Here is a 72,089-nt window from a genome sequence, read left to right on the forward strand (position 1 = left end):
GACCGGACATAAGACCGTTCTGGACAAGATGGAAAAGGCTACGGACCTGATTGACATAGCGGTTCCCAACACTAGGATTATACAGAAAACCCATGAGGAAAAAATGAAGTACATGAACCTGAAACATGAGATCAAGGAGATGTGGCATATGCAAGAAGTAACGACCATCCCGATCATCGTCTCAACCACCGGTATGGTGCCCAAAACCATACATAGCAGCCTAGCAGCAATAGGTCTCGCAGAGAACACCTACAAGGAACTCCAGAGAGTCTCAATCCTAAACGCCTGTATGATAGTCAGAGAGTTCTTCGACCAACAGTAACACCAGACGTAACAACAACCTCCTCCTGTGCGCTTGGTAGTAGTACTCGTCAGGGAGTGGAATCCCCCAATCAGGGAGAAATAATATAAGAGCAACAATAATAATAATTAATATACAAGAAGGAAAAAGTGGGAGAAAGACCTGACTCTTGGCAAACACCAGCATTAGTGGAGAAGTTAGAAGACAGAGCGATCTACCACCACTGGCAATGAGCGATCAAAGATAAAACTGGATGCCCAATTACAAAAAGCAGTTGGCAAACCTTAAGATGGAAGCTTCTTTATAAGACCTTTATGTCCAACACGATCAAAAGCCTTTGGAATATCAAGACCAACTGCTTGAGTTTAACCAAACTTTTCAATTGAATTTGTCCGTAGAGGGCTAACGTGAACAGAATATCACCAGTGGATCGACATTGATGAAATCCAGACGGGGAACCTTGATCAGACGAAAGGTTTCTATACAGTTTAAGTATTGTGTTGGCAGTTAATTGATTTCTCCATTATCTTCAAAAGAGTAGGAGTAATTGCAATGCAAAGATAATTGGATGTGGGCGGGATTTGTCACCTTGTTTAGGAATTGGCTGGATGTGAGTAAATTTCTAAGCAGAAGGGAAAACACGTTTGGAATAAGAAAGTGAAAAAAATCTGCAGATTTTGAGAATAAGTGGAAAAATACCATCAGAATGTGGAGCTTTCTTAGCATCCAGATTGTTCAAAATTCTTCGACCTCCTTTAGACGGCAGACCACAGGAGGCACTAAATGCAGTACACTGGGAATGGTAGGATGTGGTTTAGCAGATCATCAATTGTTGGAAGAAATGTAGGATGCTAGCAGGTCAGCAGGTCAGCTTTATCTTTGGCTGAAGTGGCAATAGAACCATATGGTTGTGACAGAGGTCGGAACACAGTGGGCAAACGTTACGGCTAATAGCTCTAACAAGAGATCATAATCTTCCCCCCCCCCCACTATAATTTGGATAAAAAGGAAGTTTTCTACTCTTATCTTGTTCAAAATCTAGCTTAAACTGATTAATAACTGCTTCACAATTGTTACGAGCTTCAGTGTAGTCTTCAAATGGACTATGCGATTTCGATACAAGCCAATTGGAGTATGCAACATTCTCATCTTGAACAGCTTTAACACATTTAATGGAAAACTTAGGTTGAGATAAATAACGAGATTTGAAGGTGATCTAAACAAGAGCTTACTGTTCTATTACCCACCATCCTTTGTTGCCTGGTTAAAAAACAAAAGAAAAGTGATTTCGATGATCTCAACCTAACAACATTAGTTTGAGAATGGCCATAAGAGAAGTTCCATTCGAGAAGAGACTATCGACAAGAAGTGATCTGAGGTGCCTAGAGGACTATTCACCTGGACTGAGTACTTAGAAGAGTTTCTTGCGAGAAAAAGATCAAGTGTGTTGGCTTCGTGGTTAGGACTGTTTGGTATTCTGGTAGAAAAATGAATAATCTGTGCTAGGTTATTGTAATTGTAAAGGCCTCAGCATCTCGACCAGCTGGTTCCAAATGACTACACAACGGAAGCAAGCTGGAGTTGTGAACATTAAAATCAACAAGGAAAATTGCCTTACAGCTAGAAAAGTTGGACTTAAGAAAGTCAAGTTTCAAAGAGAAGTCAAAGCGTTCCAAGTGATTAGTGGAATAGCGAATACGATAGAAGCAACAGATGAATTGGACAGAGTGTGGTAGAGAGATTTAAGCCAGAGAAGATCGAAAAGAGGAGATTAAAATTTATTGTCTCTGACAGGGAATATCAGAACGGACATATGCACAAGTACCACCTTTGAAGTGAAAGGAATCACAGCGAATAATTCGGTAATTCGGACAACTGGGATCAGCAGTAGTTGAATAATCAATCTGGGATAACTGGGATTCTGTCAAAAAGCTAATACTGAATTCCCGTCATATTATTTATTATGGAGCTTCACTATTGTACACAAGAACCAACATTCGACGTAAAAACACAAGCCTTGATTCAGTCCAAAGAGCTATGCCCCTCAGAGTTACCAGGGTTTGTCGTACTGTGATTACGCCAGCCCTATAAGTCCAGCTGGATTCATGCCCCTCTAGCTTGAGGTGATTAAGAGAGGTCTCTTCTACAATTTAAAGAAAGGCATACCAAATCCTTGACTTCTATCTTTTAGCATTAGCATTAGCATTAGTAGAGGCATATGATGCAAGAAAGCAAGCTTATTCAGCATCAGCCAAAAAAAAAACAAAAAAAAAACAACCACTACTCCCATTTCACCCCTCCGTTCGTTCGAAATACCTGTCCAGCTGAGCCTTAAATTTATTTAGGCTATCAACTTCAACAACAAGCGATGGGAGTCTATTCCACAAACCGACTGCCCGCTGGCTAAAGGCAAATTTCCGCAAATGTATCCGACATCCGTCCTTCCTCAATTTGAATTTATGCCCTCTCAGGTGATTATTCTGAGCAAGAGGAAGAATCCCATCGGCATTGAGCATGCTCAAGCCATTCAAAGCCTTATACACCTCTATCAGATCACCTCGCCGATGCCTAGTCTCCAGGCTCTGTAATTTGCAAAACTTAAGCCTTTCTTCGTAAGAGCAACCGTTTGTTTCATTCACTAATCTTGTTGCCCTTCTCTGTACTCGTTCGAGCAGCTCTACATCCTTCTTGAAATGAGGCCTCCAGACCTGTACACAGTACTCTAGGTGTGGCCTGACCAATGCCTTATACAAGGGAATAATCACATCCTTATCCCTGCTAGAAAAATTCCTGTATATCATTGACAAGACACCATGAGCTACTCTTGCAGCTCGTCTGCACTGCTCAGAGAACTTCATATCTGCCTGCACAATTACCCCCAGGTCCTTTTCATTCTCTACCACTGTCAGCGTAGTACCACAGAGTTGATACGTTGATCTGGGGTTACTGTTTCCCATATGTAGTACTTTACATTTGTCAATGTTAAACTTCATTTGCCACCTCTCAGCCCATCTGCTCAACCTTTCCAGATCCTGTTGCAGCAGCATAGTATCAGTAGTGTCCTTAACAACCATGCCAACCTTGGTATCGTCTGAAAACTTGGACATTAAGCCTGATACACCATCATCAATATCATTTATAAATACAGAAAACAACAATGGACCCAACACTGAACCCTGAGGAACTCCACTAATAACATTAGTCCACGTTGAGCAGTGTCCATTGATTACCACTCTCTGTCTTCTGCCACTCAACCATCCCTTTATCCATAGCAGCAATTTGCCTCCAATGCCACACTTCTCCAATTTGTGCAGCAGTCTTCCATGCGCCATGCCATGGAAGACTGCCATGCCATGGAAGACTTCCATGCCATCAAAAGCCTTTCTAAGATCCAAATATATAATATCAAAGTTATTCCCTGCATCCAGTTCTTTTGTGACTACATCATAGTATCCAATCAATTTGGTCAGACAAGACCTGCCCTTAACAAAACCATGCTGTGTCTGAGCTATAACTGAATTCTTGTCCAGATGATCCTGCAGTGCTTCTTTAACCAGTGCCTCCATTAATTTTCCTGGAACCGAAGTTAAACTAACAGGTCTATAATTACTTGTGTCAGCCTTTGATCCTTCTTTGTGAATTGGGGTTACATTTGCACATCTCCAGTCCATGGGTACCTCCCCTGAGTCCAAAGAAGCTCTCATAATTATGGCTAGGGGTTTGCTTACTTCCTTTGCTGCCTCCTTTAATATAACTGGATAGATCCCATCCACCCCTGGTGCCTTTTTTATGTTTATCCTCAGCAATTTCTCATCCACTTTCCTCTCAGTTATTAGAAAATAATCTAGCTCACTGCCAATGTTTACTTCACCTACGACATTCCCCTTCCAGAATAACTCCTCATGTGTGAATGTAGATGCAAAATACTCATTTAGATTGTTAGCCACCTGAGCAGGATCCTCAACTGTTGAACCATCAACATCCAGTGGACCAATCTGATTCATCCCTTTCCTTCTTGAGTTTGAATAGGTAAAGAACTCTTTTCTGTTTTTCTTTGCGTCCTTTGCCAAGGATTTCTCATAATCTGCCTTTGCCTGCCTAATCTCCTTTGTGACTTGGTTACAGACCAACTTATATCTATCATAGGCTTCCATGTCACCCATTAATTTGTATGTATCCCATGCATTTTTCTTCTCTGCCATATGTCTCATTAGTTCATCTGACAACCATTTAGGCCTGAACCTTGAACAATATTTCTTGGTTGGTATGTAAAGCCTGGTAGCTTCCAAGATTAGTTCCTTGAATGCTTCCCATTTTGAATTTGCTGTTGGTAACATCATCAGTTGGTCCCACTGTATAGAATTTAAATACTGTCTCAGACCATCATAGTCGCCTTAACGAAAGCAAAAACCCTTCCCTTTGCCTCTGATGGTAGTTACCTCCTTGAGTAAATCCCACTTCAGCACACTGTGATCACTGCCACCCAGTGCTTCCTTTATCTGCAGATTCCTAATGCATGAAGAATCACTACTGATAATCAGATCAAGAGTATTACTCCCTCTAGTTGCCTCCCGAACATGCTGGTGTAGAAAACAATCATCCAATAAATCCACAAAAGCCCTGCTAGTGTGTGAGTGACCAACCCACAAATTCCAGTCAATATCTGAGAAATTAAAATCCCCCATTATAAACTCTCTGATTTACTGGCCCATTCTATTTCCCTGTACAGTATCTTATTATACTCATCAGAGTCATTAGGCCTATAGCACACTCCTACTCTCAATTTTGATTTACCTATGCTTATGTCACACCAAACTGACTCGACACTGCCCTGTCCATCAATGTCGACTGGCTTCACTTCCTTGGATTTTATGTGTTTTTTAACTAATAGCATAACCCCTCCTCCCCTCCTGTCCTGTCTATCCTTTCTATACACATTGTACTCCCCCAAATTCCAGTTCTGCATTCCTTATATCTGTGTGACACCACGTCTCTGATATCCCAACAATATCTGCCTTTGATGTTTTGAGCAATACCTCAAATTCATCAATTGCAGAATAGAAACAATAGAAACAAGAATAAGAATAGAAACAAGTGCAGTATACCTGCACTTGTTTCTATTCTTAGCTACCCTAACACAGCCCATGTGTTTACTTGTATCACAATGACTTCCAGCAGTCTCTGGAATATCCTGCATCTTGTTTTTCAGGCTTCTGCTCCTTCCAATAGAAGCAGTGCAAGAATCTCTTTCACCTCTGCCAGTGGCTACTGTTAATCCATTAGTCTTTGTCTCCCCCCAAGCTAGCAGTTTTCCGACCCACCTAATACTGCCTCGATAGCATCAGCAAATATTCTTGCACCCTTTCTATTTAAGTGTATCCCATCCCTGTAGAAGCAATCTCTCCTGTTAACAAGTACATTCCAGGCTGAAAAAAATTCTACCCCTTGAGCCTTGCACAATCTTTCCAGGGCCGAATTGATCGACAAGGCTCTCATCATATACTCCCTCCTATCGTGTTTGGGCAGAATTGCAGACACTTTCAAATTTAACCCTACTTCACGGCTTTTTTTCAACAGTGACCTGTACTTGTTAAGTAATTCCGCTGGTCTCCTACTCTTAATGTCATTAGTGCCAACGTGTACAACTATATCACCTTTTTTGCCCTTAAAAGATGATATCTGCTCTACAACGTCATCAACCCTTGCCCCTGGCAGACATACCCTGGTCCTGTTCCACCTATCCTTTTTACAAAGCATGTTCCCCGTTTCCCTGACAATAGAGTCACCAACAACTACTAGTTCTTGTGGGACCAGCGCATTCTGCCTTGGGGGCTGCCTCTGTGTTGCAAGATGACCAAGTGGAAGCTCTGGCGTTGATGTGGGCAGCTGAGAGCTTGATGGGCCCCTCTATTTATTTCCTTCGAGGGCATCCACCCTGTCCTTCAAGGTCTCATATAGGCCCATAACATCTTGACTTGCCAAACGATCCTAAGGCAAAACGCAGGCGTATTACTGACAAACTCCTTGGAATCTGGCAAGACTTCTGGACCAATACCACCAAAAGGGCCATAACTAAGCTCTTTCTTCCCTCTTTAATTTCACCTGCTCAAAGCCTCCTTCCTGGTTCTCACCAGGACTTCAAGCAACCTTCATCCTGACAGGACTGACACAGTCCTTTCAAACAAAAACTTGACTTAGGAATAGAGCAGAATCCTCGATGTACTTGTGGAGAATCTGAAACTTGGGAGCATGTGATGTACGCCTGACTCCTTTACGACGACGACTTCAGGATTAGACATAACCAAAATCCAAGCTAATCTCTGACAGCAGGAATACCTCTACCTCCAGGACGAGACTCGTTACCTTGCCCTTACTGAATTTGCACAGTCAACGTTCCCACTGAGACGAATGATACAGCGAAGAAACACCTCATGAACAGGCACTCTTTAGAACATGATCATCTATTACTCCCCTTTCTCCTAAAACTCTAATGTGGTTAAGCCCTCTGCTGGCACTCCGCTGGAGTGCAGGATTGCCGTCTTGTGGGGAGAATCGTCTGAGGCGCTGTGCTTGCTGAGTACGATGTTTTCTTCTAGGTGGTAGGATTTTCTGCTAACCCCCTTCTGTAGTAGCCTCAACTGCTAACTCTCTTGGACAGGATAATTTTAAAATCGCTTTGGGGTAGGATTAAACTGCAAACCTCTGCTGGGTTAGGATCCTCCAGAGTTGCCACCTGAATACTCAATGTGGGACAGGGCTTTGGCACCCCCGCTGATTACCAAATTGCGCTCCACTTCACAGGCTCCCAGATCCTGCACTCTTTTGCTGGGTTCGGTGGGCTCCCCTCCTCAGGAGTTCAATTCATCACCACTTCCTCTTCTCCCTCTAGTGGCGGGTGCTTCTTTCTTAATATTTTTACCCCTACTGTTACTCCCACTCTACCCCTATCTCCTCCACTCTTTTTTCATTATTTTATTTTATTTTTATTTATTGTATTTTAATTTATTTATTTGTTATTTATTATTATTTTTTTTTTTTAAACTTGGACTCTGCCACCGTCACCTGAGCTTCCTGACAGAGACCAACCAGAGTATTATGGGTAGCCTGGCTCACCTCCCAGTGGTGTGGGGGGGAAACGTAGGGGTCAAGCATCTAAAGACATAACAGAACAAAAGCACAATGCTACATAAACATAAACCAGACACTTGTTCTGCATTCCATCACAGAGTATATTGGACGAAGATGTGGGAAACCACTGGATCAGGCACTGGTCGTTTCCCACATCTGGCAGAGTGGTATAGTATTTAGGGTCAGGTTCCGGTGGCGCCTGACCCTAAATACTATGCCACTCTGCCACATTGTTTGAAAAGTTGGTTGTCTTTCTTCAGATGAGGGCTCCATACGTGAGCATAAAATTTTCTATGTGGGCTCTATCAAATGCCTTATTCATTAGGATGATATGAATTAGAGATGGTTATTCCGAAGAGTAATCATGTGACTGTGTGAATATATATATTTTTTATCTTTCATATATTTCGATGTATACTGTAGTAATTTGATGGAGAGGATTCAGAAGAAGTAGAAATTGGTAACGGTATAAGTCAAGGATGTTCCATGTCCCCCTTACTCTTTAACATATAAGCAGAAGCATTGATGAAGAGTAGAAACGAGGTGGAAAAGTAGAAGGGGAGAAGATAAAGGCAATAAGATTTGCAAACGACCAGATTTTGATTGCTAATAATGAGGAGGAATTGCAGAGCTCCGTGGATATCTTGAACAGCAAAGTAAAGGTGTACAATATGAAGATTAACAGCAAGAAACCAAGATAATGTTAATTTCAAAGTGGCCAGGAAGAAGATTCAATGTAACATTAGATGGAATAAGATTGGAACAGATACAGATACTTGGGAAGCAAAATGACAGAAAACGAGAAAAGACTGGAAATTAAAACAAGAATTGCAATTGGCAAAGAGCCTTTTCGTAATAGAAAAGAACTATTGAGAAGAAGGAATTGAGAAAGCAAATGGTGAAAATATTAATATGGACTGTTGTACTTTATGGTTCAGCGACATGGACACTGGGAAGAGAGGGGATCAGACGGCTAGAAGCTTTCGAGATGTGGGTGTGGAGGAGAATGGAAATGGTTAAATGGGCGGACAGAGGGAGTAATGAGGAAGTTTTGAGAAAATGTAGAAGAGAGAAGGTTATTAAAAGAACTAAGAAGAAGACAAAAGAACTTTATAGGACGTGTTTTGAGAAGAGAAAGCATGCTAAGGACAGTGATTGAGGGGAAGCTGTATGGGAAAAGAGTTGTTTGGAGAAGAATTGAAATGATGGATTGTATGGGAAGAGAAAATTATGCAGGAATTAAAAGGAACGCACAAGGTAGAGAAAAATGGTGTCAACGGAGCCCCGAACCTGCCTGTGGGCAGAGAACTTGAAGAAGAAGACTGTACTTATATTCTTTTATTTATTTTACATATAATTTTTCTCTTTTTCACTCACGATGTGGCCTCCTTTATCTTTATGTTGGGCTCCCCCACATTAATTCATCTGTCATTTCCCGTGGCCTTTTGGCCATTAAAGGCAATTTTTTTATACTGTCTGTACATTAATTTTGTACAATAGGGTCAAGAATTTTCTGACGAGATTAGCAGGATGAGAGTCCCTTCCGAAATTTAGGGATGGCATTCTGTGTTAAGGAGAATTCGAAATCGTTATGATTCTGAGAGTCAATAAAGAACGAGTAGCAGTTTTAGGGTTTACCACTCTCATCTATTAGAAGGCAAGAAATTATCTTTATTTTAAAATCCCAACTAGAATTTATTGATAGCACGTGTTGAAATCCCCAAACAAGTTAACAGCAAGACAGTTTGTTTCCTGAAGTATGCACAGAAATGCCAAGTACAGGTAAGTGGAGAAAAATCTGTAAGTTCCCTAATAGGAAGTGAAGTTAAACTAATCAAACTAGAGATTAGCCACCTGAGGGAAAAAAAGTTTACTGAAAAGAGAAATAATTTAAAAAACGCACATCTGAAGTTTTAGGAGCGCTTAAAAGCATTGAGTCCACTCTGAAGAGATCATTACCTCAGTGACTTTTAATTGAATTTCTATTGAGTATTTAGAGTGTTACGACTACACGGATATGAATCCAGCCAAAACGTACCAGGCAGTTCACTTATTGGTTCCCTTTTAAGAAAAAAACAAACTTCGAGGCCTGTGTTTTGCAATTTCGCTTTAAGAAGTAATCTTCAGAAGCGCTTGAAGATGAATTTTTTGCGCTTCCTTTTTCGTTAGCAAGTGATTCCGGTTAGCGATAAGGACCCTCTACTCTTTCTTTCTATTCCCGGAGGGGAATTAATATCCGCCGTTATCAGATTCAACATTAATCTTTCCAGCAGAGATTAACTTATCCTAATTAAACGTTAGCAGAGATAAAAACGGTTACCGAGTTGTAAAAAAAGTAAATCTATTCAAATCGGCCAATGAGTGCGTTCCTTCTCAGCTTGTGAAGACCCCTAATTTTGATTTGAAAAGCGAACATGCGACGCGCGAGAGTTTCCAAGAAAAATGGTCTTTTTTTTGTGCTCATCGCATTCTGAACTCTGTGGGCTAATTACTAAACAAAAAGAGAGCCACTCATTTTGCTAATTACCAGAAGAGAGGGCGGATAATGTCCAATAATTAAAAAAAGAGGAGTATGAACATCTCCTTGCTGGGATGTCTAAAGTTGTAGAAACAAAAGGGTTGGGAGTCCGCACAGAATTCGCATTTCGCAGTTGTAATGAAACCACTCGGACTAATTAGCGGCTGTAAATATTTCGCTCCGTTCTAGCGAAGTAAACACGCTTTTCTTTTAAACAAATCCCGCGTGCGCTTAATTCTTTTCTCAATGGAAAATCATGAATGTCCTCATCTAGTACGTATATGTCGGTGTCACTTCTTCTGTTTAGCCCCTCTGGGTCGGGAGAGTGGCAACTCCATTTGCCAGACGTTTGTCATGCTGAGGATTCGAATCTCTTTAGTGTCATGAGGAACTCACTCAGGCGGTGGTTCGTCCCATTCCCTAACTTCGCCCAGAATTTTCTTCAGGTTTTTCATCTCGCCAACAGACACATCGGCCGAGGAACACAATTTACAAACACGAAACCCTGACAGTTCGTAGCCTCAATTACCGAAGCGTAAATCAAAATAACCCAACCCTCAGTGTTGCATTGCAGCTAGCCTTTTTCTAAACACACTAGGGGGCGCTAGTTACCTTATAAATGAGACAGTCAGTCCTTTTGTAAATAGTTTATAACAAAACTCGGTCGTTCTTACCCTTCCCTTTTGTTTCTATGTGTATGGGAAGTCTTCGTTAATTCTTAAATACGTAAAACGACAGTTGTTTGGTTCAATGCGTTGGTCATTTGCTCTCTCCACAAACGCGCCTTCTTTACGCACTCCGAAAGCACGAGGGAACAATGGGCACCCTCACCCATTCCACTTCGCTAATCGCAGACGGTTGTCAACGATTAAATCCTTCAGCATGTTGAGGAAATGTGCAGCGTTGCAAAGTTTTTTTTTTTCTTTCCCCCAGCGATGGGCTAAGAAAGAAAGCTTTAACATAGTTCGAAACTCTAGGGCTTTCCATTACAGGCATTTTGTGCACGAGCTGCTGAAACGGTCCATCCATCACTGTGCACATGGCAGACCCCACTAAAAAACAACCACCGCGACCAAGTAAAACTTCAGCAAATTTCTGTATTTGCTTGGAACACGATGCGGGATAGCTCAAGCAAATAAGTAAACTTAAAGAACTTTAAACTTTAATGTTGGTTGAAAAACACTTCAGAACTCTCCCAGAACAAGCTATGGACATCAGTAAATAATAGCCACATTCCTCGGTTAATTTTAGGGCAACCTTTTGATTAAGATAAAAGCAAGAATAATAATTTTCTAAATTAGAAGTAAGTGATCTTAGATGGAACCAGATGCAATGGCTGGTTTTTAGGTCTGCTGCGCAATTGTCGTAATGTTAATGGTTGCTTCGATTAACAAGGAGGAATTTTGGAAACACTAAAATACTGTCGTTAATCTTCCTTTTTTCATACGCTTGCTAAATGACTTTACAATATTTAAGAAGAATCTACAGGGTAATTAAAAGCTGAGGCAAGCCAAATCGAAAGAGAATTTCTCGCTCATTTTGGTAACCATACGCATTACTGTCACTGGTTTCACTTTTTTATTGATTGGAATGGAATTGCCATTTTCGATCGTTTTTAATTTAAAAACTTTATTGCCTTGCAATAATATGACACTTCACGCCCAACACCAGGGCTTTTACATCGAAAGCTGAAATAAGGTCAGAGGGCTCACATCAAGATCCTGCCTCTCTCTCTCCCTCCTCCCCTCTCTCACTGCTTATGGTGTAATTTGTCCAAATATTAGATCAATTAAGATGAATTAGACTATTACAAAGAATACCAATTAAATTATAGGAAATTTAGAAATTGGTAAATCGCGATGACACTTTCCAACTGAACTTCCGGTTTTATCACAGTGGGGCAAACCTTCTGTCCTACAGTGTGTTAGTTGTCTGACAGCAGCAGGGGTTTCCCTTCTGTCCTACAGTGTTATGCTTGCAACGACATCTTTTCTGTACTTTTTGTTAGATATAAATTGATGGAGTCTGCATCCAGGTTCTGGACATCCTGAACCATGCTGATGGAAATGAAAACGGTCAGCCAGGTGGAGCTTGTTGCAATTGCCGAAAAGATAGTGAAAGGCTCTGAGGATTTCATTTGGGATCCTCCAATAGCAAATGTCCCAAAAATGAGGAGAGCTGATGCAGCCTGTAGTCAGTTTTATGGCGGTAGTCAGTCGTTTTTCTTCAACCTTTGATTTCATCGTAGTGTAACTGAGGGATGCTGTAATGGTGGTAGTGTGGATGTCATTTGTGAGGTTATATTTGCGCGCAAGCCGCCTGATCATCTAATATTCGTCGGACGGAATGCTGCAGAATGTGGATGCGAAGCTGAAGACCATATCTCTAAAGTATACAGGACTGAAGGATGAATCATCCTATAAGCGTATTTTACGGAAGTTGCAGGGTCTCGAACATGAAGTAATTGCTGCTTTGCTATCTATCCCATTCTACACATTTGGACATGAAGGGCTTCAAGATTCGGTACAGCTTTGGTTCAAATATAACTCCTAAATCTGAGGAATCTTTCCTTCAGTGATCAAGCTTGGTTCTTCTTAAGTGGTTACGCCAGTAATCAAAACAACAGGATCTGGAGTAACGAAAAGCTTCCTTTTTTTCATGAACGCTCTTGCATACTCATAAATTAGGATGCAGTGTATCGTTCTTTGAAACGACACAACGCATGTCTTATTCAAGTGTTAACAAAACGGAGGTTTCAGCAATATGGGGCGACCTGTCATAAACCTAATGAATCAGTGGTACGGCTGAGGAATGTTTTCAGTGGTCGCCTTATTTCTAAATATTTGTAGCACGCGACAAAATCCCCAGATTTAAAGTCGTCTTTTTATTATTTGGTGGGTTATTGAAAGACAAAGTTTATAAAAATAATCCACTCACATTGGAGGAACTTATACGTTAACGGATTTCAGAACAGACTGGATGATTGCTACTTATCTCAGCATGTTAAAGAGTATACAAGGGGCTATAATATTCTGGATCTAGTTCTCATTAAGGTGGCTATAACTGTATCAAAAAATTGAAGGGGAAGTACCAATAGAAAGCAGTGAACAGAACACTATAAAGCAGAATGTATATAAGGAAATCTATGCTGTCAAAAATAGAGGCAAGAGATTCAATTTCCAGGACAGGGGACTATAATGCAATAAGATATTTCTTGGGCTCAGTTAACTGGAATGACTATTTTATGGTGTCTGATTCAAATACGCTATGGGAAAGGTTTAAGGAATTTATCCTCAAAACCGCAAACTTATTCATATGGATGAAATTCATAAACGTAAGCGCCCGAAATGAAAGATAGGCGAGGTTAAGTGTTTCATTCATCAAAAGAAATGGACAAGAAAATAACAGGCAATCATGTGATACCGATTCGTGTGAGCATTATAAGAGAATATGCAATAACACCACTGACGTAGTCAGATGGACGAAAGCTAATTATGAGAAGGCAGTAGCAAAGCGTAACGGATATAAGGAGTTATTGTGACATACGAATACGACAAGCAAGAGAGTAACTCGTCCCTTAGTGTGGAAGGTTCAGAGAAAAACCAGCAGCAATGGCATATGAACTTAACAGATACTTTCGCCTGATATTTACAATCGAACGCAATCTAAATGTTTTCGGGAATGTTATGGAGTCAGGGTGCTGTAAAATAACTGATATTATCTCAGACATGTGTAGATTAGAAAAACTACTGAGGTTAGCAAAGAATAAATATCCTGGGGAAAATGGTGAGTACTCCTTTGTATTTAAAAATGGCTGCACATGAGTGCATCAAACCGTTGAGAATGTTACTGAGAACATCACTGAACTCCTGGAAGGCTCCCTTGGACTGGGGAAGTGCTAATGTCTACTCAATCCACAACGGTGGTGCTAAAGATAAAATAGGTATATACACTAGTGATTCAGACTTCTCATTAGTCTATGGTTAATAAGGATGCTATTCAAAACCATCTCACAAGAATATGAGATGCTTAAATTCCCGAATATTTATGGAATTCATGCCTTGCTTAAATTCTTGTATGAATTCGTTAAGGGAAGGTCACGCCTGGCCAATCTGACCAATTACCGTGATATAATCATTAAGCTGTATATGCAGGTAATAATTTTTACACTATATATCTAGACTTAGTAAAGATCTCGAAACGTTCCGTCATGAAAAATACTTTACAGATTATTGGTAAGATTGCATGCGCTAAAAGATATATTGTTGTTGTTATAGTAGTAAGGTTTTAGGAGCATCAGAGACTAAGGCCATAACGCTCCATGTATGTAAATTTCGTGTGTTCTGTGATCGAATTTCTGTTTGCTGCACAAAAATCTCGAGTTTCCGGGAGAAAATCCATACTACTCTCATCTGAGATCGACTAACTCAGCCACGTTGTGAAAAGGGCCTATAAAATTCCTCACGTCATCGACGGGACTTGAACTCAGATCTTTTCAACCTGTGGGGGAGGAAGGCAATTCTACCAACTGTGCTAAACATGAGGGCCTAAAAGATAAGAGACAGAAGTTGTCATCAGTTGACAGTCTTTAGGGTGAGTCAGCGTAAAGGAGCGCCTCAGGGATCATTGTTGATATTATCTCTGCTATTTCTAATTTTCATAAATGATAATGATGAGGGTACCCAAGATAATCTGTCAAAGATTTTTCTGGTGGTTTCAAGGTAGGAAGTATGCTTAACAATCCGAGCCAGGCCATGGTGTTTGAAAAAGGTCTTGTATCGGTTGAGTATATGGTCCAAAAAATGGTAACTGAAGTTTAATGCTTCTGAACGTAAGATTATGCATTTGGGTGCAAAGATCCTGAAGTCACGCATCAACTAAGGGGGTAAGGAGCTAACAGCAGTTCCTGATGAAAAAGACATGTGTTACGATTCAGTCAGTCGAACATGAAATTTCCCCATACAGTGTAATCAGGCGGCTAGAAATTCACTTGATGTTCTTCTATAACTTATAGGGCTTTTGCAATTAGTGTGAAGGATGTCACTATTCCTCTTTACAAGGCGATAGTTGGACTAAATTTGTAATATTTTATTTGGGCCTGGAGCCCGCACCTAAAATAAGACAGAGTTTCTAATGAGGGTTCAGAGAAAGGCAGCCAGATTGGTGACTAGTACAAAGCAATGCACATAGGAGGAACGGTTTAGAATCTGTGGACTGACAACCAGATATCTGAAGAGAGACCTGACTGTGGTGAATAAGGCAATGAACGGATTGAGTAAAAATGAATAAGGGAAGTTTGTTTTCGTTCGTGGACTAGTCATTAAACAGGGGACACAAATATAAGCACTGAGCGATTAACAGAAGATTGAATCCCACGAAGTTCACGTATAGGCAGGGGGTTGTCGGACATCGTAATAAGCTGCCATCCAGCGTGGTGGAGCCAGGAACTTTTAAGCAGAACTGAATGAGGAGTACCTTGTGGGAAATGTGATTAACACGAATATTCTGTTTCTTTCAATTTTTATTATTATGGTTTTATTTATTTATTTGTGGTTAGTTCATTTTCTTGCATCATTCGGCGTTATTAATATTAAGCCAGTAAGCAGCATAAAAGTGCAAACAAGATGCCCAAACATTACAAAAGAGTATCGAAGAAAAAGATGGATATTTTGAATATTTTCTATAACTTCATAATTATAAAAGGAATTAGGAATTCATAATTATAAAAGGAATTAGGAATTCATAATTATAAAAGGAATTAGGAATTCATAATTATAAAAGGAAAAAGGAATTCTTGGAATTAGCATTACTTCAGGCACATGATGCAGGAAAGCAAGCTTTACAGCATCAGCAAAAAAAAAAAAAAAAAAAAAAAGAAAGAAAAAAAAAAAAAAGAAAAAGAAAAAAACCTTCCCATCTCACCCATCTGGTCACTCCAAGTGTTTGTGTAGTTCAACCTTAAACTTATTTAAGCTATCAACTTCCACAACAACAGATGGAAGACTGCTCCAGTAATCAACTACCCGCTGGTTAGAGGCAAAATTCCCACATCTATTCTACAACTGACTGTCTTCAATTTGAATCTATGCCCCCGCAGGTTCTTAATCTGAGCAAGTGAAAGAATCCCATCAGCATTGAGCTGCTCAAACCATTCAATGCCTTATACACCTCAATCACATCAACTCGCAGGTGCCTAGTCTCCAAAACGTTACAATTTGCAGAACTTAAGCCTTTCTTCTTAAGCGCACCCATGTGTTCGTCTCACCAATGTTGTTGCCCTTCTCTGTACTCATTCCAGCAACTCTACATTCTTCCTAAAATGAGGCCTCCAGACCTGTGCAGTACTCACGGTGCGGCCGTGAGTACTGCAAATGGATAATGGATAATCACCTCCTGCTGGATTATCCCTGCTAGCAAAATTCCTATATATCATTGACAAGACTCCACGGCCTGCTCTGGCAGCGCGTCTGAACTGCTCAGATAACTTCATATCTGACTGCACAATTATGCCCAGGCCATTTTCATTCTCTACTTCCCTGAGTGTAGTACCACACAGTTGGTAGGTTTCTCTTGGGTTACTGCTACCCATATGCAGTACTTTGCGTTTGCCAAACTTCAGTTGCCACTTGTCAGCCCATCTGCCTAACTTTTCCAGATCCTGTTACAGTAGCATAGTCTCTATACTGTCATTTACAACCCTGCAAACCTTTGTATCATCTGCAAACTTGGACATTAAGCCTGATATACCTTCATCGTCATTGATAAATACACAAAATAACAATGGGCCCAACACCGAACATTGGGGGATTCCACTACTAACATTAGTCCACGTCTAGTAGTACATTTATCATCACTATCTGCCTTCTCCCACTGAATTGTCTCTTTATCCATTGTAGCAAATTACCCTTAATGACATAACTCTCCAATTGTACAGCAGAGTTCCATGAGCAACAGTATCAAAAGCTTTCCGAAAATCCAAGTATATGATATCAAAATTATTTTTGGCATTCAGTTCTTTTGTGACCACATCGTAGCATCCGAGCAAATTTGTCAGACAAGGCCTCCCCTTAACAAACCTGTGCTGTGTATGAACTATTACTGCAGTCTTGTCTAGATGATCCTGCAAACTCTTCTTTAGCCAGTGACTCCATTATTTTCCCAGGAATAGAAATTAAACTAACAGGTCTATAATTATTTGTGTCACTGTCTGAACACTCCCCCCTCCTTTATGAATTGTTGATATATTTACGCAACTCTAGTCCATGAGAACCCCTCCTGAGTCTAAGAAAGCTCTCATAATTATAGTTAAGGGTGTGCTTACTTCCTTTGCCGCCTCCTTTAACATAACTGGATAGATCCCATTCCACCACATTTGCTTTTTTTTATGTTTAATTTCTCCCCTTCCTTACAGAATTCCTCATGCGTGAATGTAGATGCAAAATATTCATTCAGCTTGTCAGCTATCTGAGTAGGAACATCAATATTCATACCATCAATATCAAGTGAAGCAATTTGATTCATTCCCTTCCTTTTAGAGGTTACATAAGTAAAGAAGTTTCTTTGTTTTTCTTTGCATCCATTTCCAAGGATTTCTCGTAATCAGCCTTCGCTTGCTTATAATAGAATAGAATAGAATCTTTAATTGCAGCAATGATAGACATACAATTAGTCCCGTCACGGCATGGTGATGCCAGGGGTTTACGAAACATATTTACAAAAGATACATGAGAAAAACATAAGTTACATCAGATTATTAACAAAGCACAGTTTTACATTTTCAGTTCGACGAGGATACCCTTCCTGTATTTTTTATTATTGACCACTTCTTGGAGGTCCCCGTCGATGGCTTGCAGTGAGGGCAGCATTTGCTTTGGCAGGAATCTGTCGGCTTTTACTAGCCGGTTACGGTTTGCTAGCAGCTGTGCTGAAGACCGGAGATAAGGGGGAGGAATGCGCCAAGAGCAGTGATCCCAGAAGTTCGGCTCTGTAATTTTACCGGTGGCCATCTTGAGGGTGAACAGCAGCCTTCTTTCTCCGATGTAGGACCGGAGCCTGCGTAGTTGAAGAGCTTCTGCTAACTGCGTTGATCTGAGAGCTGGGAGAAGGTGGAGTTTGCTGTTGGCCCATTTTAGAAACCAGAATTCGGCAGAGAATATTCTTTTAATGTTGGATTCGGCGGCCGAGGCCCATATCTCTGAAGCATACAGTATTGTCGGGTAAAGGATTGATACGATGTATCTTTTTACCAGTTGTGGGTCGGTGGTGTGGAGCAGCTGTTCTTTGACGACCCAGCGTAGTGAATTCAGCCTCGACTGTATGAGGTTTATGTGATCGTTGAAAGACAGTTTGGAGTCGAAAACGACCCCCAGATCTTTGTGTGTTTGAACACTTGGAACTGAGGAGCCGTTAAGCACAGGCTCCAACGTTGTTGGGCTGCCCTTTAGAGAATAAGTTATTTGTGCCGATTTTAGGGGGTTGATTTGGAGGTTGAAGATATTGAGGTAGTCAGCCATGTCCTGCAGTTTTCTAGTGATTTTCTGAGTGATTTCGGCTGCCGAGTTGGATAGCGATATTCTAGTAAGGAGCTTGACATCGTCAGCATATGTGATCCAATTGCACTTATTGGTCACAAATGGCACCATGATTGCTGAGAAGAGAATGCCAGACAGGACTCCCCCCCTTGGGGTACACCGGCAGTTATGTGACGCTTGAAGGTCTTTGTTCCGATCTTTAGAACAAGGGTCCTCTTCGATAGGAGAGATTCTAGGAACCAGAGAACATCTCCGCGAAAATTGAAGTAGTTTTCTAAGAGACGTAGGAAATTAGGTATATAGATGGCATCAAATGCGGAATGGATGTCAAGATATATAACTGACAATTCCTGTCTTTGTTCGAAGGCATCTAAGATGTGCAGAGTGGTTGTTACAAGGTTAGTTACAGTTGACGTTCCTAATATCCCATAGTGTATTTGCTGAGGACTGTCACGGAGAATTTGATGGGTGACAGACGGTAGCAATGCTTTCTCCAGAATTTTTAGCAATACAGAGGCGCAAGCGATGGGCCTATGTTGGCTTGGGAGCGTCGATTGTTGGTGCTTAGGAAGGGGCCAGACAGAGAACCTGTTCCACTGGGGTGGAAAGAAATGAACTTCGAGGCATCTGTTGTATAGGTTGAGGAGTGAATCGATGATGAAGACACTTAAACATTTGATTATGAACTGGGGGATGCCATCGTCACCGGTGGTTGTTGTGAGAGGGAGAGTATTAATGGCCTGCATCAGTTGTTGCTTGGAAATTCGGATCGTAGCGTGACTATCAGTGAGATGAGAGCGGTTGAGGAGTGGCCGATTAGTGACTTCATTACGGACTAGTTTATATCAGTCATAGGCTTCTGAGTCGCTTGATAATTTATATACATCCCATGCATTTTTCTTCTCTGTCACGAGTCTCATTAGTTCATCTGACATCCATTTAGGCCTAAACCTTGAACAATATTTCTTACTTGGTATGAAAATCTAGTAGTTTTCCAAGATTGATTCCTTGAAGGCTTCCCATTTAGATTTTGCTGTTTTTAATATCATCAGTTGATCCCACTGTGCAGAATTTAAAAACTGTCTGAGACCACTATACTCACCTTTAGGAAAACAAAAACCCTTCCCTTTACCCCTAATGGCAGTTTCATCTTTAAGTAAATGCCACATCAGTACACTGTGATCACTGTTACCTAGTGGTTCCTTTATCTGCAAATTCTGAATGCATGAATAATCACTGCTGATAACCAGATCAAGAGTATTACTCCGTCTGGTTGGCCCTCGAACATGTTGCTGTAGAAAACAGTCATCCAATAAATTCACAAAAGTCTTGCTAGTGTACGAGTGACCAGCCAGACGTTCCAGTCAATATCTGGAAAGTTAAAATCCCCCATACAAGACATTCTGATTTACTGGCCCACTATTTCTCTGCACAATTGTTCATTGTACTCATTAGGCCTATAACACATTCCTACTCTCATTTTTCCCTTTATCAGTGCTTATGTCACAATGACCTGACTCAACAATGCACTGTCCACCCATTCCAATTGGATGGACTTCCTTAGATTTTATGTGTTTCTTAATTAATACCATATTCCAATAGCTCATTCCAATACAAGAAGTGCAAGAATCACTTTCGCCTCTGCCAGTGGCTACTCTTGATCTGTTAGAGTGTGAATCCCCCCAAACTAGCAGTTTTCATACCCACCTAACACTGCCTCGATAGCATCAGCAAATATTCTTGCACCCTTTCTATTTAAGTGTATCCCATCCCTGTAGAAGCAGTCTCCTGTTAGCAAGCATAGACCACGCTGAAGAAAATTCCACCCCTTGAGCCTTGCACAATCTCTCCAGGGCCCAAATGATCGACAAGGCTCTCATTATGCACTCCTTCCTATCGTGTCTCCGCAAAATTGCAGACACTTTCACATCAACCCTAGCTCGCGACTTTTTTTTAACATTGCCCTGTGCTTGTTGAGTAAATCTGCAGATCTCTTACTCACTCTTAATGTCATTAGTTCCAACGTGTACAACAATATCACCTTTTGTGCCCTTAAAAGATGATATATGCTTTACAACGTCATTAACTTTTGCCCCTGGCAGACATACCCTGGTCCTGTTCTACCTATCCTTCTTACGGAGTATATTTCCCGTCTACTCGACAATAGAGTCACCGACAATAACTAGTTCCTGTGGGGCCAGCACATTCTGTTGGAGATTGCCGCTGTGTCGCCTGATGCACAGAATGAGCTCTGGCGTTGAGCTGGGCAGCTCAGAGCTTAATGGGCCACTCATATTAATTTCTTCGAGGACATCTACACTTTTTTTTTTTGAAGGCATCTACAGCTAAAACAGTGTTTTCTACACCTCTAACTCTCATCAGAACGTTGGGTTGGTGGTTAATTTCTTGACACTCTCTGCACCAAGCACACACACAAATGCATCCTCCTTGGCTAGATCATGTCCTGTTCCAGATAGTCCGCAAACATTTCACAATTCGCTGTTAATATTAACATTGAACGTAAAAGGGCTAATAAGTTGGTAATGGATGAATTAGTGAGTGTTTGGCAGGAAAGAATTATAGTGATGCAGGAATAGTTACTCGATTATTTATACCTGATGTTAGATTTGTTAGTGGTAAAAAAATAACAGGATGGTTTTTCCCTGAGTTGCAAACCTCATATTTTTGTTACGGGCCATGTCTCCTTTGGCGCCTCCGTAGCCAGGTGGACAGGATGTTCGAGCCCGTGACCACCAAATACGGAGGATGTGGAAAGGTCAGAAAATGACCACCGCATATCCCCCGAGCAATATGGCCTTAGTTGCTAATGCTCCAAATAACAAACAACAACGTCTCGTTTAACATCTAAATTACATTATTTAATGTAGTATTAGATCCTTAAGTGAGGAAACATGGAATCATTTTATATGATTGCGTTATTTATGAAGAATTTAGAACAAGTTGAGGACTGCCATTCCAGATTTACAGACTGGCAATGAGCAATTGAATTTATCTTCAAGATCTAACTTTTAATACTATGGAGGATTTGCTAAAACAGTGTTTTCTAAGCGTAGACAAATGTCTATGCTTTTTTTAAAATTTAATTTGATATTATTTTTTAAAATTTTTATTTATATTAATTTAATTTGTATTTAAATTTTTAAAATTTTTATTTATTTTATTTTTTTATATATATTTTTTATTTTTTTATTTTATATATATATATATTTTTAAATATTTTTTTAAATTTTTATTTTTATTCTTTTTATATATTTTTTTATTTATTTTATTTTTATTTATTTATTATTTTTTTTATTTTTTCTCTTAAGTGTGGACAGCTTGGGAGTAGGGGGAGTTGGCAGGCACCCATATTGCACTACATCTGTGGGTGCGGGGTTTTATGCTCAATGCACTGACAGTAAAGTAGACCCACACCTTGATCCTCGTGTCAGGGACGGTCACCAGGAAGCAGACCCTCCGGTCGCGAAATGGCCTGTGTAATTTTTTTTTTTTTTTACATTCATACTGTACATGCTTTTACACTCACTTATACTGCAGGCCCATTCGTAGAGGTTCTACTTGCATACAGAGGACACTAGTGAAGATGGACGTTAATCCACGTGCCACCTTAGACATATACATATATAAACAATAAAACATTTCCCCATTCCGTGCATTTTCTAGACTGCGATGCATTGGAGAATCGCCCCCTTCCGTTCTCCCCCCGAGCCTCAGTACTCCTGCTAATTTGCGCTCGTTGCTTTTGCTGCTCTAGTGTGGGTTATGATTCCGTTTAAGTGGAATTTAATTAACAATGTATTTTAACAGATTAATAAATTTTATTGTTTAATTGATAATACTCTACTAAGCTAACAGATTTCTAAGACAGCGCTACATATTACGATATCTAGTTTTACGTTAAATCTTATGCTATCAAGTTCGGGATGTGCGTTACGCTATTCCGTATCGTATAACAATGGCGGCAAGTCATGAACGGTAAAATCTACGGACACTAAATATTAACTTTCAAAATCGCTATCTAAATTCAAATAAACCAAAGAGCGAGATTATAAAAGAATATCCCTGCCACATCATCACTAACCTATGAAAACATAAACGTAACTACCTGAGATGACTGCGAAACTCTGAACTAGTGACCACTTGAAGCAGATAACAACACATGAACGTAACAAACTGGACCTGACTTCTGGACTTGGACCTCCACCGGACCAATGCAAAGACGAAGATTGCAACTTGGACTCGGACCATGAAGATTGCATCTTATGATGCCATACAGCCATATAGCACCCTGGCTCTGTCTAGCCCGCTCTTTACTCCTCTTTCCCTAGCAGGGGGAAGGGGACGGCCTGCAGTCTCCTCCCCCTCCTGCAACCCCTCTTTCTCCTCTGGTGGGGCATGAGATGCCCCACTATTTCAACAGGGGTCATCTTCCCTATACACCCCTTACTTCCAATTTCCAACCCCCCAGTCTTCCACCTCCCCTCCCACCTCTTTCTCCTTACAACAGCGCCTGTCCCACACGTACAAATTTAAAACACCAAAATTCATGCCCGACCCATTAGGAAATCTTATCACCTCCAGCGCTTATTCCTTATAGCCCCTCTAAGTAGCGTATAATGTACCATCTGTGCCCAAAAGAAAAGAAGAATTTTTATTTTAATTATTTTTTATTTATTTATTATATATATATATATATATATTTTTTTTTAAGTCGTAGCCACTGAAATCTCAGGAAAATAGGTGGTGGGACCTGCCAGAGCAAACTTTAAGGGAACACCTGGCTGGCCTCCACGTGGCGGAGTACGTAAACGACAGGTCCCATCTGGGGCTTGGCGGCTAACAAGCCAGAGGAACAAGGGGCACAACATATTACACAACACATGACCCACACAATTTTAAACCTCTGGCCTTGACAGCGTACTGTCCTCGATACAAAGAACATACGCGGAGATGGGGTAAATCCCTGGTGTCGTTAGACCCAAAAATACTCTGTACTATAAAAGAATCACTGTCAGCACTTGCTTTACCTGTGTATCCAGGTCGGCTTACAGGGGCTGCCCCCAGGGATCCGTCCTGAGGCCGCTCCGGTGGAACCTGGTGCTAGATGAGTTTTTAAATCTGGATATTCCAAATGTCATTACACAGGCATACGCTGATGATCTGATTATGATGCTTCAAGCAGACAGCAGGGCTCAACTGGATGCCATAGGCAATCATGCCACACACATGCTACAGGATTGGGCCAAGAGGAATCTTCTAACGATCTCAACTAAAAAAACAAACTCAATACTCCTAATGGGTGCTCTTGACCCTGGTAGACTTCCACTAATCAAAATAAATAGAGCGACCATCAAACTCAAATAGGAACTAAAATAGTTAGGAATAATACTAGACCGAAACTTGAACTTCATATCTCATCTCTATTATCTCAGAACGAAAACAAGGAGGCTCTCGGCCCTGATAACCAAAATCACCAGGAGGGACTGGGGACTAAAGAAGAGGGCCCTCTCCCATCTATACAAAGCTCTCTTCATCCCTATCCTTGCCTATGGTGCAGGTGCCTGGTATCAGAAAGCAAACACAGCAGTCAACAAGAAAAAGCTGGACTCGATCCACCGATCCATACTATTGACAACAGCTAGAGCCTGCTGCACAGTGAGCACCCATGCGCTCCAGGTCCTGGCAGGCTTCCTTACCCTGGACCTGGAGATTGTGCGCTGTGGGCTGCTACACCAACATTCAAAAGGAAGAACCACAACTTATCTAGACTACACAACAGATCTGCAGAAAAGCAAATCCTCAGAAAATAAGAGGTTAACGGAACGTCTGCAATCTATCTTGCAAAACAGATGGAATCTTACCATAAAAGGGCAAGTCACCAAAAGAAAAATCTATACCCGATGTCAGTAGGGTATATCCTATCTTCCCGTCCTGGTTTTCCCATGGCTTGCACACCAAATTCCTTCTTAAGGGACATGGCTCCTTCAGAGGGAAACTGCACGAGCTGGGAATCTCCGACAACCCGAACTGTAACTGCGGTCAGGAGGAAATCTGGGAACATCTTATCCATAACTGTGACAACTATGGGGATCTCAGATGTCAGCTATATACACGCATCAACTCCTTGCTAAGAAACTGAGAAGAAATAATATTGCAAGAAGAAGATAATTACCGGGCTTTCACCGTCTTTGCCCGCAAACTCTTTGAAAGACAAAGATCCCTGCCACATCATCACTAACCTATGAAAACACAGGCGTACCTACCTGAGATAACTGCGAAACTTTGAACTAGCGACCACCTGAAGTAGATACAACACATGAACGTAACGAACTGGACCTGACATCTGGACTTGGACCCCCATTGGACTAATGCAAAGACGAAGATTACAACTTGGACTCGGACATCCGAAGGACCCGAACACAAAGGTGAAGATTGCATCTTATGATGCCATACAGCCAAATGACGCCCCGGCTCCGTCTAGCCTGCTTTTTATTCCTCTTTCCCTAGTAGGGGGGAGGGGACAGCCTGCTGGCTCCTCCCCCTCCTGCCACCCCTCTTTTTCCTCTGGTGGGGCATCAGATGCCCCCTATTTCAACAGGGGTCATCTTCCCTATAGACCCCTTACATACAATTTCCAACCCCCTCTCCAGTCTTCCACCTCCCCTCCCCTCCCATCTCGTTCCCCTTACACAGTGCCTACCCCACACGTAGAAATTTAAAACACCAAAATTCATGCCCGACCTATTAGGAAATCTTATCACCTCCAGCGCTTATCCCTTATAGCCCCTCTAAGCAGCTTATAATATACCATCTGTGCCCAAAAGAAAAGAAGAATTTTTATTTTATTTATTATTTTTATTTATTTATTTTTTATTATTATTATTTCTTATTTATTTATTTATTTTATTTTTTATTTTATTTTATTTATTTATTATTATTTTTTAGGTCCTAGCCACGGAACCACATGACCCACAAACTTTTAAACCTCTGGCCTTGACAGCGTACTGTCCTCGATACAAAGCACATACGCGGAGATGGGGTAAATCCCTGGTGCCGTTAGACCCAAAAATACTCTGTACTATAACTATAAAGTTACTTCTAGAAAATGGCGCCTTCTTAGCCAGGTAGGAAGGAGCAACAGTCCGTAGCACACGCTTCTTGATTAGACCGGCGTTCGAGCCCGTCATCACCAAATACGGAAAGGTCAGGGAATGATCACCGCATATCCCGGAGCAATATGGCCTTAGTTCCTAATGCTCCTAAAAACCAAAAAACAAACAAACAAAACTTCTAGAAAATAGATTAATGTGACAATTAAGTCAATAAAACGGCTAAACATTTATAAAAATCTCACCGTTTGCCGGTGCTGCAAAATCTTGTCCAACACGTGGATATTACCTCTTACTCAATACTTATTATATATACTGTACATATATATATTTATTATAACTACAATTATTATAATTCTTTGATCGTGTAAGATGATAAAAACAGAATTAAATTTTAATTACTGATATTTTTGTTGCTGAATAATTTCGAATAAACTTGTGTACTGACGTTTCACAAATGTTTATGCGTCTGTTCTGAATGACCGTTATAATATGTTGAGGTCACACGGCATTTAACTGCAAACAGACATTGCCATCATAAGGCCGATGCGGTGGAGTCCCAACCACGATGAATGAGTATTTTTCCTTTTATAAATTAATGTCAACGTTTTAAATGCGTCTAATGTTCATTCAGATATCACATTTCGAAATGCATAATTGCTATTCATGACAGCCAAACTTGATCGTTGAATGCGGCTCAATTATCCCCTTTACTTATTTGCCTTCACGGCAGCTCTTCACGGATAAGCCCCAACGGATCGAGGACGGATGGGAAGTCCGTAAATGTATTTCCAGTCGGTTATGTTGTGAATTTGCCTCGCCGAGCAACTTCATGAATAGAGAGAAGGTCTGAGTTTCAAATAACCACGTTTCACGAGTACTATCGAGGCAGCAGCATAATCCACGGGGTTGGTTTCAGAATTAATCTTCTCGTAATCAGACGAAGCAAGTGCACAGCGAAAATTGGATCTGCCGGAATAATTCCTGTCCGCTCACATGTGATAACTTCATCTCACAATTCACTTTCTCGCTGCCTGCTTAAAAGCACTTTTATTTTGTTGAAATCGGATTATTTGAGAGCTCGTTCTGATAAATAAGTTCTTTATCCACGGAGGCACTCCCAACTGCCGTAACTGAACAGCCAATTAAACGCACATAACAGCGACAAGATCGTTAATAACTTCTTTGCAAGTGACATATTTTGTCACCACTGCAATGTGTTGGCCTTAAATTTGCAACTAGAAGTTTCCTGCCCGTCAAACTGAGAAAGGTGATCGACTTCGTGCATCTGTTCGTTGGTTCTCAGAACTGGCTCTATTTGCCCCTGCGCGGGTGTGGGGATTCAATTTCAGGCACCGATTCAATATTCTGATGGAGCCGCACTCTCCCTACAGAGGCGGCGAAATTCCTCGCGCTGCCAGTAGAAGGAAGGAAGGCTTCTATCTTCCCACGCAACGATGCGCGAATTTTGAGACAAAAGAGATGGGAAGACAGGAACGTCCTCCTTTTTTCTTCTTCTTCTTCCCGAGACCGCTGTATCTTGCTGTTCTCGGCATCGCCGTCTGGGATGCACTTGGAGCACGAACAGCTAACAATATTCGAACCGACATATTTCATACCCAAGTTTGAACTTCGGAAAGAATTTGACACTTGGCGTCTCTTTCAGAAGGCTCCCTTCGTTCCGCTTTCTGATCGATCTTGCTGGAGAGGGAAAAGTTTCTCGACTGAAACAGACCCACAAGTCCACTTACCAGCGGCCACACTTCGCACAAAGAGGTGCGTTTGAAATTTTATTTCTGACGGGAGGGGATTACCGAAGTTAGTCACGCGTGCCTGCCCAAAAGCTTAGGATAAAATATCCTTTCCGGCTACCCCTCACCCTCCCTACTTTGATCTAATTTTTTTCTACACGGGATCAGAAAACCAAACAATTTTTCACCCCCCGAAAATGATTTTTTATTTGCGTGATAATCCCATTTACGCTGCAAGAAGAAAGCTTTTCGGTGAAACTGTTCTTCACGCACTGAGCGAGTTTGTTTCTAAAAGCAAAACAAGTAATTTCAGCTCTCTGTTGCGCCACGTCACCTACTTACCCGAGGACCTCTCACCTGCATGCGGTTGCGTCAGGAAACATCAAAAAACACGCTTACAGTTGTGGAAGTGTTCTCTTCTACCCAATTATAAACGTCTCGCGTGCCTGCCACCGACACTCGAGACACTTCTTCCTCCGGGAATAACAAGAAGCAAATTCGTTTGTTTGAACCAAGAAGAAAAGTGATATCGAAGACGGAGTTCATGAGATCTGTCACAGCTGTACGAAACGGGCTGGCCTCTGAAGGGTGGCACCGGAGTAATGATTAACATCCCTGCAAAGAAATCTACTTCGAATAGTTTTCAAAAGAGAGAGAGCACGTGAAGATGCATTTTTGTCAAGAGAGACAAAACGCTTGCAAGTTCCAGTGTTTAGAAAGCACTCATGTGTGGGAATGACTTGGTCAAGTTGCTTAAAGCTCTAAAAAGGTTGACATGTAAACATGTATAATGTCATATGTAGGGCGGCATCTGAACGGCAATTCAACTTTGACCTGGTAAACTGCGACGAATACAGAACTCTGTGAAAGGCTACAAATGTTTCTGCAGTGTGTGTGTGTGTGTGTGCGTGCGCGTGCGCGCGTTGTTTATTTGTTTCTGGACTGCCACCAGGAAACCCATCATGAGGAAAGCCTGCCCAGTGCTTGTCGACACCAGGCGGAGGGGGGTCACAAATAAGCACGAATCTAGCGAACATAAAAACACCTACCGAATGCCCAAAGAGAGGTTGGAATCATTCAAAAGAATCGTGCGTGCTGGAAAACTCACCCACACATACTCACATGCATTCCTTTCACTAAGCAGAAAACGAGGAAAGAATAAAATAGCATAAAGGGGGAAAAGTGGAACACCATAAAGGAAACTGCAAGCCAAAACTTTATCAAGTGCAGCCTAACAGTCTTCAGTGAAACAACAGCAGTAAAACTATGCCAAAACAAAACCAGCAAGGTGAGAACAAGTTCAAAATGTAAATCTTTTAATCCGAGTGTTGTCAGAAGCAACTATTTGAAGGTTATATCACAGAGGAAGAATGAGGACTGCTCGAGTTTGCGGAAAGGAAGAAACACAGAAAAAATTAACGTCTGTGTTAAAAACCAGCTTGGTGTATTTTCGAAGAGCAGTAAAAATTTAGTTCCTGAATTCATCAATAGAACAAACACGGGAAACAGGATGTATTCACTTTTGTGATGTGTTTTAAATGGTTTTAGTTGATCTTAGACGAGTGTTTTAGATGATCTTAAAGCAGTGAAGGAGATAACGGATTCTCAACAGCTTCAATGCGCTCTCAAATTCTATCTGTGGCTATCTTTGAACGGATTGTCTGCTAACCCCTCGAAGTGCAAAGTAATCTCTTTCTCATCTTGCAGATCTCCACAACTAATAATTACGGAGTACACTGTTAACTCTATGATCATTGAAAGATGCGACCAAGTTAACGACTTGGGGATTATCTTCTGCAGCAGTGCTAAATTTGATGCCCATGTCCTTAAAATCACGAGCAAAGCATTCGAAACACTGGGATTCATCAAACGGAACACCTACAAGTTCAAAAACTACAGATATACTGTCATCCTTTATAAAACTATAGTGCTCCCAATCCTTGAATTCAGCTCACCCATTTGGAATCCTCTCGCCAAGACTTTAATTAACAAAATTGAAGCCGTCCAAAAAACTTTTGTCCGCTACCTTACGTTCCGTAATCCTCTATTCTATCGCTCAGTGTATTATGAATCGCTGTGTGATTGCTTTCATCTGAGGCCTCTGTGCACTAGAAGAGTCACTGCTGACATCACCCTTCTAGCCAAAGTAATCACTGGAACTCATGAAGCATCTGATATCCTTAGCAAAATCAACTTCAATTCTCTTTGTAGACAAGTCAGAAACCTTACACCGTTTCGCCTTGACTCTGCCACCAGGGACTTTATGAAGTTCAGTCCACTGAACAAAATCAGCAAATCAGCAAATGACTCTCTCATTGATTTCTTTAACAACTCCCAATTACTGATGAACTCCATCCACAAGTTTGCCTCCTCTCTTCAAATGCAAAATGACTAGCTCTCATCTTATTTTGTCCTTGAGGTTGTCACAGACATTCTCTCAGATGTGCCGGACAAACTGTACTAGCTACCTGTGAGTCTACAATGCTGATGGAACTGATATTCGGGTAACACTCAAGTCAAATGGACCCAATTTCGGCGAGGTCCGGACGGTCTGTGACAGACAAATCCTCGGCTTGCACCTTCACGCTGGTGGGACTGTTAGTAATCCTGCGTATAACCTCCATGCACAAGTACATGGTGGGTGACCATCCAGGTGTGAACCAATGTAAGCAGGGGTCGAGGTGTGGCGCCCACACAACACCACATAGACGAACGCCGCCCCTCTATGTTACCAGGCAGTACTAGGTGGTTGATGACTCTCATCAACCGGTGCAATACCATTACTTTGCTTATTGGAGGCTTGAAGTGGTGAAACCCATGTTTAGTCTCTAGAGCTAAGTTCCGGTCAACCCTTCCCGATCTCTTCCATTATGTAGTATGATCGATGACTTTTGAGGTTATGATGAACGTCGTGGTGAGATCCAATCTTCCATACATTTCGAGGGTACAGCTCTAAAACGGTGTTCGCAGGCCGGCCGCTAGTTAGTACACTGGAACGAACCTATTGGTAACTGTTTGGAGGCTTCCGGATCAGCTAGTTTATAATCTTGCTACCTCTACTCTGCCAGATAGTGACTGGAGGGAGTCCGAGTAGTGTGTATGCGGGGAGCATTGTCGAGGCCACGTTATGACAAGCAACTGGGTATATTCTTACCACGTGCACGCCATATCCAAAAATTTCATTACTTCATACAGCATGTCCCACCCACTTTTCTTACTATTGATTACACCATGTTTTGTCAAACTAATAAAGCAAGCTTATCTGCGAAAAGATCTAAACGTCCCAAGCACTTCCTAGTAGTCTCAATACTAATATACGTAGTCTCAATTCTAATCTCAACGATGTCCATTTCCACTTGCAGTCTGCCAAACCCAATGTGCTTTTTCTGACAGAATCTCAGTTATCGGTTGATTCAACTACTGCTCATCTCAGATGCCGAAATTATTCGCTGTATGACTCCTTTCGCCTCAAAGATGGTGCTTCTGCATATGTCCGTTCTGATATTCCCTGTCAGAGACTTGGCAATTTGGAATCTCCTCTCTTTGATCTTCTCTGGCTTAAAATCTCTCTAACTCATTGTGTCAAATTCATCTGTTGTCTCTTCCGTTCTCCCAACTCCACTAATCACTTGGAGCTCTTTTACTTCCTCTCTTTGCAACTTGACTTTCTCCAGTCCAACTTTCCTAATAGTGAGGTAATTTTCCTTGATGATTTTTATGTTCACAACTCCAGCTGGCTTCCATTTTCTTGTCACACCGAACCAGCTGGTCAAGATGCTGAGGCTTTTGCAATTACTAATGATCTTGCACAGATTGTTCATTTACCTACAAGAATACCGGACAATCCTAATCATACAGCCAACACGCTTGATATTTTTCTCACAAACAACCCTTCTAAGTACACGGTCGAAGTGAGAGGTCCTTCAGGCACTTTAGGTCACAACTTGGTGATTGTCTTTTCTCCAATGGAACCTTTATCTCATGGCTATTCCCAACCTCGTGTTGTTTGGCATTACAAGAATGCAAAATGGGATGACCTGCGAGACTTCTTTTCTTTTTTTCTTTTCCTTGGTCGGATTACTGTTTCAAAAGTTCTGATGTCAACGTTTGCTCAGATCGTGTCAGTGAAATTATTCTTGCAGGAAGGGAATCCTTTATCCCACATTCCACTTTAAAATCTCGTCCTTTATCTAAACCTTGGTTTTCCAATAAATGTGCTAAGCAGTTCAAGAGAAGAATGTTGCATATCGTAATTCGCTTGTTTCTAATTCTTCAGTTTCATTTTCTGCCTACACCAAAGCTCACAACAATTGTAAAGCAGTTATTAATCAGTCCAAACTAGAGTTTGAACAGGCCAAGAGTAGAAAACTTGCTTCTTGCCCTAATGGTAGCCGAGCATTCTGGTCTCTTGCCAAAGCTATTGGCCGCAACTTTTGCCCATCTCTGCTCCCACCTCTGTCCAAACAGATGGTTCTGTTGTCACTTCAGCCAAGGATAAAGCTGACCTGTTAGCATCCCATTTTTCTCTCAACTCAACGATCTTGGTAAAACACTTCACACTATTCCAAATACGCTCTATTCAATGCCTCCTGTGGTCTTCCGTCAAAAGGATTTCAGAAGGATTTTGACGAATCTTGATGCTAAGAAAGCTCCAGGGCCGGATGGTATTTTTCCACTTGTTCTCAAAACCTGTGCTCATGAACTTATTCCTGTTCTTTGACGCTTTTTTCACTTTCTTATTCCAAAGGTGTTTTTCCTTCTGCTTGGAAATTTTCTCATATCCAGCCGGTTCCTAAAAAGGGTGACAAATTCCTCCCATCCAATTATCGTCCATTGCAATTACTTCTACTCTTTCTAAAGTAATGGAGAAATCAATTAATCGCCAACTCTTAATCTACCTAGAAATCTTCCGTCTGATCAACGATCGCCAATATGGATTCCGTCAGTGTCGATCCACTGGTGATATTCTGGCTTACGTTACCCATTTATGGACTAATTCAATGGAAAGGTTCGGTGAAACACAAGTAGTTGCTCTTGACATCTCAAAGGCTTTTGATCGTGCGCCACAATTCATGATCTTGTGCCCCGATCTTGTGCCACAATTCATGATTAAATGTCTTAGCTCGTTTATCATCGATCCTCTACTATCAATTTCCAACCGTGTATTAACGCAGCACTACTTTTCCCCTCTCTGGAACAGATATGCTGTGAGGCCACACCCTAAATGCCAATCTGTAACCCTCATTAAACAGTTCAGTCCAATCTCTCATTCTTCCAGCCTCTTGAAGCTCATGGAGAAGACATTAATTTCCACCATCACCAATCAAATCATGCCTAACAAACCCCCACAGATTCACTATGGCATTCCAGGTAGATCCTCAGTCACAAATTTAACATCGATAACCAAAACCATTCTCAGTGCACTAGAAGCGAAAGCAGAGCTTTCTGTCACCTACATCGACCTGGAAGCTGCTTTCGACTCCATCAGTATCCCCTCACTAGTTCATCTCCTAGAAAACTACTTATACATAAAAGGTGACATGTTGTGGTTTATCACAGACCTGCTCTCTGACAGAACCATTCTTCTTAAAGCGGATCAACACACAAACTGGAGGAAGATCACTGCGGGAGTTCCCCAAGGCGGGGTTCTCTCCGGAGCATTATTCACCGCGGTTATTCTTCCGTTTGTGCAACAGAGAGAAGACATACTCTGCTATGCCGATGATATTAAGATATATACTCAGAATAACCCCGGCGAACAACTCTCAAACATCAATAAAAAGATCTGTGAAAAGTTACATAACTTAGGATCCTATCTCCATCAATTTGGCCTCCTCATTAACCCTGCCAAATCAGCCCAAATTGTCTTTTCTCTGAAGCGCCAACCCACTGAAATCCAAGCTTCTCTAGACAGCATTCCCTTCCCAGTGGTCAAGATGCATACAGACTTGGGAGTCGTCTTCGACTATAAACTGAGCTTCAACCCCCACGTTGACAAGCTCACAGCAAAATTCTGTCAAATGCGCTGGACCACAAAACAACAACTGCTCCACGTTAGGGATCTGGATGTGACTCTTCGATACGTATACACCTCAGTATACTCCGTCGTACTGTATGCCTTGGAAATTTGGGGGTCCGCTGCCCCTACCAACATCAAGCGCGTGTACTCCGCCGAATACTGGCTCCTTCGTTGGATCACGCAAAAACATCGTGGTCCACCCCCATCAAAGAACAACTGCGATGGCGATGTCACTTCACTTTGCCCGACTTTCAGATCTTGTATTTGAAAAACGCCTCGTTCTCACTGTGAAGATGACAACCGGAATGGTCTCGGAGCCAAGCATCTGGGAACTGTGCGGCTGGAGTATCCCTCTACCCTGACTGAGGTCAGCTCCCACGGTCACAGCTCATTATAACAGACTAGCGCTCAGTGACCGCTTTCTCCCCGGGGAGATGCTCCCCACAATCCTTTCAATTGACGGCGACCTCTGTAGGTTTGTGAAGGATCAGAGGTACCGAAGACAGATCCTGACCTTGGCCAGGCAGAGTGCACATTGATAAGGGCAGCATAATAATGCCCAATATATTGTAAATAATGTTCAAAGCACGATGTCTTTATGAATGTGTTGTAATAAAGTGAAGAATATCTTTATGAATATAAATATTAATATAACATAAATGTAAATATAAATATCTTTATTAATTCATCGTAAATACAGTACTGTCAAACGCATATATCCTGTAAATAATCTGACACTGATTCTATTTTATTGTTGGCTCTTGGGGGATGAGCCCGAACTTTGATGTGGGCTCCGTCTCCCCATGGCTATTGTCCACCAGCCAATGTAAAACCCCTGGCATTGATGCTGTGAAGGGTCTATTGTATATACCATGTTTGTATACAATAAAGATTATATAAGATCGTGTTTGGCATAAAGGTCTTCTAAACAAGCTTCCATTTTATGGTTTGTCAACTGTTTTTAGTAATTGGTTATCCAGTTTTCTCTCTGATCGCTCACTGAGGGTGATGGTAGATGGCTCTCTGTTTTCTAACTTCTCCACTAATGCCGGTGTCCCCCAAGGTTCAGTTCTTTCCCCCACTCTTTTCCTCTAGTATATTAATGATCTTCTTTCATTGACTGAAAATCCCATCCGTAGTTTTGCCGATGATAGCACATTGCATTCCACTTTCCATTTTGAGAAACCTTGTCCAGCTCAATCAGCTTCAAGTTCTCGAAAATCTGCTGCCAATTCCTTAAATGCCGATCTTCAGGTAATTCTCCAGTGGGGCAAAGACAACTTAGTTGATTTCAACCCTTCTAAAACTCAGTCTTGTCTTATATCTCGCTAAAAGGATTCTTCTGCTCCTATGCTTATCTTTAGTGACACTCCGATTTCTAAGCAAAATGATATCTCTCTTTTGTTGATTACCCTGACTTCTAATCTCTCTTGGCACAAGCACATTACAAATATTACTTCCTCTTCATCTAAAAAACTTGGTTTTCTCTGTCGCTCTCGGTTACTTTTCTTCCAAACAGCTGCTCACTCTGTATAAATCGCAAATCCGCCCTGCCATGGAATATTGTTCCCACATCTGGGGTGGTGCCCCAAAACCTCTCTCAGGCTTCTTGATTCCATTTAGAAGAGGGCAGTTAGGTTAATTAATGAATCATCTATAACAGATTGTCTCCACTCGCTTTCTCATAGACGTACTGTTTCTGCTGCATGCCTCTTCTACAGATACTTCCATGGGCACTGTTCTTCTGAATTGGCTTCTATAATTCCCGCTCTCTCTTTCAAAACAGTCCGAACACGTGCCGCCACCAGCCAAAATCCATTTACTGTCCAACTTCAATCCCACAGAACCAACTTTTCATCTTCCTCATTTATTCATTCAACTGCCGTTTTCTGGAACAACCTTCCTTCATACGTATTTCCTGAAAATTACAATCTACAGAAGCTAAAGTCCAATGTCAACAAATATCTCCTTTCGTCTTCTCAACCTCCAACCCAAGCACGGTACTGAATACTATAGGTTCTAACACCTCTCTGCTAGACAGTGGAAGTAGAATAGTTATATTAGAAAAAAAATTTCTCAACATTATTTAGGGTCTGAGCCCTGTGGTTGAGTAGTCTGTATATATATAAATAAATAAATAAATAGGTGGAGTAAATTGCGAAGGAACAATTAGAGGCTAGATGGCCAAAATTTCCCTCTTTGGTTAAAGCGTAATTTACTGTTGTAATAAGCTCCCGCCTACACCTACTCTTTTAGAGTCGCGATTTTATTTAATTTGAGAAAGGATATTCTGCAAGCAACTATGTAGTCATCTCATAGGACAGTCCCTTGAAATTCGCAAGGCTTTATGTGATTTAAATTGCTCCATCAAATCTGTACCGAACAGATCCTTGCATCAGCCCCTCTTTTCACCAACCCTCTTTCTCTCCACATTCTAGCAGTTATCATATTAACCCCAGGGGCTCACATCTGGTGGGTATGGGCTTGGCACACACAGTATCCTGAGCTGGATATCATCATTCTTCTCTTTCTTGATGATTCCTCTCTCTCTCTTTCTCTCTCTCTCTCTCTCTCTCTCTCTCTCTCTCTCTCTGAATAACACGGGAATTTTTTTTGACTGGTGCAGCATAAGTCTCAGGCTTCCTTGCACCATATGACTAATAATAATGATAACAACCAACACACCATATTCCCATAGCCAAACTCAACATCCTTCAGAAACTTACTGATCGATCAGCTTCACTTGTCAATGAACTGACTGAGCTTGGATGCGGCTGCGAACCTCGCTGAATTTGTTCACATAGCTCACAATCTTCTCCAAGAAATCTTCCATAGATATATTTCATTTTATTCATAACAACATACACAACATGTAACTATTAATAGGAATATAAGAGTAGAACAACGAACAGAGTTGATAACTGTTATAATACAGAAATCCAACGGTACAACAAACCATTAAAATCATAGGTACAATAAGAAATGTTCAATAAGTTTTCGATTATTATTTCTTCTAGGAAAAAATAATCGAAATGAAATAAAAGAAAAGAAGAGAATAAAATAAAAAAAAACACAAGAAAATTAAAAATGAACCATAAAGGTTAAATAAGAAGTAATCACTTTTACAATCCAAGAGATGAATCGTTATTGTGGATGGAGTTCACCAAAGAAAGGTCTGACGTAGCCGAGTGGTGAAGAGCGAGAATGCAGTGGCACGCACTCTTTGAGTAGACCGGGGTGTTCAAGCCCGTGACTGCTGAATACGATTAATGTTTGTGTTTATGATTTATTGTAAACTCCACTGACCTGGTGGTCGTGCCGGAGTATAAACAGGATTGAGAATTAGTAAAAAAAAAATCAATGAGAGAGTAATTTACTAATCTGGTAATTCTGTTTTGTGGACTGAACTTCATAAAGTCCGTGTTAGCCGAGTCAAAACGAAACAACCTGAGAATCCTGACCTCTGTAGGAAGAGCACGGAAGCTAATTTTCCTTGGGATATCAATTGCTTCTTAGGTTCCAGTGATTACTTTGGCAAGAAGGGTAATATCAGTAATAACTCTTCTGGTGTTTAGAGGTGTCAGATGAAAGTAATACCACAGCGATTCACATTGTACTGAGTGATTAAATAGAGGGTAGAGTTAGGAAACTTGAAATAGCGGACGAAAGTGTTTTGGACTCTTTCAAATCTACTACGTAAACTCTTGGTATGAGGATTCCAGATGGTGAGATGAATGCAAGGATTCTACTACAGTTTTATATACGATAACAGCATATCTACCGTTTTGAACTTAAAGACGTTCCTTTTAATAAATCCCAGGGTTTTGAATGCTTTACTAATGATTTAAGCATATGACTTTAAGCATATGATTAAACATATGGGCATTAAATTTAGCACTATTAGAGAAGAGTACCTGAAGTAGTTGACTTTCTTGGTCGCACCGTTTTATGACCACAGAATTAACAATGTATTACGGATTCCTCAATGTATTCCTCAACTAATAAGTTGAGAGAACTAATAAGCTGGATGAGAAAAATTACTTTACACTTCGAGGGATTAGTTACCGTCGTAGGTAGCATAGTTAGTATAATCACTGTCCTCCCACATTTGTACTGGTTTTAAGGCAGGCTGCTGTTTTTATTTCTCTTCTTTTTATCGATCTGAGTTTGAATGCCGTCAATGATGCGAGGAATTTTTATGGGTCTTTGTCACAACGCGGCTGAGTTAGTAGTTCAGGCGAGAGCAGCATTGTTTTTCTCTTGAAAACTCGTCCAAAGTTTTTCGTCCACCAAAAAAAAAAAAATAAATAAATAAATAAATAAAAATCGATCACAGAGCACACAATTTATAATCATAATATATACGATCCAATTGGTGGTCTAAATCATTGATGCTCCCAAAACCATACAACAACCAACCAACCAACCAACCCGGGGTTTAGCAGACAGACCATTCAGTGATAAACAGAAAATTTGAGGGCATACTGAAGCTGCTGAGAATCTCCTTTAAAGCTGAATAGATCTTGAGATCATCTGCATGGAGAGCTTGAACTTGAAAATCTAAAATGTTGATGAAAGAAGGAAGAGCATTAATGAAAGCTTTGAAAAGCAGAGGACCAAAGGTGGGGGGGGGGACCTTGAAGTATTCCAGTTAGTGGGACAAAAAAAAACACGATCGCAATTCATTCGGTTAATGGAAACACTCAGGGAACCTTGCGTAATATAAATAAATAAATAAATATTCATTTATTGCAAATACAGCAAGTCCATCACAGCACATGTCTAGGGGCAGATAATAATACAAAGGAAATAATATAAAATAATCGAATACAGGGCAAATTTCATATGCACATTAACAATGAATTAAAAAATTATACTTATGAATTAAAAAAGAATTTGCAGAACAGGACATTTGGCTTTCAGTTACTGGGTTGAAGGCAGGCTGCTGTTTTTATTTCTCTTCATTTTATCGAACATCTGACTCCTGTAGGTTTGAGAGTTGAAGTCCCATAGCCACGAGAGCAATGGATCACGAATACAATTGTTTTTTTCAATTAGATGTTCATAAAAGGGCTCTATCAGACAACGAGGAGATATCTCTGTAAACATCGTCAACTTTAAGATGATTATCAAGGACTTCAGAGGTGTATTGCCGATTTAAAGGGAGGAAGAAAAGAAGAAAATTCGTGATCACTTTCCATGGCAGAAAACCCTGTTAAGTATAATCAATGAAAGCCTGAAGAATTCGAAGAGATGTTTGTGTACTACTGTGTCAAAGAGTTTAGGAAAGCTGTTTTGTAAGGATGTGGGCCTCGAATCAGATGCAGCATACTTGTCACCTTTTTTTTAGAATACTAGAAGTATGTTAACCTGCTTGAAGTGCTTTGACATGAAGTACGAGTTAAAGATAGGCAGTCTTTTCCCAAAATAAAGAGCTGGTCGGAATCTTTAGTGTATTTTTTTTTAGAGACGAAAACTTTTATAGAGAAGACAACCTTTGCTGATTCTGTGCTGAATCCATCAGTTAGCAATATAAGGGATTTCATCTGTAGTGATAGCCAAGATGTAATTGGTATGTGATCCTATTGAAATTCCTTTTTCAGGACCGAAGAGATGAAATTCAGAACAAAGAAACGGACTGTGTGTCAGATGGCCAAGACTCCAACCAGTAAAACTACAAGGCTGTATGCACACGACAGCGGTTACAGCTTGAATTTACGTTTGAATTTAATGCATATAAAACAGATTTTTTATACGTCACACCCAGATCACTGTTGCCGATGATTTCTTTGAGTTTTTTCCCCTTTCTCGTGCAGAAACAGGATAACTGCACGCGCTCTATATTTTCACGTTTCCACTAGGACAGCCATTTTGTTTTATTTATTTAGTTAATATCAAGAAGGTGTAGAGAGGCCTGTAGTAGCAAGAACATTTCACTACTTTGGGAAGGTGTGGCCTCTTCTCTAAATCATGTTAACTTTTGAAACAGCTTTCTTATTATAAGATAATGAAAAAAATGACCAAGATATAGTGGAGCCACGTTCAGTAAATTACAGCATTGTAATAAATTCAAAATTTGCATTAAAATATATTTTTTTACAAAATTCAATTCCCAAAAATTCGCCTTTTGTGATCCACTCCCAGAATCTTGGTACCTTAAATTTTTGGCAAAGACTGATTTATTTGAGAATTTGTCGTATTAAAAACCTGTCGACCCACATTCAGTGATCATAAAAGTCTCTTGTACTTCTTACTCTTGCATCCATCTTAAAATTAACAACAAATACAAGAAATTGTACAGTGGAATTGGAGAAACTTAAAGGATGTCACTAACATAGACGCGTAATCTAATCCGGAAAGAATACAATTGGACGTGTTAGTGACTTCAGTGGCATAGGGTTGTCAAGAATTTCCCTTGGCAGAAAAGAACTGGGGTCGAGAATAGGACCTCATCAGTGAAGTGAAGAAATGTTTCAAATGAGTTACTGCTACTTGAATCCGCTCTGCTCTTCTCTTTTGCGTGGACATCCTAAACATTTCTTAAGATGCGAAGTCCCGACTTCTAAGCTTTTTTATACCTAAATTGATTTCGCGATGTTAAATAAAATTAAGAGTTAATTAGTAGTAGCGTTTCCCCCTACAACGTCGAATATTTATCGATTTAAACAGACAGAGTTTTCTGTCTGCTGGTTTAAACAGAGAGGACCATGAAATAAACTTGTGTAGCTCATGAATTATTCTGCGACTAATTAAGAGTTTAAACTGCCAGCCGAAGGTAAACAGGAAGACACTTTTTTTTGATGAACTGAAGAAGGCAAAATTAAAACGATAAATTCACGTGAGTGAAAGCGCCGAATCCGCTTGTTTGAGTTCCGTCAGGGCAACAAAAAGTCCGCTGGCAGATTTCCAGGCGACCACACCGCGCTTATTCATAATATGCAGCTGGCCGAGATAGATGTAATGGATGGGGTTTCTGAAGGCACGAGACACTCGTGGAAACAGTCTACTTAACCCGAATGGAGCGGGTTATATTTCTTGGTCCGCAATATCGAGTCACGTGGCTGGCCAAATGACAAACATCTCCGGATGTCTCGTATTACGACGATATTGCTGGCAAATTAGTTTTGCGCGTTTCTTGTGAGTGGCCGCTGTTTGCCATCGATACACGTCCGGAACTGCATCTAGACCGACGCTATTTCGTGCAAATCGGGCAGGATGCGGCTCGAGTTTCTCTTTCCGGTTCATCGGTCAAACTTCAGCAGAACTCATTTGCACAGTCCGCATACTGCGCGTCTTCGTGGCAGCGGAAAACATCCACTCTCATGGGAGGGTGGGATTCGAATTCGGGTCTTCGGTTGTGAACCGCTAATATTCAAAGTAGCGAGCAGAGGAACTGAAGATCCAGTTCAGTTTTGACTTTCGCACCAAAGACACCTCAGCTCGAATATTCGCAACCAGAGGAATGCTGAACGCGACCGTCAGTTAGAAAAAAATGGGATCAAGTTTACATGAGTGTCAGCGCAGGTTTCGCTTGCACCGATTGTCATTCCTGTAGGGAGCCGCAGCTGTATCTTTGCCGAGCGATCACCAGTTATGTCGGACAGTGTCTGCCTCTGCGCACATTTCCATACGTCTCATTTCTGAAAGAGAGTTCAAAGTAAAGGCAGAATTGCAAGATACGAAACTAGTTTAAGGCTTGTTTCAAGCGTAAGGCTTTGAATTGCACACTTGGCGTGTTGCTGTAGTTCGGAAACCTCACTAAGACTCCTCCGTTCGAAGCGCGCATGTTTGCACTCATTCATGCCTTAAAAAAGGTCTTTAATTAAGTAGCGACAGTTTTTGCGATCATCGGCGTCGTGTCCTGCGCATAATATTTATGGTCGGGTCAGAAGGGGTGACGAGATTATGTAATTAATCATCCCCTTTCTGTGTTTGCTGCCCTGGTATGTTAATTAAAGTGACAACGTCTTCGTGACTTCAGTAACCTCCACCCCATTCCTTCCCACAAACATCGCAACAGAAGTTTTTTGGTTTTTTTTTTTTTTTATTTTGTTTATTGTCTCCATTGCTTCTGCACGCTTTGATCGTGTTGCAAACAACTTCCAGTATGCATTCTTAACTGGATTTTCCTCTTCTAACATTCGAATAATAATAAAAATAACTCTGTTGATTATCTTCGTAAAATGGAAATTAATCTCCTCAAAGGATGAGAAGTTTAATTCTCATTCGATTAGCGGCGAAACTAATGGAATTCCATTGAAATAGTTTGGATGGGATGAGATTAATCAAACTAACGTGCATGTTTTGGACCTCAAAGGAATAAATGCCACTGTGGATACCATAAATGAAAAGTGGAATTGTTCGTTCAATATTAGAATCAAATCCATCCCAAATTGTTGTACCTCCTGTGCTGAGGGGACTCCTTGGAGACTATCATTTAGCAGAAGGTTCAATGAGGCGAGTGTTTTGATATCCAACATTTAACCCTCAAGAAAAGAGAAGCAATATGGCAATATTTTCTGGAAATGTCCTGAACGCTTTTGGTTTTCTAAAAGTAGAGAGAGCATTTGCAACTTGAGAAACGAAGCCAACCTTGTAGTTGCTGAATGATTTTCGGCGTGGAAATGAATATGTGAATTTCCCACATATGTCTAAATTTCTCTGTTCTTCTCCTCTGCTACATTCGAATAAGCATCTATAATTTGGAATCCACACGATCGCTGCCTGCGTAATTTTTTTAATCCTTAAAAACTATAAACCCTCTGGACGGCGAGAGTTATGTCATGGGGTCTTGTCAATTATATACAGGAATTTTTCTAGCAGGGATAAGAAGGTGATTATCCCCTTGTATAAGACAATGGTCAGGCCACACCTTGAGTATTGCGGCAGGTCTGGAAGCGTTATTTTAGGAAGGATGTAGAGTTGCTAGAACGAATACATAGAAGGGCAACAAGACTGGTGAGGATAATAAAAGGGGTGCTCTTACGAAGAAAGGCTTAAGTTCTGCAAATTGCAGCGTCTGTAGACTAGGCACCTGCGAGGTGTGATCTGATTGAGTTGTATAAAGCCTTGAATGGGTTGAGCAGGCTCAATGCTGATCGGATTCTTCCTCTTGCTCAGATTACAAACCTGAGAAGGCGTAAACTGAAACCGAGGAAAGACAGTTGTCGAATAGATGTGAGGAAATTTGCCTTTAGCCAGCGGGTAGTTGATTGCTGGAACAAACTTCCATCTATCGTTATGGAACTTGATATCTTAAATAAATTCAGGGAGGAAGTGGACAAATTTTTGGAGCAAATGGATAGGTTAAATGGGAAGATTTTTGACTGATGCTGTACAAGCTTGCCTTCTTGCATCAAGGGATATTCATGTGATGTTGTGGCGGACCCCAGGGTTTCCCTTTCCATTGTGAAGAAGTTTCCGCCAAAGCCAGCCATTTTTATGTAGTGTGTTCAGTGTATAAGTGTGATGATATGTTCTGTTGTTGTGTTGTCGGATGGCGCCTGATCTTAGCAGGTGGGAAGCAGCAACACCAGGTCACCGCGTCCCACCCCCATCCCCGCCGCCCTTTTTTGCATCATATGTCTCTACTAATGCTAAATCATTAAAAAGTTTACATGTCAAGCTTAACATTGGTGTATTCCTCAAGTGACGCCGACCATGGAGTCTGATGAACGAATACATTTCCAGACGCAGGGAAAGAAAGAGCTCGCGTCATCGGAATTCAAAGCTTGATTTCAGATGAAATTGATATAATTCATAATTCGATAAGTCAAATTCAGTTAATAAGTAACGAATCGTTGTCTCAAATATTACATTAAAAAGGGACGCCCTACAAAACCAGGTGGTCTTAGTAGCAAATGAAATGTAAAGGCAATTCTGAAAAATGTAAATGATGCAGAGAAAATTTCGGCTAGATAACAAAAGAAAATGGAATTCTTAAAATAGCGCATTCCTAATATTATTACGTAATGAAATTGCTAAACCTTAAACGAAAACCGATCCAAATGTAACACTTAGTGATATGTCAACGGGGCTGAGCAAATATTATACCCAGTTCACAAAGCAGCATAGCTGGCAAAGAAGTCTGCAGCTGGAATTACTCAGGACGTAATTAGTTTCTGCAGCGTGGATGTCAGAAAAAGTTCTTCCTGTCTAGTCAGTGGAGGTCGAAATCAATTTCAGACGGTTTAGATCCACCGTGTTCTATACAATGAATAATGTTTATCATAAAGAACCTTATTTACGGAATAATTCAGAATGACGCACATTTTTCTATTTTTAGAGAAAAATCGCGATGAAATTAATTAGGACCGATGAAGTTGTTTGCGTTTCGTTTTACAAATTTAATAATGCTGGCATAATTCTAAAGTGAGACAACTCAAATAGAGTTATCTTTGAGAAAATTCTGAATTTATTTTGTCTTCTGCAATTTTGAAGCTTTTTGAACCACAGGATCGATAAGCATCAGTTTCAATTTCCACTTGGCAGAACATTTCAGAGGACTTCGATTAATTAAGTCTGTTCTGAATTGCAATAACATTATTACAATTCTGAATTAATTTCTTGATTAATTAAATATAGATACAATTCAATGGACAGTGAAATTTTACCTAATTCGTGAAAGTTTACTTCGTTAAGTGACCAGAAATCCTCCGCTGTTGTCTGTTCCAGAACAAGCACCAATTATATTCCAATACTACAATCAATCATTGATAAGTCTAGGGAGGCAATTTTGCATGCTGTAGTGATTCAAGTAATTCTTCAAAGAGCAAGTCGAAATTGTTTTTCTAAGAAAGGAACACAGGATTCCCATCGGTTTGAATGTCCCCTCCCCTCCATATGACGGAAAAGGGGTGTTTATACAGAAAAGGACTTTCTATTCCACAGATATACTTTCTCTTGGTATCCGGATGTAGCGCATGGATCTGTTCTCCGCCACCCCACTTAGGTAAATGATGATTACGTAAGGAACATGCCTCGTGCAGTCATTATTTGACCTCTTCGTGTGCAAAGAAAGACGAAACTGCCATAAGGCGAGTCGCGAAGAGCCATCTCCCATCATGACCATTAAATAAATGACGCCTCAGAAACAGACGGAATATGAAAGTCACCACGTGACCTCGATGGCACGAGAATAAAACCGACCATGATTTCGAACAGATGCATATGAGATCGCATTCGACAACTTGACTTCAGCGTTTTTCAAAGTAGAGGAGTAGTTCACTCCGAATGAGACAGAGAGAACTTGTAACATCCGAGAATTACGTTTTCCTAATAAACAGCCGTTCTTTAATCAGCAGAGATGTTTAAGTAAAGCCGGGTGAAAGAAAATTTCTCAAACAAACAAAAAATATATCCATTCAATGGAGTGCCCCATTTGGCATTTTCCGTTTGTTTCCTCTTCATTGATCCGTATCAACCCAACATATATTTAGCAGACACATTTTAGTGGAGTGTCCAAGAGCTCGTGGAGAATATTTACGATCTTAAAGAAAGATCGATTAAAAGGCTCGCGCAGTTTGGAAGTTGTGAAAAGATAGTTAACTTGCTGGTCATCCTCGAACGGGATTTATTTCAGCCTCGGTGACAATTTGTGACACCTGAATTCACGTTACAATTTGTGACACCCGAATTCGGAGTGCACTGATTTGCTGATCGTATTGCGAGATCTGAATTTGGGCTCGATAAAAAAACGGGGGGGGGGCGTTTGGCGCCCCCTACATTGCAGTTTTATCCTCTTACATCGTGCGAAAAAACTGCCATATTTTACATATTATACAAAACGGAACATAAGAATGAGATACAGAGATTAAAAAGACAGCAACAAAATTCCCAATAATAATACATTTATAAAAAAATATAAAAGATATATAAATTGGTTTCAAATATAGCGCAGAGGGTACGTCAATCTTAATAAAGGGCAAGGGCCAGTTGTTTACACATTTGCTGTTTTTTTTTTTTATTTTAAACATGTTTTCAACTTTTAACTCATGAAATAATTGATTTGAAAAAAAAAAAAAGCAGCAGATAATTTTACAATTATAAGAGTACAGGTGATTAGAGGTAATAAAAAATATTTACTTAAGACTAAATGCAGCTGGGCATAATATTTTTAAGAGTTATAATTATCTGTATAACATCGGTTTGAAAACACCATAGATAACTCTTAAACGAAAAATACGATAGTGGTGTAAAAGGACATCATTTCAACTGTATCTCATATTAGTATTACTATTAGTATTAGTATTAGTAAAGAGAGAGAGAGAGATAATCTTTATTACCCTTCACGGCCATAAAGCCAGGGGCTTACAGTTTCCCAAACTTCCGGGAAAATTGAACAATTATTTACAAAAAGGTAATTTTACAAAGAAAACATATTATAATACAAAGGAGAGAACTCCTTACGAGAGTTAATCTGCTTGAGCTGGCTTAACATCGAGATAAGAGCACCAGCTCAATCAGACAGGAACAGATGCAAGGTATACATCAGTCATTGCTGATTAGTCCTACTCGTCATAATTTTTTTCCGGTAAGTCCGGTCAGCAGCGAATTTGTTCAGGTCGGCGTTCAGTGCCTGGGTTTTCTTGAGCATCTGCTGAGAAAGGAACCTGTCCGAGAGATGGAGTCGTGCTGAATGCGAGTAGAGCTCGGGATTGGCCCTAAGGGTAGCAGGGGGAATCCTCCAGCCACAGGTATCCCAGAATGAAGGTGTTGCCATTATGCCTGTTATCATCTTGACTGTTGCTAGGAGGCGTTGGTCGTCAACTAAGGTGGGAAGCCGTGGAATCCGGAGAGAGTTGGCAAGCTGCGTGGTAGGAATCAGAGCTGGAAGGTTGTGCTTCCTGTTGGCCCACTTTAGGAGCCAGCATTCTGTGGCAAAGAGTGGTTTCTTTATTGACGGTGCCGCTGACGCCCAAATTTCAGCAGCATAGAGTAAAGGTGGAAAGGTAACTGTTCTTATGTACCTCACGGTTATCTTTTATTTGTGATATGAAGGAGATGTTTTGCTATCCACCGGAGATGTTTTGCTATAATGGCCGCATGGTGCAAGAAATGGCTTATGCTGCACCAGCCAAAAAAAAAAACAACTAATTATTAATAAAGAAAAGGAAATTAAACCTATCATCCAATGTGTTTCCCTCACCCGAAGGTACTATGTAGATGACCTTTGAATTTCCCCAAACTGTCGGCCTCTACCACCATAAAGGCAACTTATTCCAGTAATTTATAACTCGCTTGCTAAAATAAAACTTCCTGCAGTCCAATCTAAACATTTCCCCCTGTAACTTGAATTTATGTTCCCTAGTTCTAGCATCATTTATAATCTTGAAAATTTTGTCCTCATTCATTTTACTGATGCCTCTCAGAGCCTTAAACACCTCAATCAAATCTCCTCTAAGGTGTCTAGTTTCCAAACTCTGCAACCCACATATTCGAAGTCTTTCTTCATAAGGACGCCCTTTTGCCGATCTCACCAGGCGAGTTACCCTTCTTTGCACCCTTTCAAGAAGCTCGATGTCTTTCTTTAGGTGCGGTCTCCATACTTGAACACAGTATTCCAAGTGTGGTCTAACAAAAGGCTTATATAAAGGGATTATAACGTCCCTATCTCTACTTGCAAAAGTTCGATAGATCATCGATAGGACACCATGGGCCTTCCTTGCAACCTGTTTACAATGCATAGAGAATTTTATGTCTGACCGTATCGTAACACTCAAAAAAAATTGATACAACTTACAATTTCCAATATCATACAAAATTCAGAAGCGATGAGGCCGCTGTTCCAGGGCACACTCCCACTAGTTCCCACCTTTCATTATATTTTCTTTTACGTTCCATTTACAGATTTTGTCCGTCTTGTTCCTCATTTTCTAATAAACCGTTCTTCTTTTAAAAATTTGTCACAGATTCTTTAAACATCACGAAATCCTCCTTTTTTTTAAACATTTGAGCCTCGGAACCTCCACTCATATTGTTATTCATACTTGGAGCACTACTTTCAATTCAATCTACATACTGTTCACAATCATATAAAACATGCTCCCATGTTTCCACCTCCCTGCAAACCCATCTTATTCTCCGAACTGCTCCAAACTTAATCTACCTTTCAAAGAAACATCCACGATCCAACATGAGAAACAGACTATACAAGTCTGTATAAAACCATTTACAACTTATATTCCTTCTTACATTTGGTAAAAAGTTTCTTGTCCTTTCTCCTTCATTTGGAGTGTCCCATCGACTTTTCCCAATCTCTAGCAATTTGTTCCGCACTCTTCTTTTCTCTCGCTTCATATCTTCTTTTAAATTTAATTCAATTTCCAGCAGCCTATATGGTTCCGTCGTGCAAATAATAGCAAAGTGCACTGGAGGCCAGCAACGAATCCAATGGCAGTTTCCGTGCTGTAACATGAAACGCTACATTAGATACAGTCCTGCACGCTACCAACATTTGCATCAACATTACTCTTTGTACTGAATACACCTTTCGTTCACCCCTTTCCTTCATCCCTTCTGCTAACCATATTTATGCAGCGTAAGTTGCTATCGGTCAAAGATACATTCGTATAAAAGATTTGTTTTCTCCTTCATACCCCATTGCTTCATGGTTATGCGAGATATCATTCCTTTTAATTTCATTATTTATTAAATAAATAAAATAATTTTTCTGTTTATACTCCGGGATGACCACATGGTCAGAGGAGTTCACAAATATCAGAAAAATACAAGTACCAGCAGTGTATTTAGCAGTCACGGGATTGAACCTCGGTCACTCAAAGCTCGTGTACTTGTGTACCTTCGTGCCTGACCACTCCGCTGCAGCCACCGTTTTTTTTTTTTTTTTTTTTTTTTGCATTGATATGTCCAATAAAACCTTTAAAACATTAATCACAGATGCCTTGAATGCGTATATACCATTAGAAAAATACTCCACGAGGAGGAATCTAAGTTGGATGAACAATGAATTTGCCAAATTACTTGAGCAGAAAAAGACGGCATGGCAAAGTCATGGAGCAATACAAAGTACTGAAGCCTATAACAGCTACAAATTGATCTGAAATATTGGAGGGAGGGTACAGAAAAGGTTAGGCTGGCCAACGCAGATTATGAGAAATCGCTGGCAAAGAGAGCAAAGAGTGGGGATAAGGAATTCTTCACATAATATAAATGCAAAGAAAAGAAGAGCAAACCGGATCGGACCCTTATGTAATGGACGTGGGATAATATGAGATACGCCGGCTGAAGTTGCAAATGAACTCAACAGTTATTTGCATCAACGTTTACAGAAGAAAAACCCTTTGTGTCAATGAGAAATTCTGGGAGTGAAGTTGAAAAAAAATGTAATTAATGAATGTTGAAATTTCACGTTTATTTAATAAAAACACTTTCGAGCCTACAGGCCAGTAAGGCTCCTGGGGTTGATATACTCTATATAGAGAGGCGGTAAGTGAGTGCATTGAACCATTGAGGCTAATTATGCCAGCATCACTGGACTCAGGAGTGATTCCATTGGATTGGAAAAGTGCCGATGTATCTCCAATACATAACGGCGGTTCTAACAGTGAAATGGGAAATTACTGGCCGGTTAGTCTAACTTCAGTAGTAGGGAAAATCATGTAGACTATGATCAAAGGTGGAATTCGGGATCACCTAGTTAGAAATGGAATTCTGAAGGATACTCTGCATGGTTTTGTAAAGGGAGAATCATGTTTAACTAATCCGCTTAGCTATTTTGACACGGTCACTCAAGAGCTGCATTTAGCGAATAATTTCGACATTGTTTATTTGGATTTCAGCAATGCATTTGACTCAGTCCCACATCAGTTGTTTGAAACATTGAACATTGAAATCTGGAACATTGAAATCACAGGAAAAATCCTTAGCTGGATGGCTTCAGGGCAGGAGGCAGAGGGTTGTGATAAATGGTTATTCCTCAGATTGGGTTGATATAAGAAGTGGGGTTCCCCAAGGATCAGTATTAGGACCACTGTTGTTTTTGATTTTCATAAATGACATCGATGAAGGGATAAAGGGCGCGATGTCTAAATTTGCAGATTATGTAAAGATTGGTAGAGTTGTTAATGATTGCCGCCAAGCAAAGCTTCTTTAGAATAACCTAGATAGACTTCAGGGATAGTCAGAAAAATGACAGCTAGCCTTTAATCCAGCAAAGTGTAAGGTATTGCACCTGAGGAACAATAACCCCAAAATAACGTATACACTTGGCGGAGTTCAACTAAAGTCGGTAGTGGAGGAAAGGGTATTACGATACGGTCAGATATGAAGTTCTCCGAGCATTGTGATCATGTAGACTGGTTGCAAATTAAATTTAAAAATACAACCTGTTGCCTCGTTTGTCGTCCTGATGACACTGTTCTGGTTATTCATTCTTTATCAAGACTCTCCACAACTCAATCGTTCCTCTGCAGAGTGACACCGTCATCAACCAGTGACTTCTGATACCACTCCAGATTAACAGAATTATATCTAGAACTTGTTCCTGCTGATCTTGTTTGAATGACATTACTACTTCTGTTTGACAGTACACCTTTTCTCTTTGTGGACTGCTTTGGACAGCACTGCATAAAGATGTGGGCAATGACATAGATAAAAATTTTATTTATTTTTTTGTTTGTTTATTATTATACATGGTTGCAAATTAACAGGACATGACTCACTTAGGGCCAAATTATATGAAACAAAATTGGAGACAGATCAATTCTGTAAATATAGCGAACTGGAGACTTGGATGCATGTAATTATTTTTATGTCGTGAGTATGAAGACCAAAGGCAGACTCTGATGGCACATATTCCTGGCTTATCGTGTGATACAGTATATTTACTTATGCAAATCGTGACTGCTTTAATTCATTTTAGGAGTTTTCAGCTGCTGTTTTTGCAAGAACTGTTCTTAGAGGGGCAAACCTGGTGACTGGATTGTTTTTATGGAGTTTCTTGTTGGACGCGATTCCTTGTGTCGGTTCTGTGATTTTGGAGAACATTGCTTTCAACTATCGGATTCTCACTGTGGCTAGCGGCTGGAGTGCTGGACCTGATTCATGGTGTTAGGTCTTGTGCTCTGGTTAGTTGTCTTTTGTGCTATGATCATGAATACTTCCTTCTAGATTCTGAGGATGCTGGACCTGATTCATTGCGTCCGGTCTGGTTCTACTTTTCCATGGCGGACAGTTGGACTTTTTGCTGAACAGAATCTTTATTGGGTTTTGAGGTTCGAGTGCTTTGTTGAACAGCAAATGAGGAGATATTCAGTTGAACTGTGATTTTTGAAGTTTGTAGTTGTGCCATTCAGACTAGCATTAGCATTAGCATTAGTAGAGGCATATGATGCAAGAAAGCAAGCTTATTCAGCATCAGCCAAAAAAAAAAAAAAAAAAAAAAAAAAACAACCACTACTCCCATTTCACCCCTCAATTCGTTCGAAATACCTGTCCAGCTGAGCCTTAAATTTGTTTAGGCTATCAACTTCAACAACAAGCGATGGAAGTCTATTCCACAAACCAACTGCCCGCTGGCTAAAGGCGAATTTCCGCACATCTATCCGACATCCGTCCTTCCTCAATTTGAATTTATGCCCTCTCAGGTGATTATTCTGAGCAAGAGGAAGAATCCCATCGGCATTGAGCATGCTCAAGCCATTCAAAGCCTTGTACACCTCTATCAGATCACCTCGGCGATGCCTAGTCTCCAGGCTCTGTAATTTGCAAAACTTAAGCCTTTCTTCGTAAGAGCAACCCTTTGTTCCATTCACTAATCTTGTTGCCCTTCTCTGTGATCGCCGCTAGGTGGCCGGTAGTACGAGTTGATAGTAAATTGTGCTCCCTAAAGTGATTTAAATTTAGTGATTAAATCTAGTTTGTTTCTTTATCTGATGGATATCATCGTGTAGTGGACGCCAAAAGCTTTTCAACCATACGGGTTATGGAGGTACCGGACTTATAGCAGATAAGTAACTTTAAATTTTAATTTGTATATGAACGATCTTGCTAAAGCCGAAGCGAACTGCTGCCATTATCTGACCGGCTGAAGGTCACTGCTGGGAAACGACTGGTTAACATATATAAAGCTAATTGCCAAGGTCATGCTGCTTTTACTGCTTGTGGCCTAAGCCTTCGTCGCACTATACTGCCTTCGGAAATAGTTTCCCACCCGCCTGTTTTTATCCCATTTCATTGCAGCGCGCTTGTCCGACTTAAACGCTATTGTTCTCCCTCAAACTCTACCAACTTGTACTTAGACTGCAGAATTGTCAACTGACTGCCCCACCCCAAAAATTCCCACACTTCACTATGAGTGACGCAGATATCGAGGTTATTGACCGGCAGCGGTCTGACTATCCTATCCGCTCAAGAACTGAAGCGCCGGTTACAAATGAAGAGACAACCAAATCTTCGAAATTAAAACTAAAGAAGTGGTGTAGAATAAAATCTGCGACAGACTCGCAACCAGCAAAGGAAAATCCAGACGACGGAGAAAACGAATCGATAAGTGATTCCGACCACGAGGATAATAATACCCGAGCCTTCCCCTTACTCAGAGTCCCCCACTATCAGGAACCCCTGTGGACCAAGTCATTGCTATTAGAGGGACACTTGATGAATATTTGGGCAAGAAATCCAACAGAGTCACTGCTGCTATCCGCACTGACATTCTCACCATCTTCAGCAAAATGGAGACGGTAATCCTAAATCTCCATATTGAACATGAACGACTACAATCCAAACTGGAAGTTCTTTCGCAGGAAAGGGGAAATAAAATGCAAAAACGCCCCCCAACCTTTGCAGAATCTTTGAGAAATGGCGCGCCTGTTGCGCCTAACAAACCTGACATTTCCCAGACCAAGAGGACAAAACGAAAGCCAGAATCGCACATCGTTTTGATTAAACCGGTAGAGGATGCGCAGCTTGACACTAGTGAAGCCGTCAAAGAGACGCTGACAGCTAATCTAAAGGAGCAAATGAAGACTGTCAAGATTAGGAGTATCCGGAAGACCAGGCACCCAGGTGTGGTGATAGAAACAGACACCAAGGAGGAGGCACAAACTATCCTTAACAATGCCAATATGACCAAGTTTGGACTAAAGGCAGAAGTTCCCAAGAAAAAAAGGCCTTCAATCGTAGTGTTTGACGTAGATCAGGACGTCACTCCTGAAGAACTTGCAGAAGATATTTACAGTAAAAACCTCAGCCTGCACTTACATGAAAACGCAGAAGAAGATGACGTCTCTCCAAAATACAAGACTAAATCAAAAACTCATTCTAACGTAAACTGGGTAATCCATCTCTCTACTAGAGCGTGGCAAATCCTAGGAACGCAGAGCCGTATTTTCATTGGCTGGGGAAGCCACAGATTTAAAGAACATATTCCTGTCCCCAAATGCTATAAATGTCTTCGCTTTGGCCACACTTCGCACACATGCAACCAGCGAGAGTCGACGTGTGGCCACTGTGCCCAAAAAGGGCATGGATACAGGGACTGCCCAGCAAAAGATCAACCACCAACCTGTGCCAACTGTAAGGTGGCCAAGGCGCCAAATCAGCACTCAATCAGGGATGGAAACTGTCCAGTATACCTAAAAGCTAAAAGTCTGTACCAAATGAGAATCAACTATGGATAGAGCCCCTTTAACCAATAACTACAAAGAAATAAGAATTGTCCAACAAAATGCACAGAGAGCTAGGGGAGTAGCCGACCAGCTAAAAGTAAAAATAGAGGAAAATCAAATAGATGTGGTCTTACTTCAAGAACCCTATGTCCGGTCGGGAGTGGTTACTGGGTATCCTGCAACATACAAAACAGTTTATTGCACAACAGAGAACCCTTGGGCTGCAATAATAGTCAGAAATCCAGATATCACTACCACCAAGATAACGCCACTCTGTACTGCAAACAGTGCTTGCGCACAAATTATAACTCCGCTGGGCCCGCTCTTCTTGTTGTCCTTATATACCCATCCTGGAGAAGATATTGCCCCAGCAATCTCAACTATCCAGACAGCTCTCCAACTTCTTTCAGGGGGGCGGTTGCTAATAGCCATGGACGCAAACTGCCGATCTGTGCTTTGGCACAGTCACCCACCTGACAGGTCTGCTCATAGGAATGGTGCACAACTTGAAGATTTCTTCCTCACAACAGGACTTCAAGTTATAAACCGCCCTGGTCATCTCCACACCTACAGCGGCCCCCTCTGGGAAAGCAACATTGACGTTACAGCGGCGACTCCAGATATTGCTGTCAAGCTCGCCAGATGGACTGTTCAAGAATCCTGGACTACGTCGGACCACAGAGCAATTTCATTCTCCCTGGTTCGCTCTCTGGAACGTACCCCTCCAGTCCCCAGAGATGTGATACGTTATAACGTCAAGAAGGCTGACTGGGAGCGCTTTCGAACAGAACTGTCAACGAGACTCCCTGAAGATATTCCACTCTTTGACACGCTAACTCCGGATGACTGTGTAAAAAGCATTACCGCTACTATCAGAAGCGTCTGCGACCTTTCCATCCCACGCAGAAGGCCCTACAGGTATGCTGTCCCTTGGTGGAACCACCAGCTAGACGATCTAAGAAGAAGGGTCCACCATGCTAGGAAAATGTTCCAGCGGGCAAGGGCGACGATGTCCTCCCAAGAGATTACGGCAGCCAGGGAAGCTTACCGCACAGTCAGAAATGAATATACTAAAGAAATTCGCAAAAACAAAAAGCAATCGTGGCAAACTCTGGTGTCTATCTCCGGAAATGAGAACCCATGGGGCATCGTTTTCAAAATTGTAACTAATAAATTACCACGTGGTGAGGTGCTTGATACAACACTGAAAATAGACGGTACTTCCACCTATACCTGGGAGGATACTATAAATAACATTCTTGATACCATTTACCCTGTTGAAGAGGCACCTTTGACGCAACAGCAACAAGAAATTATCAACCAGAATTTAGAATACCACACAGCAACGGTGGAGCCCCCGTTCACCAGCTTTGAGATGGACGTGGCAATTAACAAGATGAAAGATGGAAAAACACCAGGTGCAGACCTGCTGGAAGTAGAAGTTCTCAAAAAATTCGCTGAGGCCTGCCCAGCTATACTTCTAAGCCTACAGAATAAGTGCCTGGCAGAGGGCACCTTCCCAGCTTCATGGAAGACTGCAACCTTAAAACTAATTCTGAAAAACTCGGACAAGTCACCACAGAACCCAGCCTCATATCGCCCGATTGCCTTACTCTCCGTGATGGCCAAACTACTGGAGCGTCTACTCTTGTTTAGACTTTCTGCCTGCTATGAGGAACACCAACTCTCCTCAGAAAAACAATATGGCTTTAAAAAAGGCTGCAGCACTGAAGACGCTGTCAACAATCTAATCACCCAAGCAACGCACTCAGCTTTCAAGTACTCTCTTGCTATATTGGTGGACTTTGCTGGAGCTTTCGACCGCCTGTGGTGGCCCAGCGTTCTTCGGAGACTTCGGCACTCAAATGTTTCTAAAAATCTATATAACAGTTTGAAGTCTTATCTAACCAACAGAAAAGTACGAGTTACTAACAAATATCAGACAGTTACCAGATTCATCCACCGGGGATGTCCGCAGGGCTCTGTGCTTGGCCCGTTCCTCTGGTCTATTGTCTTGGACGAGTTCCTGGGCTTGGACCTTGGGGGGGCTGAGCCCTTGGCCTTTGCGGACGACCTTGTCCTGTTGGTGCGTGCGGACACTAGGTCGTCCTTGGAAATTATTGCAAATGCGGCGCTTGTGAAGCTCCAGAACTGGGCAGCCTTGCACAACCTTACCATCTCGGCAGAAAAAACAAAATCCATTCTCCTAAAGGGCAGACTACAAATTAGAAGACCACCTACGATGAAATTAAACTTCACCCCCATCCGACTGTACACAGAGGTTAAATACTTAGGTATTTACATTGACTCAGGTCTTAATTTCCATAACCACCTGAAATATCTAGCCACCAAAATCCGGAAGTATGCCGCCATGATCAGGAGGGTGAGCAGAGCCGACTGGGGCCTGAAGCACAAAGCTCTGACCCTCATATACAAAGCAGTATATGTCCCGATTGTCTGCTATGGTGCCTCCACCTGGTATAGACAAGCTACACTATCAAAAAACAAACAGAAGCTGGATACAATTCAAAGGTTCATGCTGCTATCAATTAGTAGGGCGTGCCGCACTGTTAGCACCCCTGCCTTGCAAGTTCTAACAGGTTGTCAGCCACTCTACCTAGAAGTAGTCAGGCGAGGCCTATATTACCACCTTAGGAAAGGAACACCAGCTGAAATAGTAAATCTCCAGCTGGATCTTGCAAATGACCCCAAGATAGAGAAGAGGAGAATCACCCAACACCTACAAGCGATATGGCAACAGAGCTGGGAAACCACACAGAAAGGAGACATCACGAGGCGATTCCTCCCAACTATAAACCATACTCACCCAGAGCCCCCTCCATGGTTCTCACGTGGTCTGCACATGACGTTTATCATCACTGGACACGGCCCCTTGCGTCAGAAACTCACAGCTATGGGGATTGAAAGAGACCCGCGGTGCCATTGTGGAGAAGAAGAGTCCTGGGGGCATCTCATGTATGAGTGCCCTGCCTATGACAACAGTAGAATCAAGTTTGCTACCGCAATTCAAAGGAATCCACGAAACCAAGAGTCCTCGCTGCTGCTCGATGAAAACACATACAGGGCACTAACTGTGTATGCGCAGGAAATCTTCGCACTGAGGCTAGCCAAGATTGCTGAAATGAGAACAACATTGGATCATGCTGCCCAAGGCCTGAATCAGACTGGCGTGGGTTAGCTCCTCCTCCGCTAGAGGACACTGCCTTGACAACTTGCAAATCCTTTAAGGGTAGGAACACTGCTGGTACCATTCTGGTGCGGGACTGCTGGCACTCATCGAGTGCGGGATACTGCTGCAAACCCCTTATAGGGTAGGATCAGCCGGCACCGTTCTGGTGCGGGATTGGTGGCACTCTGGAGAACTCCTGAGTGCGGGATACAGAGTCCATTGGCCTCTGGTGATCATGCAGGGGCACCTGTCCCCTGCTACTTTAACTCCCACCCCCAGATCCCTATTTTCACCTCACAAAGAGCGGACTGCTCCTTAACTTCAGTCCGTCCTCCTTTCCCTCTTTCTGTTCCTTCTAACTCGTACTCCTGCTCTGTTTTCCTCCCCCCCCACTTTTTATTTTTTATTATTATTTTTTTATTTATTTATTTTTTTTTTAATTTTTTATTATTATTTTTATTTATTTATTATTTTTTATTTTTATTTTTTATTTATTTATTTATTTATTATTTTATTATTTACTTATTTATTTATTTTTTTTTTATTTTATTTTATTATTATTATTTTTATTTTATTTTATTTTTTTTTTTTTATTTATTTATTTTTTTTTTTTTTTTTATTTATTTTATTTTTTTTTTTATTTATTTATTTATTTTTTTTTTTTTATTTATTTTATTTTTTTTTTTCACTTGACCTTTGTCAGGAAGCTTAGGCAACCCTGGCAAAGGCCAGCCAGAGTATAATGGGCAGCCTGGCTCACCTCCCAGTGGTGGTGGCGGGCAACGTGGGGTCCCACTAGGGGTTCTGCGGCCAAGCAGCCAGAGACACAACAACAAAACATAACACTACTCTGACAGAAACCAGACATTACACTTTTTCTGGCTTTTACAGAGATTCTGTATATCTTCACAAAGTACCATGGTGCAGATGTGGGAAACCACAGGTGGCGCCTTTCACAAAACACTATGCCACTATGCCACTATGCCCTTCTCTGTAACCAAAACCACTACTCAAACCACTACTTAAAACGTCAGAAAATTGCTAAAAGTGAATTTAACGTATGGCTGAAAAATCAAATAATGACAAAATTCTGGGCAATGACCTAGAAGACTCCTCTGGAAATGAAGCTAGAGTGCTCAGGGAGAAAGCCCCTGTTAATGAGGAAAATGGTAACGAACTGGATAGCTGGCCTCCTGGCCCCCTCAGTATTAAGAAGGGCAGGAAAGGAAAAAATCAAGAAACTATAGAAATTCCAGAGATGCAACAAAAGACAGAAGAAGAAGTAAAACTAGACTACCTAACAAATTTGACTGACCCTATCAAACAGGCAAAGGAAACCAGAGTGTATCTAGAAGAATATATGCACAAGCAAACCAACAGGATTACTTCTGCAATTAGGCTGCAGATAGTGAACTGTTGGTCACTGCTTGAGCAGCGCCTGATTGAATTAAACACAGAGAACCAAGTGTTAAAATCAAAATTAGAGGTTACAACTGAGGAGAAGAACAACTATAAAACAATGAACACACTAACCTATGCCCAATGTGCAAAGGTAAATAGCAAACAGGACATAACTAAAGCAAAACAAATAGCTACTAAGCAACCTAATATAAACAAGGAAAGCAACATTGTTATTCTGAAAGCAAAAAGTGACTCTACCCATAAAACCAGTGAGGCAGTTAAGGACACAGTGGTAACAAAGCTGAGGCCTCATCTGAGAGAAATAAAGATAAACAACATGCGGAAAATCAGGAATAATGGAGTCCTGATCGAGGTAGCAAGCAAAGAAGATCTAAGAAAAATAGAAAACCATCCTGAAATTGAAAAACTGGGCTTGCTCCCTGAAAAACCAAAAGGGAAAAACCCTAATATTTTAATCTTTGATGTACCTGTGTCAGTAATAGAAAAAGAATTCATGATGGATATCTACTTCAAAAACTTTAACAATGAAATGACAATAGATGAATTTGTTGCTGAATTCCTGCTGAAAAGAGCAACAAAAAACAAAAGGAATGGACAACTCAACATAATTGCAGAAATTACACCAAAAATTTGGAAGGTATTGCAGGGACAACAGAGAATCTATGCTGGCTGGACCAGTCATAGATTTAGAGAACATTTCCAAAGTTGCTTTAACTGTCATAAATATGGTCACATTGCCAGAGACTGCACTCAGAAAGAACCTGTCTGTGGTCACTGTGCAGTCACTGGCCACGATTACAAAAATTGCAAAAATAAGTCTCAGCAGCCAAAATGTGCTACTTGCAAGGCAGCACGGCTGACTGACTATACACATAGTATCAGGGATGATAAATGCCCCAGTTATAAAAAAATGGCAAAACTTATACAATCTAGGACCAACTATGGGCCAGATTGAAAACATAAATGTGACTAGGGCTCTAAATCTTGTCCAATTGAATGCTCAAAGAGCAAGAGCCGTTGTAGATCAGATCAAACTCAAATTGGAAGAAAATAATATAGATATCTTGGTACTCCAGGAGCCCTACGCACATATGGGTAGAGTTCAGGGATACCCAAGAGACTATAAAATAATAGAATACACCTCAGGTGTCCCTTCCACAGCAATAGTAGTTAAAAATACTGACCTTACAGTCACAAAGGTGGGTCACCTCTGCTCCCCAGTGGGAGTGTGTGCCCATATTACCAGTGCTGTAGGACAGTTTTACATTATTTCACTATATTCCAGACCAGGTGAAGATATAAATCCAACTATTGAATACAAACAAGTAGTCACAAACTTGCTACCTACTGCAAATATCATAGTGTGTGCTGATGTCAACTGCCGGTCAGCCTTATGGCATAGCCGTACAGAAGACAGAGCAGGCACACACAACGGCCAGATACTTTCAGACTATATAGCCACCTCACCCTTTCAAGTGCTAAACCAACCAAATAACCTCCCAACTTTTAGCAGTACCATGTGGGAGAGTGACATTGATATCACTCTTGCCACCAATTCAATAGCTTATAAAATCACAGACTGGTGTGTCCAGCCAGCCTGGACCACATCAGATCACAGAGCCATTTCCTTCAAACTAAACAGGCAATTACAAACAACCCAACACTCTCTGTTGGATATCAAAAGGTATAACCTTAAAAAGGCAAACTGGCAGATTTTTGCAGAACATACAGCAGCTGAGCTGCAAAAACAGGAAAATGAGTGGTCTAGATCAGGTAACTGTAGCCCGGACGAGCAAGCACTGACTATGACAAACATTTTAACAAAAACAGCAACCCTGTCTATCCCACGGAAAAAACCGAGGAAGCAGACAGTTCCCTGGTGGTGTCCCGAACTGACTATACTCAGAAGTAGGGTACACCAGGCACGGAGACATTTTCAAAGAGCCAGAACATCTTGGTCACAAAATGAGGTGGATGCACTGAGAGATTCTTATAAAACTCTCAGGAATCAGTATACAGCCCTCATAAGAGATAAGAAAAAAGGAATGCTGGAAGCACTTGGTGGGAACTACTGGAAACAATAACCCTTGGGGAGTTGTCTACAGAATAGTGACCAACAAGCTGCCAAGAGGAGATGTCTTAGAAACTACTGTCAAACCAGATGGAACCCCAACCCTGTGTTGGGTGGATTCTGTAAATAACATCCTAGACAGTATCATTCAGACTGAAACTGGAAATCATTCCCCCACCCAACTCGACATTATAAAAGAAAACACTGAATATGACAATGCCAATATTGAACCTCTGTTCAATATACAAGACTTAGAAATAGCAATATCTAAAACCAAAAACAATAAATGCCCAGGTTTTGACCTCTTAGAGGTTGAGATTATCAAAAAATTAGCAGAAATAGCACCAGATAAATTAATAGCACTATATAATAACTGTATGACAGAAGGTATATTCCCAAAAATATGGAAACAAGCTGTGTTAAGGTTAATCCTGAAAAACCCTGAAAAACTCCCTACTGATCCCAAATCATATAGACCAATAGCCCTACTCCCTGTACTAGGGAAAATATACGAAAGATTAATATACAGCAGATTAGCTCAATATTACACAGAAGCAGGCTTGCATTCCAACAATCAGTATGGTTTTAAGCAGGGCAATTCTACGGAGGATGCCATGCACCACCTACTGACAGCAGTTAAAAACACAGAGGAGAAATATATGCTGGCAATCTCCATTGACTTTGCTGGGGCATTTGACTCACTGTGGTGGCCTAGTGTCCTTAGGAGACTTCGCCAGGCAAATGCCCCACAAAACCTCTATAAGGTAATAAACAGCTACCTTACAGACAGAAGTGTCTCAGTACGCACAAGGTTCCAGGAATTGACACGCCCTGTGAATAAAGGCTGCCCGCAGGGATCAATCCTTGGCCCTTTCTTTTGGAACATTGTTCTGGATGAATTTCTGGCCTTGGATCTGGGCCCCGTGGAAAGCCTGGCCTTTGCAGATGACATGATTTTCCTTGTAAAAGGCAACTCACGAGTGGTTGTAGAGCAAAGATCAAATGCCGCTCTCTTGCAGCTGCAGGAGTGGGCACAAATGCACATGCTCAAAATATCGCCTGAAAAAACCAAACAAATACTTCTAAAAGGTAATTTGGACATAAGAAGACGTCCACAAATCAAAATTAACACAATCACTATAAAAATGGTAACAGAACTAAAATATCTTTGATTCAAAATTAACTTTTTACCCCATTTGATCTACTTGGCGAAGAAAGTGCGAAATTATGCAGGTATGATTGCCAGGATCAGTCGAGCAGACTGGGGACTCAAAAGAAAGACCTTGGCAATCATATACCGTGCAATGTTCCTACCTGTTATCACCTATGGAGCCGGTGCGTGGTTCATCCGCTCGGCCATAGTAAGAAATAGGAATAAATTAGAATCGATACAAAGGACAATACTACTCACTATTACCAGAGCATGTCGCACAGTAAGCACACCTGCACTACAGTTGCTGGCCGGAACTCTCCCACTTTACCTGGAAGTAGCCAAAAGAGGCTTATATTATAGATTTAAAAAAGGGCATACCCACAGAATTTCTGGGGATAGCCCTTGATACAACCAATACCTTCAATGATGAAAGAAAAAGAATAGCCACAAAGCTCCACGAGCTATGGCAAACAAAGTGGGAGCAGGAAACCAGAGGTCTGGTCACCAAACGGTTTCTGCCACTGGTGTCAATGGTCAGCCCAAAGCCACCTAAGTGGTATGCCCCTGGACTTTTTACATCATTTATATTGACAGGGCACGGCTCCCTAAAGGCGAAACTAACCTCCTTAGGCCTGACCGATGACCCAAACTGCACCTGTGGCGAAAGTGAAGACTGGGCACACATTCTCTATGAATGTATAATATATGACATCCCCAGAACAGAGCTAATAGCACAGATTGGTCCCCTTCCCAGGGGAGAAGAACATCTCTTCATCATAGAAGAGCAAAATTATAAAGCTTTTACATCTTTCACATAGAAAGTTTTCGAAATGCGCAGAGCAATGCAAAGAATGGCAATTCAGCCCCCCAGCAATTAAACAATAATCAATAGTAAAATTGCCCAAGTTTCCCACCACGCCCAGATGATGACTTAAAAACTGTTAGGGTAGCAGAATTCTGCACCCTGACAGAAACTTGACATAACAAAACTCCCCATGACTACCATGCCTTGTGTAGGAACCTGGGGCCCCAAACCAGTGTAGGGGAGGGGGATGGGAATGCATGCAGAGAAAGTGAATGGGAATGAGCAGAAGAGCAAATGTAATTGGCCAAAAGAATACAAAGTTAAAAATAACTTACATTACTTTATATATATTGTACCAACAAACATTTACAAACCACATAAACACTATCACTGCATTCTCCCCTGGCCTGCAAAAAAAAAAAAAAAAACCTTGCAGCTAGGCCTGCACCACAACTGAAGAATAACAGTAAGTTGCGGTGCCCAGAGAGTGCAGTGCAGAAAGAAAGAGTCGAATAAATGCGATGAGAGCTAGAAGAATGAATAAAAGTGCAAGCGTGAGAGAAAAGAACACAAACCACAAATGCTAAGTTAAGTACACACTAACCCTGGTTTTAATTAGTATTTAAATTTAGGCTACCCATCATTGCATCCCCTCCTGGTGTGTGAGAAAAAGATGAGAGTTGAGTGAAATAATAAAAAAAAAAATAATAAATAAATAAATAAATAAATAAAAAATATATATATATATATATATATATAAAAATTATAAAATAAGAAAAAAGTATAAAAAAAAAATAAATAAAAAATAAAAAAAAATAAAAAAATAAAAAATTATAAAATAAGAAAAAAGTATAAAAAAAAAATTATAAAATAAGAAAAAAAGTATAAAAAAAAAAAAAAAAGAATGCAAGTAGAGTGAGAATGCACATTACGAATGAAGTAAATGTGTGTTCCCCCCCTCCTTAACCTGGTAGGTTCCCCACTGCCAGCTAACATATCCCACCCCCAGAGCGGGATGGGCAGCTGGACCTTCATACCGGATTCGACACTCCTTGGACATGACACCGACGAAGACATTCTGCGGCTTTGCTGCCAACACGCCATTGGCGATCCGAACTGGGTACTCTAACCTGGTTCCCTTTAAAACCCCATCCCCAGGCAGGGAATGGAGGAGACGGATCTCTGTCTCCTCTCTGTTTGCCAGAAGAACAATCATAAGGAACTTTTCAGATCTAGAGTTGGCAGCATATGTGAATCATGCATGATTGCATCTGGGTTCGGGTGCTTCAGTCTGGGAAGCTATTTGTCCGGTCTGTGGCTCCTGAACATGTACCACTACGGTGGTTTTTTTTTTTTTTTTTTTTTTTTCCTTGGTTCTCGGGTTTGGGCGGCCTGAGACCAGGGATGTTGGCACCCAACAGTATTGCACTTCCTCTGTTGGGTGCAGGTTAGTGCCTTGCACTTCAGTATACAATAGTAGAGACAGGTCCGGCTCCACGTGCCCAGGGTCGGGCATCAGCCTACAGCTGAAGATATCAGCTGTTTCCTGATGGCAGAGTGACCTGACATAAACAACATACTAAGTTCATAAACATTTCTTTAATACAAGTTTAACCTTTCCTATACAAAATTTGACTATTTTTCTTTCGATATAATTAGTGTAATTTATATCTAAAAATGCTCTTGTTTTGAATATTCAATTTCTTAGCTATGTTTCAGGCCCACTTTACAGTTATCTGTTTTATTTAAAGAATTAGGTGGAGATGGGCATATGCCTGTGAACCACCCCGACACAGTATACACACACACACACCTCCCTGCCTACCCCCCATATTTCGCCTGGTGGGGCTCGTCTCCACTGACCTCTTTGGGGATGTCTACTCTATCCGTCCCTATTCTTCTATCTGTTTCCTCCCCAGTCTTCAATCTCCCCCCCTCTCTCTCTCTCTCTCTCTCACTAAATCGACCTAGTACACCCCTTAACAATGCCGCCAAATTATAACCAACGTCTAAATTCTACCGGTTTTGTGCAAATCTCTAAGATATCTAACACTATCAGCTTTTATCTAGCGTTACATGTCTAAATTTAATAACATCAAAATTTTGCCCGACCTATTTGGCCTTTAACATATCTCTTTAGTGTTCAACCCTAACCAGCGATTTCCTAACAGCAATCCCATTAAGCATTAATGTCAAATGCATAAAATTTTTTTTTTTTTTTTTAAATAGGCCCTAGCCACTGAAATCCCAGGAAACTAGGTGGCAGGACCTGCCAGAGCAAATTGTTGTGATACTGGATACACCCGGCTAGCCTCCACGTGGCAGGGTATGGGCAACGTCGGGCCCCACTAGGGGCCTGGCGGCCAATTAGCCGGATAAACAATGGGCACAACATATCACACTGCACAGACACGACCCACACACTTTCAAGTCTCTGGCTTGACAGTGTACTGTCCTCGATACAGTGAAACACACGCGGAGATGGGAGAAATCCCAGGTGCCGTCTGACACGAACATACTTTATACCTTATACCTTATGCCCTTCTCTGTACTCGTTCCATCAGCTCTACATCCTTCTTGAAATGAGGCCTCCAGACCTGTATATAGTACTCAAGGTGTGGCCTGACCAATGCCTTATACAAGGGAATAATCACATCCCTGTCCCTGCTAGAAAAATTCCTGTATATCATTGACAAGACACCATGAGCGACCCTTGTAGCTCGTCTGCACTGTCAGAGAACTCATATCTGCCTGCACAATTACCCCCCGGTCCTTTTCATTCTCTACCACTGTCAGCGTAGTACCACAGAGTTGATCTGGGGTTACTGTTTCCCATATGTAGTACTTTACATTTGTCAATGTTAAACTTCATTTGCCACCTCTCAGCCCATCTGCTCAACCTTTCCAGATCCTGTTGCAGCAGCATAGTATCAGTAGTGTCCTTAACAACCCTGCCAACCTTTGTATCGTCTGCAAACTTGGACATTAAGCCTGATACACCATCATCAATATCATTTATAAATACAGAAAACAACAATGGACCCAACACTGAACCCTGAGGAACTCCACTAATAACATTAGTCCACGTTGAGCAGTGTCCATTGATTACCACTCTCTGTCTTCTGCCACTCAACCATCCCTTTATCCATAGCAGCAATTTGCCTCGAATGCCACACTTCTCCAATTTGTGCAGCAGTCTTCCATGCGCAACAGTATCAAAAGCCTTTCTAAGATCCAAATATATAATATCAAAGTTATTCCCTGCATGCAGTTCTTTTGTGACTACATCATAGTATCCAATCAAATTGGTCAGACAAGACCTGCCCTTAACAAACCCATGCTGTGTCTGAGCTATAACTGAATTCTTGTCCAGATGATCCTGCAGTGCTTCTTTAACCAGTGCCTCCATTAATTTTCCTGGAACCGAAGTTAAACTAACAGGTCTATAATTACTTGTGTCAGCCTTTGATCCTCCTTTGTGAATTGGGGTTACATTTGCACATCTCCAGTCCATGGGTACCTCCCCTGAGTCCAAAGAAGCTCTCATAATTATGGCTAGGGGTTTGCTTACTTCCCTTGCTGCCTCCTTTAATATAACTGGATAGATCCCATCCACCCCGGGTGCCTTTTTTATGTTTATCCTCAACAATTTCTCCTCCACTTTCCTCTCAGTTATTAGAAAATCATCTAGCTCACTGCCAATGTTTACTTCACCTACGACATTCCCCTTCCTGAATAACTCCTCATGTGTGAATGTAGATGCAAAATACTCGTTTAGATTGTTAGCCACCTGAGCTGGATCCTCAACTGTTGAACCATCAACATCCAGTGGACCAATCTGATTCATCCCTTTCCTTCTTGAGTTTAAATAGGTAAAGAACTCTTTTCTGTTTTTCTTTGCATCCTTTGCCAAGGATTTCTCATAATCTGCCTTTGCCTGCCTAATCTCCTTTGTGACTTGGTTACAGACCAACTTATATCTATCATAGGCTTCCACGTCACCCATTAATTTGTATGTATCCCATGCATTTTTCTTCTCTGCCATATGTCTCATTAGTTCATCTGACAACCATTTAGGCCTGAACCTTGAACAATATTACTTGGTTGGTATGTAAAGCCTGGTAGCTTCCAAGATTAGTTCCTTGAATGCTTCCCATTTTGAATTTGCTGTTGGTAACATCATCAGTTGGTCCCACTGTATAGAATTTAAATACTGTCTCAGACCATCATAGTCGCCTTTACGAAAGCAAAAACCCTTCCCTTTACCTCTGATGGTAGTTACCTCCTTGAGTAAATCCCACTTCAGCACACTGTGATCACTGCCACCCAGTGGTTCATTTATCTGCAGATTCCTAATGCATGAAGAATCACTACTGATCATCAGATCAAGAGTATTGCTCCCTCTTGTTGCCTCACGAACATGCTGGTGTAGAAAACAATCATCCAATAAATCCACAAAAGCCTTGCTAGTGTGTGAGTGACCAACCCACAAATTCCAGTCAATAACTGGGAAATTAAAATCCCCCATTATAAGACTCTCTGATTTACTGGCCCATTCTATTTCCCTGTACAGTGGCTTATTATACTCATCAGAGTCATTAGGCCTATAGCACACTCCTACTCTCAATTTTGATTTACCTATGCTTATGTCACACCAAACTGACTCAACACTGCACTGTCCAGCGATGTCAACTGGCTTCACTTTCTTGGATTTTATGTGTTTTTTAACTAATAGCATAACCCCTCCTCCCTTCCTATCCTGTCTATCCTTTCTGTAGACGTTGTACTCCCCAAATTCCAGTTCTGCATTCCTTATATCTGTGTGACACCACGTCTCTGATATCCCAACAATATCTGCCTTTGATGTTTTGAGTAATACCTCAAATTCATCAAATTTATTTACTAAACTCCTAGCATTAGTGTACACGCAAGTATACATGCACCTGTTTCTATTCTTAGCTACCCTAACACAACCCATGTGTTTACTTGTACCGCAATGACGTCCAGCAGTCTCTGAAATATCCTGCATCTTGTTTTTCAGGCTTCTGATTATTATGATCTGATCCTTCTGATCAGGCGACTATTGATTATTATTATTGTTTTAAAATTTATTTTCCTTGCTGGCTCCCGTTTTATATGGTGTTCACTATCCAGGCAGGTGGCGGTGGTTGCTTAATATGGGACATGTGTTTCTGGCAAGAAATAGGACCCTTGCTGCTTATGGACCAATGTTTCACTGGAGAGGTCTACCTGCAACTCTCATAGGAGACCATGTGCACCCTGTCATTTTACATTTTTCCCGGATAGAAATGGGATCTTCAAAGGCGATAATGTATCGTGCCATCTGGAAAGAAATGAGCGTGCACGAGTGGTCGAGGAACACAGTGAAGATGTCGTTCATCTTGATTGACCTCCATATTCGCCTGACCTCAATTCAACTGAACACCTGTGGGATGTTTTGGAACGTGAAGTGAGGTGTATGGACTCGCAACCGTTATCTATTCTGACACTGTGGAAAGCCTTGCAGGCAGTATGGCTGCCGATCCCTGAGGATGTCTTCAGACATCTAGTGGAGTCAACGCCTAGGCGAATAGCGGCTGTTATCCGAGCGAACGGTGGCCAATGCAGCATTAGGTAGATCGTCATAATTCAGTGATTACTGAGTGCATTCTTGCGCTATGAACCCACTCTTAGATTCAATCTCGCGTGTCATTTGTTGATAAGTCTTTGAGAGTGATTGTTATCGCCACAGATCGTCGGCCTTCGTTAATACACCTATGCCACTTGCAAATTACAGTTTTTCTAACACTTGGCTGCATAAATCTCTAAAACTTCTCCCAACGGGCAAAATCAAAATAAAAGGTACCATTGTCAGACTAACCAACCAGATAAAGTACCTAGGGATAATTATAGATAGCAATCTCTCATTTAAATCCCATCTAAATCACCTCAGGAAGAAAATACGCAAATACAGAGGACTCATACTAAGAATAACGCGAAAGGACTGGCGACTAAACAAGAGGACCATTTCCTTATATTACAAAGCCATATTTATACCGGCAATTATCTACGGCTCACCCGTATGGATGACGAAGACCAACACAGCAACAAATAGGAAAATATTAGAAACAATACAAAGGAACATACTACTAACCATCACTAGGGCAAGCAATACAACTAGTACGGCAGCGCTTCAGGTCATTGCGGGTGCACTGCCCCTGACTTAGAGGTAGTACGAACTGGATTAATGTATTATTACAAAAAGGCAATACCAATCACAACTAACGGCTTAACCCTCAATGTTACCAATGATTAGAGGCAGGAGCAAAAAAGAATTGATGCACACCTAACTCACATTTGGCAGACAAGGTGGAATGATACCAACAAAGGAGCAATAACACACAAATTTCTTCCCCTAGTAACAAAAATGTACCCAAAAGCACCAGCATGGATCTACCCGGGCCTCAACACTACCTACTTATTAACAGGCCATGGCCCATTCAAAGATAAACTAAACACAATGGGCAAATACAAGACAGGAATTATCCATGTAGAGAATCAGAGACTTGGAGTCACGTCATGCATGACTGTGACAACTATGAAGATATAAGAGCAAGTCTTATTGTAAGAATTCAGTACAACCCAATCCACCAAGTGTTCCGACTATTAGACACTCAGGAAGAGTACACAGCACTAACTAACTTCGCAATACAATTATTCACAAGAAGAAAAACAATTATCGCAATGCAACCTGATTCTCGGGAGGACAATAACACACAATAGATATATCACAAACCAAATGTCATGGACGAAGTAAAAATAAAGGAGAGACACAGAAGAGTCAAAGCAAGAGCAAAAGAATAAAATCTCAGCAAGAAGAAATAGACACGCTATTTGACCCTCAAGAGACCTGCAGAGCTACTCTTCCTGGGAGAGACCAAAGCAAGAATCGAGCAGCCGACCATCTCTGACTTGATACAAACGCGCCGCAACGAAGTTCCTGAAAATGATAAAAACTGGAATGATATCAGAACTAGAGTGCCATCTGGCTATCAAATCTCGCACCTGCGAGATTTCTTTAAAACCCTAATCCCTGGCGGGAGAAGAGACATACTCTCCCTTGCCAACCCTATTTCCCTCTGGTGAGGCATGGGCATGCCCCACTGAAAAACGGGGTCACCTTCCCTATCGACCACTCTGGTTCCTATCCCCCCCAGCCTCCTGCCTCCCCCACCTAAATCTGTCATCTCACCCAGCGATTAGCCCTACATCAAAATTTTAAGCCACACCAAAATTCTTGCCCGACCCAATTAGGCTTAATCAAAACCTTCAGCGTAAAACCCCAAATTCGCAATAAAACATCCTCGCGACTATTTATTTTTCTAATTTTTATTTTATTTATTTTGATCCTAGCCACTTAAATCTCAGGAAAGTAGGTGGCAGGATCTGCCAGAGTGCTGATTCAATCACTGGTAACACCCATTCGGCCTCCCCGTCGCTAGTATTGGTAACGTCGGACTCCACGAGGGGCCCGGGGGCTAACAGGCCGGATGAACAATGGGCACAACATACTACATATCCCACACACTTTTAAATCTCTGGCTTGACCGATACAGAGAACGTATGCGGAGCTGGAAGAAATCCCAGGAACCGTTAGACCCCCAACATACCAAATACCAACCTCTGTAGCACTCCTTCCACGTCGAACACAACAGCATAAAAGAAACCATTGTCCCTTCTTCAGATCTTCCGTTATGCAGCTTATAAAACTTTGGCATTTTACAGGATGTAATTGTGAGCTCAAAGCCATTTTTGCAAATGCATCTCAAAGAAAGTTCGCTCCTGAGAACAGCAGTAGAAGGGATAAATTATCAGAAGAGAAAATTTTTTTTCTCACTTTGCAGTTGGACAGCGAATGAAAATTAACTAATTGAAGAACGAGAAGTGGTCGTACAAAATGCGCGTGTATTTGTTTGCTAGGCAGGGTATGTTGTTGGACAAGCTGAATCTGAAAATTTAAGTCGAAATCAGACTTCAAAATTGAAGTGGCAAATTACTCTCAATTCACTTTGCTTTGCAAACCATTAAATTATGCAGAGAGACAGAATGTTTGCAGAGCGCTAATTAGCGGTAATTATCCGACAGAGTTCCAAGTGTGGTTAACTCTAACTCCTTCCTTTTTAGCGTTTTTAAGCCTCTCTGCGCAATTCTGCTGCGAGCACCGTCTTTAAGTGGCTTGATTACAACGCTCGGTAAAAAAGATTTTAAAGTAAGCACTTAGATGTAACTGAGACACAGACAGCGTGTGTTTGATTATGTTAAGAGACGGGAGGGTGATGCCCTGTTCCGCGAGAAACATCTGGCGGTTAATGCCTCGCAGTCTCTGCTTTTCTTGGAAGGCAAGCTGGAAACGAACTCTGCAAGAAGGCGCTTCGGAATTAGCGTTCCTGTAAGCTGATTACGCACAACCCTTACGTTACTTAGCGCAAGAAAACAGCGAAGATCAATTATTTGCCGACATCTTGTTAATCTTCGGTGCTAAGTGGAAAAGCGTGTGTGTCTAATTAGTCGCACGCGAGGCACTGTATCAGAAGACATCGAATCTGCTAGGAGTCGGATTAAAAGCGAAAATGGTGGATTATTAAGGATAACGCAACATCGGATTGTTTTTACGGCTTGGCAGGTGGGATGTTTCCCGCTAGAGAACAGGTTTCCATGGTGACAGCATTGAGCGAGCGAAAGTAGTAGAAAGAACGGGTAAGGGTTGAGAGTTTGAAATCGGAGACTTCCTTAACGATGGGTTTCTACTTAAATAGAGCACGAGATCACGAAAGTGAATGAGCGAGAAATCTTTGGAAGTTGAAGGACGGGCGACAAGCGATTTTTTATCCCACCGGTATTGACAGCGGTAATATTACGGTATGATGCGATGATGTATCCGTTGGGTCTCGAAAACGGCCGTCCTGCGACGACTCATTGCAAGGAATAAAGTCGAATCCCACGCGATCTTCCTATTACTGACTTTCCTCAGTGATCCCTTTTACGCCTCTCTCAAAGGACTACGTCGCAGCGCGAGCGTTACTTCAGAAATATATCTGAAATGTATATTTCTCCATATTTCCGAAGTAACTCTCGGGTTACCACAGAAATGTGGACCTTTCTCCCCTTTGCTCTAAGCAAATCACATAAAGGCCCAGCTTTGATTTCAGTAGATGTATCCTGACTGTCTGGACACATTCTTTTGGTGACCTTATTCAGTCATCGTGTTTTGGAATACAATGAGAAAATGGGTGCTCTTTTTCACTTATCGCGATTGGTTATGGAACTGTCGTACTCCTTTCTAGTCATTGCGTAGCAGCAATTTTAAAGACCAGTAATCCATGGTCTTCTCCGTATCTCCCTAATCTAATCGACAGATAATTCCCTGTGAACGAAAAGCAGGAAATTGAGAAGCAGCTGTAAAATATCCTCGGTTTATCGCTGTTTTTTGAGAGGACTGCTGATGGTCACGTGGAAAATGTCTTTGGAAAAACGGAACGATAATAAAAAGAGAAATAACAGAAAAAAACGTGGAGTTAAAGAAAACAAAATGCCTTCACCTCTAGTATTAAATAAACTACCAAGTTTGTTTAATACTAAAGGCGAAGCCGATTCTAAAAATGACGTTGAATGCTTGATTTTCTTAACAAGGTTTAAAATGATTTCAGCCTTAAAGAAAAACGTGCAAAATTTCTTTAAGCTTCCGAGTCACGATGCGCTTTGGTGGGTACAGTTTGTAGAAACAGGAATAAACAAACAAATCACTTCTGCGCTTATTAGGAACATTTAAATTCCATAAACATCATTATATCTTTAGCGCAATAATTTCCGTAATAAAGTTGTTGAAAAACACCATCAGCGGGTAGATCTTTATTAAAGATGCTGCCTTGAAGACTGCGGAGATCCTGGTCTCATTAAATGCAGCATCATTAGCCACCGCATTCTTGTATACAAGTTTGTGTGCCTCCCACAACTCGCAATCGTAATTGGTTTACTAAATAACAGACTTTTCGAGAGCAGAACTACATTAGCGTCATTTAGACTTTTTACTAATTCTAATTTCTTTCGCTTCGAAGGAAGAGCCAGCTATTTACTTTACATAACAAAGCGCATTTCAAACGTTACTTTGGATAATATAATTGATGGTTTTTCCATCGGAATTGACGATGGAAAAACCATTTTAGTTTTGCAGAAACACACAATCACAATGCAAAATAATGGCTTAATTATCAAAAATAATTATCAAAGGACTTACCGCCAAATTATTTAATAAATTTTCATATCTTTTTTCTTACAGTAATTATTTATTTTAAATAAGCAACTCCAACCCTCATGAAACAAACAACGGTGACCGCGATTTTACGCACTGTTGCCCTTCATTATTTTCTTATTTGTGAAGTAAA

This window comes from Mastigoproctus giganteus, chromosome 9, assembly GCF_048544385.1.
Source record: "Mastigoproctus giganteus isolate SK-2022 chromosome 9, ASM4854438v1, whole genome shotgun sequence".
Lineage (NCBI taxonomy): Eukaryota > Metazoa > Arthropoda > Arachnida > Uropygi > Thelyphonidae > Mastigoproctus > Mastigoproctus giganteus.